Raw genomic sequence first — 72,089 nt, 5'->3', positions numbered from 1 at the left:
AATATGAATGTCCAAAATCCAAACAATACGATATTAGCATGCAAATATCACAAGGCTTGGTCAAAACAAAAATGAGACAAAAATATATGGATTAAAAGAGCATGTGATAAATGAATAAGAGCATTCCCATTTGGTTCCCTAAAGTATGTGTGTAATATTCAGGGCTCAGAAATGTTATTTTTAATTAACAGCATGTGTAAGATAGGAGCCTTGCATGAACGGCTACAAAACCGTAATTTTGTGAAAATTATCACAATTCACTTAGTGGCCATTCAAGTTCAGAATACCCCGCCATATCAATGGTGCCTCATGCCTGAACACTTGTAAATTAACCCCACTCGTCACAGCCTTACACTAGACATGCAACCCCATCAATACGCCTAAATACTAAAAGCTGCAACGGAGGAAGGTAGAAGTAAATAACATATGCAAAATTTGAAATGCAAAATCACCAAACGCTGCCGAATGATGATGGTTTTGTCATCATCTACACATTACCAAAATCACAAACTAGTAGAGCAAAATCAAAGCATGCAAAAGAATTGAAATACAAGTCTCTAAATGACAATGAAAATGGCAAGATTTGTTGGACAAAACTGAACATGAAATTTTGTCCAAACTGAGCAGTAGTTACACAAAGAATGCACATCACAGAGAAAATGGTTGCAAGCTTAGACCCAAAGAATGCACATCACAGAGAAATGACAGCAAATTTAGACCCAAAAAATACACATCACAGAGAAATGACAGCAATATTACCCTAAAAAATGCACATCACATAGAAAATGACAGCAAATTTAGACCCAATGAATCATGCAAATGGATAAAATCAGACCCCAAATCCCAAGTATTTCGAATGAGTAAATCCTGATTTAACACCATCAATTGCAATGGATATATATTATAAATCACAAGGTAATCAAAGGGAGAAATCACAGATAAACTACAACATGGAGGGATAAACAACGAAGCATGCAAATGGGTAAAATCAGAACCAACACCATCAATGGCAATGGACATCTACGATAAATCACACGATAATTAAAGGGGTAAATTACGGATAACCCACGACATGAAGGGATAAACAATGAAACATGTAAATGGGATAATCACAAGCATTTCGAAAGAGTAAACCCTAACCCAACAATAGATAAACCATGACATCGAGGGATAAACTGAAGCATGCAAGATGATAAATATAGAATCGCGAATAGTATCGACAATGAATATATGAGTGTGTGAGAGAGAGAGAGGATTTCGTCGTGTGTGTGCTGGGTCTTACTGGAAACAACAACGTGGGGGCTGCCGGATGCGAAGGTGAACGACGGTCAAGGTGATGAAGAATCGAAGCAAGGGCGTTGGCACGGGTTGAAACTGAATGGTTTAGGATTGTGACGTACAGTGGTTCCCCATCCCTGATAGTTAATCTCAAAATGGGGAACATGATGGAGGCTGTATTTGGGGTTTTTTCCAAATACAAACCCTATAAATTAGGGAAAAATCCCATTTAGGGAACTGGATGGGAATACTCTCTAATGTCTATTTTGTCACCCTAGGCTTAGGGAGTATATCGGTGCTACTTTTTTTATTATTTCCTTTAGACTCATTCACTTCGCATGCTCCCTTATCTTTAGCCCCCCTCCCCCCCTAACACCAAACATCTACATACCATAGTCACTAAAAATATTTAGTTTTTTTTAAGCAAGTTGCTAGAGATTTTTAGTGAGTATGCTTGGTGCTTCCAAGTAAGTATGCTCGAACTCTTCTATGCCAAAATGTTCAGTCTTTTCATGCTTGGCATCTTTTGAGCAAGCATGCTCGAACTTTCTTAGGCCATTTTGCTCAAAGTTTCCGAGCACTTATTGAATCTGATTTTTGTCGTGGCATTTTTTATATATATGAAAATGAAGATAATTAATTTCATATATTAAGATTTATAGAGTAACTAAATATATTATTTTATATTCTATATACATGTTGTTAGTTTCAAAATAATATCTAAGATATATATCTACATTTTAATAATCAAAATAATACCATGATATTCATCCACATAAGTGGAGTTTTTCTTATATATAAAAGAAAAATACTAGATATAGTTATAGAGTGTGCAAGGGTTTCACACTCTCATTGAAAAATATGGATAAATATAAGATCCACATAAAAGATTATTTTTTTATGGTAGATCTCACTCTTTTTCAAATAGAGTGCGCATTACTTGTACACTCTATAAATATATTTAACAATACCCCCATCGCACGCATAACTACCTTGGTCTATATTTATAGTTATATATTTTATCCAAATCACAAAAAGAGCCTCATAAAAACAAACTTGATGTTAGGGGCGGCAATCTCTATTCGCGGGTTATGTTTGTGTCATGTCAAATAATAAGTATTAAATTATATGGATCAACTCGAAAATGACTCATTTAATTAATTGGATTAGACCCTAAAATTCTAACATGACCCATATAAATAATGGGTGATACAACAAAACCCGCTTAACCCACTTAATAATTAGCTTTTATTAGGTTAACCCGTACAATCCATTTCATATAAATGGATTTAGCTGACCTATATATATTTATTTTTTAACCCAATTATTACAATTTCATATATAATATAAGGATAACTATATAAATCATTCACAATGACAATTGGATTCATGATAAGATATTTTATTATCAACATCTAAATTAATAATATATAAGGAAATTAATATTTTCATAAAATAAAATCACATATCAACAAAAAGAGTTTAATATTTTGAGATATTGAGAATAATGCTACAAACAATCGTGGAGTGCACAAGCGTTGCAAAATTATTTTGAAAAAGAGTAAGGTTTACTATATTATTGCGCGGTGCTTGAACACTCTACGACTTTAAATATCATTTCTCATATTTATATATTGTTCAGGTCAAATTTATGAGTCGTGTCATATATTATCCCCTTACTTATGTATAATAATGCTCGTTTATACAGTAAATTTAAATTCCAAAGTGGGGAGAAAAAGAAGAAGCTTCATCTTAAGTAGGGCTTACATGAATCGTGAGCCTCTAACATGGGCTGACCCAACAAAGCAGAACCACTACGTTGGCCCACGCATATTCATTTGTGATTTCAGGATTAGGGTTTAGGGTTTCCTTATAAGGGCACGGAACCTCCTGGCTCCTTTTAATTTTTCGGAGCTGCTAAAGAGAGAGCGAGTCAGGGAGCGAGCAAGAGAGAGCCATGGTGCACGTCTCGTTCTACCGCAACTGTAAGCCATTTTTGCCACTTCGAAGCTCTTCTCTTTTGCTCTTGAAACGTCGCGTTCTTTCATCGTGCACTATATATATCACACTTGTTACCGATCAAAAAAAATATATCAAACTTGTTACCCATATAAAAAAATATGTCACAATTGTTACGTTACTCATTTAACGTCTGATCTTTGGTGTTGATGAAGCTTTTTTTGTTTTTGAAAATTTTCTCTGGTCGCTGAAAAATTGAGGAAAGGAATATAAGGTGGGACCTCAGATCTTATGCTTAATTTGACGAAATCATTGCTGCAGGCACACTATTTGAGTTGGGGGGTTGTGATCTGGTGTTTAAAGTACCGGATGGAAGTTTTTGATTTTGGATAATTGGCTATGTTTCGCTGTCAAGGAAGCTTGAGATCTAATGTTAAAATTCATTTTGAATGCCTTGCTTTTTTTCTTTTGTTTGCTTTATGAGAAAACGAGCAATTTAATTGTTTCTAACAATTGTGGGAAGCTTACAAATTGCAAACACCGAGAATAGTTGAGTAAGCATTTTTGCTTATTGTATTGGAAACCCACAAGAGCAGAGCATGTTTAGATTTGATTTTTTGCCATCGTGGGTTTCTTAGCAGCCAAACACAGAGCTACTTCTAATATATCTTATTCTAGAGTTTCCTCATATCCACAACAAAGTTAACAGATCATGTTGGGATATTAAAGATTACAGATGATTTTTTTACTCTATAGTTACGTTATTATAAACTCTGGGTGATATATAGATGGGAAGACCTTTAAGAAGCCCCGCCGTCCATATGAGAAGGAGCGGTTGGATGCTGAGTTGAAGCTTGTGGGAGAGTATGGGCTGCGATGCAAGAGAGAGCTCTGGAGGGTTCAGTATGCTCTGAGCCGTATTCGTAACAATGCGAGGATGCTTCTGACCCTTGATGAGAAGAATCCACGGAGGATCTTTGAGGGTGAAGCTCTTCTCCGGAGGATGAACCGTTATGGGCTTTTGGACGAGAGTCAGAACAAGCTTGATTATGTCTTGGCCCTGACTGTGGAGAACTTCCTTGAGCGCCGCCTTCAGACACTTGTCTTCAAGTCGGGCATGGCAAAGTCTATCCACCATGCTCGAGTGCTCATCAGGCAGAAGCATATAAGGTAAAACCATCTTGTCTGTGTGACATACATACTATCAACATATAGAGTAACTGCTTCAATATTTCCGTGTAGATTTTAACCGGGTAAAAGACTTGTTGCGTATGCACGGTCCTTCCTCATCATAAAAATTTTCTGTGTAGCCCTGAAAGTAGGTTGCAGCTAGATTTGGTGGTTGATTCTCAAAGCCTGGTTTCCCTTGTATGGTTGAAATGTAAGAGCTGTAGTAGATGAAACATGACCTCTATTATTAGTGTTTTTGTGCTTCATATGAATGTGGTGTTTCTATCCAGAACCTGGGGGAATTATGCAGGTAGTGGCGGTGTTAACAGTTGATTCATTCAATGGTGATGGCTATTTAGTGCATATGAAACAAATAGATGTGATGGTGTTATCGATAAAAAAAGATGTGGCGGTAACCCCAGGGGGTTGGCGCAAGTGGTAAAGGCCTTGGTCTTGGTGGTATGCTCTTTCTAGGTATAAGGTTTGAATCCTTTTGAGTGCAAACAATTTCTTGGGGCCATTGGACTCGGGAACTTCCCCTTGAATTACTAGAGGTGCACTTGCAGGAAATTCTTTGCTGATGGTCTGTGCATCCCTGGGATTAGTCGGGACTTTAATCTCAGACACCTTGTGCAAATAATAAAAAAAAATGACGTGATGGTGTTCTAGGTTACAGTGTTAGGGTAGTGCGGTGTGTTGATGAATTTATAAGAAATTCCTAGGAATATTGTACCTGGGCACACCGCAATCTATGTGTTTGCAAGTGCACGTGTTTTTCATGGGAGTATAGGACTCCAATTGATAATCTTGGGTTTTATTTGAATGTCTTTAGAGTGTTATTACTGCTAGTTTGATTAATATAAGCTCTTTGTTGTTGTAAGTATTCCCATGGATTAGTATTCTCTGAAATAGGCTCCTAAAATCCTTGTACTACCATTTTGTTGATATCACTGTTTTCTCTAAGAAGTGTTGTGTACCTTTCTTCAGAGATCTGCCTTCAATCAGAAGACATCGAGAAAATAAGTGAATGAAACTAGGTTGCCTTGTGTATTCTTCTTCTTTATCTGTGATACAAGTTCCACCTATCAAATTTGTATTTCAGATAATCCGTGAGAACACTCTTAGTGCAGAATCAAACCCAGAAAATCTGAGTCTACAGTTAACTGCAAGTTTGCCCTTAAAACACTAGGCTGATCCCTGATGATGGGGCGTAATTAGCCATCTTAAAAACTGAACCCAGCTAGCAAGCAATTACCATGGTTACTGGTGTTCCAAAAGTGTAAAATATTTTTCCCCCTCGTTTAATGAAATAATATCTCCATAAAACAAAGGGAAAAAGGATCTTTGGTGTAGTCACGGAAATTGGTTTGTTTGTTTCCCTCAACAAACGTTTGAACTTTGAACTCCCACTTTAAATGATTTTGGCGGCTATTTGAGCATTAAGGGCCATTTGTTCTTAAAATGCTGAATGTCTTTTGGTTGGGCAGGGTTGGGAGACAGGTTGTAAACATCCCATCATTCATGGTGAGGGTTGATTCACAGAAGCACATTGATTTCTCACTTACCAGTCCATTTGGTGGTGGACGACCTGGAAGAGTGAAGCGAAGGAACCAAAAGTCTGCTGCTAAGAAGGCTGCTGGTGGAGATGCAGATGAGGAGGACGAGGAATGAGCCATTTCTGGGACGTTGCATGCTAGTGGGGCTGGGGTCTCAACTTATGTTGAACTTTCAATATTTTGGTTGGCACTGTTTAACATCGTTTTAAATGAAGAATAGAACTGGCTAGTTGATATTTGTGTACCAATCTGTGTTTCCATTATCGAGAATTTTGTAGGTTGCTGACATTGACAGGCCTTTATGCTAGTTATTTCTTTGTGGGATTGTGCTTATTGGCCATGTTAATGGTTTACAAATCAAGTTGGAACTAGCCGTAGTATTTTGGTCTACTGTCTCATATATTATATGTACTGTAATTTATCTTTTCCTGATTGTAGTTAATTTCGATGGTTCTTTTATTTTTCCGCCCCTCGAATTCCTGCTGCATGCGTATGGCCGGCCTGAATGGGGTTGTGTTGGTGGGCGGACAAAGGAACTTCTTTGTCTTCTTTCGTCTTTAACTGCTGATTTACGTCACTTAAATCCGTGACTTTCATGGGGGAGCCCCATGTATTTGCAATCCATGACCAGCACAGAAAAAAATACCAATAAACTCAAAACTAAGTCATATACCCAATTCTATATTTGATTGTTTTCTGGTCTATAAACAATAATATATTGAGAAATGCTAAACCTCCCGAATTCGGGACACATTTTTGTGTCCCGAATTTGGTTTTTATTTTTTATTTTTTATTTATAGTGATTAAGAAAGTATTTTTTAATGATACTGTGAATTTTTTTTATTTTTTTAAAATTGTTTATGATGATTAAAAAAGTATATGAAAAAAAAAAAGAAAAAAAAATATGCTGTTCGGGAAGTAAATTCGGGATGTTTTTTCGGTTAGTGTAGTACTACTCATTTCATTTCATGCCCTTCATCGTTTCCTTCTCATCATCCACTCAAAAGTCAAAACACTCCCAAAAAGTCGTCCATTCCACAAACACGCTTCAGCCCTCTTCAAGCTTCCCTATACAAACGCCAAAACTGAGGAAGAAAGCAAACATGGATTCTGTCAACATCTTCAAAGGTTATGGCAAAGTAAACGACCTCGAAGATCAATCATCCCAACGCCGGAACACCACCACCCCCTCCAGAAAGCCCCTCATCTTCACATTCTCCATCTTAGCCATCCTCCTCTTGACGCTGACCATCGGCGTATGGCTCGGAGCCCTGATCCACCACACAGAAACCGAGCCACCCGAGTTCCCACCACTCTCGTCAATCAGGGCCGTGTGCGAGGTGACTCGCTACCCCGAATCTTGCTTCTCCAGCATATCCTCCCTCAACCTCAATCCCAACCCCACCTCCCCAGAACCAGCCGACCCAGAGGCCATTTTCAAGCTCTCCCTCCGAGTCTCCATCGCCGAACTCTCGAACTTCAAACCCACGATCTCGAATTCGAACGAGGCTGCTTTGCGCGACTGTCGAAGCCAGATAGAGGAAGCGATGGGTCAACTCAATGACTCCTTGGTGGCGATGGATGTGGACCCAGGAGAGAAGGTGTTGACGGAGGCCAAGATCGGAGACCTAAAAACGTGGATAAGCGCTGCGATGACGGACCAGGAGACGTGCTTAGATGGGTTGGAGGAGATGGAGTCAACGACTCTCCAAGCGGTGAAGACGAAGATGCAGAAGGCCAGGGAGTACACCAGCAATAGCTTGGCGATATTGGCTAATCTACGCACTCTTCTTGGCCAGTTCCATATGTCCCTTCATTGATTTTTTTTTTCCCCCATTAAAACCACCTAAAATCTTTTTGGGTGCTTTTTTTGTCTACAATTTGTGTGTGATTTTAGTTTTTGTTATTTCGTGCACTTACATATCTTTTTGGGGGTTTCATAGGCGTATTCATTCATTCATTCAAGATTGATCAAGTCATTGCCTAACCCTAACTCGGTATCAGTAACTCTACAATGGAACCTAGTGATAGGAAATCTATGTGGGATTAAGGAAGAAGTCTTATCCTCTTGGCATTTTACTCATCCATACTAACATCCATGCCATGACCTTTCATTCATCAACGCTCATGAAATGATCTTTACTAATAATCCAGCTGATACAGGGTGATATGATGGATCTAATGGCATTGGAATATCTTGAGAAAAAAAAAATAGATAATTTAAGAAAAGGTACATAATTTATGCAAGAATGATAAGACAGAATTTGAGCATTAGTGCATATAATATATGATAATATCTTGAGCATATCTTTAATTACAGGTATCAAAAGCACGCGTAATATCCCAATTTAAAGCATAAAAAAAGAAAAAAAATCCCAATTTAAAAGTCTCTTTTTGCTGTCTCAAGAATTGAACACGAAAGGATCAAGCATTGATTTCCCTACAGTAGAGGATACTGGAGCACTAAGGAAACACACTGGCTACTCAGCAACAGAGGCCACCACCCACGTTGCTCTTGCACCTAGCCACATGCAATAAAGTCTGACACTCTAGGACTGATATGGTGGTTGTTGACAGTAACTCACATGTACCATGTAGCAGAGTTGGTTATTCTGTATTTTTGTAATTCTGTAGTAGACTTGTATTATTTTATTCTTTCCAGCCATAGTGGCTGCAAGTAGCTGAGTATATGTGTGTGTGTGTGTGTGTATATATATATATATATATATATATATATAGCAACAATGTAAAGAGACAGAACATGAAAAACAATTTATGAATGAGAATCTATTTTCTCCAGTTTTCTTCTTATTTTCTTTCACTCAATCTTTCTGGTTAGTTAATTCTTAACATGGCATCAGAGATCTAGGTTAAGCTCATCAACACCCCTACAATTTCTTTTTAGACTTTTTCAAACACCTTCCTTGCAGCCCTTCAACTCGGTCCTCAACAATGGCAAGTGATGATATGCATGAAGCCATTCCTCCTCAAAACACTTCATCACCTTCAAAGAATCCAAATAGTCCATTCTATATACACCACAGTGATAACTCCCACACTGTGGTCATCTCTCCACCCATTTCCGGTTCCAACTACTTATCATGGAAGAGATCATTCACCCTTGCAATCTTAATAAAAAATAAGCTTGGCTTCCTTGATGGAAGCATCCCAACCCCAGCACACGATGACCCTTTATACATTCCATGGATGCGCTACAACAATATCATTCTGTCTTGGATCCTCAACTCCATCACTAAGGAGATTGCCTCCAATGTCTTCTATATTAGTTCAGCAAAAACTGTATGGGATAAACTTAACACTAGTTTTTCTCAACTAGGCTCTGTACGAATTTATCAACTCCAACAGCAACTTGGCACTCTTGTGCAAGGTACACAATCTGTGAGTGAATACTTCACTCACTTCAATGGGGAGGAGCTCAATAACTATAGGCCAACACCATGTTGTTCATGTGGCCTCTGCACATGTAAAGCTCTCACTACAATTGGTGAAACTCAGTAGGCTGACTATGTCTTCAAGTTCCTCAAGGGTCTCAATGACTCCTATGAAAGTATTCGAGGCCAAATCATATTGATGAACCCCATTCCTTCACTTGATAAAGCTCTCTCTCTAATCTTGCAAGAAGAAAGATAGAGACAAACTCGAGTGATGTTGCTTCCCTCTGCTAAATCTTCAGCCTTAGCAATTTTTCAAAACACACCCTTCAAAAAGAAAGACAAACCAGATGTTGTATGTAGTCATTGTGGGAAATCTGGCCATTTTCGAGAAAAGTGTTACAGATTAATTGGGTTCCCTCCTAACTTCAAGTTCACCAAGCTCAAGCAAGGACATTTTCACAACTATCCTCCAACTCCTCACTCAGCTAACCAAGTACTATCTCCAATCCAAGAAAAGGAATCTATCACAATGCCCCAACTATCCCTCACTCAATCTCAAGTTCAGGAACTGATGGCCTTAGTCAATGATCAAACACAACAGCAAGCTCATACCTCCACAAAATCTACTCCATTCCCATCATGCAAATCCTTACTTAGCACTCCTCAGTTGAATATGGTAGGTATATGCTTATCTACTATTTCCAACACCTCCATTTTTTCACAGTTTCATCAACATCATCTCTCATCTCTATTGCATCACAACTCATGTAATTTAGCACATAACAATGAATAATTGACACAGGGGCAACAAACCACATAGTTTGTTCTCCAACTCTTCTCACCTCAATCACTTCAAATACTCATGCCTATGCTCAATTGCCAAATGGGTCTCGGGTTGCAGTCACACATATTGCAACAATTCAACTTTCTAAGTCCATTACACTCACATGAGTATTATGTGTTCTCTCTTTCACATTTAATCTATTATCGGTCAGCAAACTCATCCTTAATCCCCTTCTTTGTCTCATTTTCATGGAGAACTTCTGTTTTATAAAGGACCTTGTTTCATGGATGATGATTGGACTAGCTAAAATCCATTGTGGTCTATACTATCTGCTCACAAGCTCCCTCAGTTCCAACAATTCTCACAAGTTTCCTCAAGTTTTTTCACTTTCCTCCAAAGATCATATATGTAATGCCTTAAATAAGCCAGACTTTGATGTATGGCACCTTAGGCTTGGTCATTTATCTATTCAAAGAATGAATCTAATTCATTCTTCCTGTCCATATGTAATCAATCATTTATCTAGTCATACTCATTGTACTGTCTATCATTTGGCTAAATAGAAGAGATTAAAGTTTCAATCAAGTGTTGCCTCTACAAGTTCTATGTTTGATATTATTCATAGTGACATTTGGGGCCCATATTCCCAACCTTCATTGAATGGACATCACTATTTTTTAATAATAGTAGATGATTATAATTGTACCACATGGGTGTATCTCATGAAATTCAAATCTGAAACACAATCCATTTTACAAACTTTCATTCTCATGATCAACACTCAATTTGAATCCAAAGTTAAACAAGTAAGGACTGTTAATGGGCTTGAATTCAATATGCCTGAATTCTACAAATCTCATGGAATCATCCACCAAACATCTTGTGTCTACACACCCCAACAAAATGGAGTGGTAGAAAGAAAAACAACAACACCTCTTAAATATAGCTAGAGCACTCATTCTTCAAGCCAATCTTCCAACAAAATTTTGGGGTGATGCTGTTTTGACAGCAACTCATTTAATAAATCGAATCCCTTCTCCACTTCTTGAAAACAAATCACCATATGAAGTGCTATTCTCATCTAAACCTTCCTACACCCATCTCAAGGTCTTTGGCTACCTTTCATTGGATACCCTGTAGGGATCAAAGGGTACAAGCTGTATGATCTCACCACTCATAATAGCTTTGTATCTCGAGATGTCATCTTCATAGAATTTGAATTTCCCTTTGCAAAAACACATCCTGAACCTTCCTCCACCCTCAATTCAAATCTCATCTCACCCCAGCCTTCCCTGATTTCATTCCTTACCCCTCACCCTCTCCTTTAAATAGGACAGAACCTCAACTCTCTTCTTCCTTATCTCCTGAAAACTCCAATATCACTACACCTCCATCCACTCCTATCTCTTCACCCTCTCTTCTTGAATCAAACAACTTAGACCCTCTTCCTCAATTGTCTCATGCTTCACCTCCACATTCTCCATCTTTACAGCTTAGGAGATCAGATAGAATTAAACACCAACCCTCATATTTGCATGACTACCACTACCAACTAGTGTCCTCTATTTCCAATCCTTCCCTCTCTATCTATTCCACTGCCCACCCTTTACAGAAAACACTCTCCTACTCATGGCTATCTCCATCTCATCACAAATATGCCTTATCTCTTACTCTCATATCTGAACCAAAGAACTATGAAGAAGCTGTTGTGCATGATCATTGGCATAATGCTATCACTGAAGAACTTGTTGCCCTTGAAAATAATGGAATTTGGTCAGTAACTCATCTCCCTACTGGCAAGAAAGCAATAGGCTGCAAGTATGTATTCAAAGTGAAATTAAGATCAGATGGCACTGTGGATAAACACAAGGTAAGACTAGTGGCTAAAGGGTATACTCAATGTGAGGGATTCAATTATCAAGAAACTTTCAGTCATGTAGCAAAGATGTCAACTGTCAGGTTATTCCTTGCCCTTGCTTCAATTCATAACTGGCATTTAGAACAATTAGATGTTCATAATGCCTTTCTACATGGTGATCTCGATGAGGAGATCTACATGGAGCTGCCACCTGGATTTCAGCTTAAGGGGAGTCTCAACTCGAAGAAAAGAAGCTGGTATGTAAGCTTCATAAGTCCTTGTATGGCTTGAAAAAAGCATCAAGGCAATGGAATGAGAAATTCATTGCCTCGCTTGTTGCCTTTGGTTTTTGCCAATCAAAATCAGATTATTCATTATTTACTAGAAGTAACAAGGATGGTTTTGTTGCCCTTTTGGTATATGTTGATGATATCATCTTGAGAAGTAGTAGTTTAACTGCAATTGACTTTGTGAAGGCGTATCTCCATGATCAATTTAAAATTGGGGACTTGGGAATACTTAAATACTTTTTGGGATTAGAGGTTGCAAGATCAAAGAATGGAATTCATATTTGCCTAAGGAAATATGCTTTGGAGATCATTGAAAGTGCTGATTGCTTGGGAGTAAAGTGGTGACCACTCCACTGGAACCAAATCACAAGCTAACACACTCTTTTGGTGAGTGCCTCTCATATGTCACTAGCTATCATAGATTGATAAGAAAACTTATTTATTTAAGCACCACAAGGCCTGATATTACTTATTCTGTTGGTATTCTTAGCCAATTCATGGATAAGCCCACTCACACTCACCTCCTCATGGCTCATAGGATACTTAAGTATCTTAAAGGCTCGATTGGTCAAGGGATCTTCTTCTCTTCAAAATCCTCTTTGCATCTTAAAGGATACAATGACTCGGATTGGGCAGCCTACCCTGAAACCAGAAGATCTATAATTGGCTTTTGCATATTCATTAGTGACTCTTTGATTAGTTGGAAATCAAAGAAACAAATGGTGGTGTCAAGATCATCTGCTGAGGCAGAATATAGGGCATTGACACATACAAGCTGTGAAATCATTTGGCTGAAAGGTCTTTTGGAGGATTTCAACATTAAACATCCACAACCTGCCTTGTTGTATTGTGATAGTCAATCCGCAATACACCTCACCAAGAATCCCATATTCCTTGAGAGAACAAAACATGTAGAATTGGACTGTCATTTTGTTCAAGAAAAGGTGCTGGCAGGTGTTATTAAACTAGTGCATGTGTCTTCAAAATTTCAACTAGCAGACATACTTACTAAGGCCCAAACAACACCACCTTTCTACTTGTTATTGTCCAAGATGGGCATCCTTAACATATATGCCCATCTTGAGGGAGAGTCTTAAGAATTGCACATCAAAGGATCAAGCACTGATTCCCCTGTAGTAGAGGACACTGGAGCACTAAGGAAATACACTGGCTACTCAGCAACAGAGGCCACCACCCACAATTGCTCCTGCACCTAGCCACATGCAGTAAAGTCTAACACTCTTGGACTGATATGGTGGCTGCTGACAGTAACTCACACGTACCCTGTAGTAGAGTTGGTTATTTTGTATTTTTGTAATTCTATAGCAGACTTGTATTGTTTTATTCTTTCCAGCCATAGTGGTTGCAAGTAGCTGAGTATATGTATATAGCAACAATGTAAAGAGCTAGAACATGAAAAATAGTTTATGAATGATAATCCATTTTCTCCAGTTTTCTTCTTCTTATTTTCTTTCACTTAATCTCTCTGGTTAGTTAATTCTTAACACGTGTCATGGTCACCATAGTAGTCTTCATGATCTTCATCTCAATACTAAATCAGAAGTGTTGGACTCGAGCCATTACAAATGATAAGAGAGCCAAACCTAATCAGAAGTGTTGGATTTGAGCATATGTCATCTATAATGAAATGACCTGACGAGGATCTTGAAGATTTAAGAAGTGGAGATGGTTATATTCCAAATTGAGTATAAAAGATAGTGATTGAAATCTCATATTGCTTGGAAGAGAGAAATTCTATTCTTTTATAATGATTCAAAGGGGTTCCAATTATAATTTTGATTAGTACTTTTGGAATATAGATCTAGATATGACTTGAGTCCTCCTTAAATCATTACACTAATTAAGTATAGGTTGATAAGGGTCACAAAATTCTTTGAGGTTGAATTTTTTCTTAAATTATGATTTTAAACTTGCAAACAAGTTTAAACTATTTTTTTTAATAATATATATATATTTATAGACATACGTTTAGTGGATTTTAAATTTGAGTTAACAACCTTCATTGTTTTCTTGTTAAAAAATAAAAGGAGACACCGTTGAAACAAACTTCTTAAAACTATTGAAATAGATGAGAGAAGGTGGTTGGGAAGACAAAACAGTTGTGAGAAATAGTGTTGTGCTAATATTAATATCAATTGGATATGTCTTCTTCCCCAAAAAAGAAATCCTTTCATTATTATTCATTGTTAATAAAGATAATAACCGAAAATCTTTTTTAATTATTTTTTTCCCTTCTTTATCTTTTCCCCATAGAGAAATTGAATAAAACGAGTTATTTGTTTTGCCGCTGTAATTTTGAAAATTAACATTTAAAGAGCTCATTGAATGAATTAGAAACAGAGTGATTATTAGATAATTCCAAAGTATAGACACAGAGTACTCTCATCCTATCATAAGATGTCATGTCAATTAAAATTGGTGTTTATGTAAGCAATTTAATTACATGACATGTGGTGATAGGATGAAAGTACCACGTTATCCATAATTCGGGAGTACCTAATAATCTTTCTTGAAAACAATCTCTCAAACTGTTGAAATAGACGACATTACTAACTAGTTGATAAATTCTAATTATGCTCCATCAAATTATATAGCATAAATAGTTGTATTAGGGAAAAATAGCTTTGGCATATTAAAAGAAATATTGGTACAAACAACTTTATAAAATTTTTATCGGATCATGAGTTGCTAATCTACATAAAATCAGTTGGGGTTAGGGAGACATATTCATGTCTTTTATAAAACATCACATCCCTAGGCATTTGTTTTTAGGGCAGGTTTGGGGGATGGGATGAGACACAAAATTCTCATCTCATCTCATCTCATCTCATCATTACACCTTTTTCAAATCCCCATACAAAATATAATAAACAATTCAACTTTTTCAAATCCCAATTCACCTTTTTCAAATTCCAATACAATAATAATATTAAAACACAATATTTTAAACTCTCAAACAAAACACAAAATTCTCATCTCACCCCCAAACCTGCCCAGAGTACACTGATGTCTTTTATGACATTTCATATTGCATCCCACAGAAATCATACTTTTAGAGTGTAATGGAGCGATATTTTGGACACAGGCTACATCCCCTATAATCTCTTCTTCATGACATTCAAATTATGGGTACTAAAATTTGAATGTCATGTTGTGTTTTCACATCCAATGCAATGAAGATGGGGGAACTAGTGTTGGTTAAATACATAATAATAAAATAAAAATTATAATGAAATTAAAATTAAGACGAAACTAGTTTGGATTGAGGTACAGAAATATCGTTCTCTTTAAGGAGATTCAAGCCCTCTGTGGTATACAAAATTTTTCAAATGAACTGGTGCAACAGAACTCCTTTTGTTTTGTCTCCTCCAAGATACAATAATTCAACTGATTGTCGTATAGCTCAAACATTCTCTACATAAGTGGTTGAACTCAAAGCTCCACTTAAAGAACACATTTCTATTGTCTAGAAAATCTCTCAAAAATATATACACACTTGTTTTGGTGTCTTTTCTTTCTTTTTTTTTTTTTTTCTTTTTTTTTTTCTATATCAAATTCTTCTATATTGTACCCAAAATAATAGACTCTTGAAAACAGCCCTACGTGTTAACCCCTCTAGCTGATCTTTTTCAAATATAGAAATTAAAACCTCAATAAAGCTGCAAGGAATTATGAGTAATTAGTGATAGAAACGTACAAGAGGCCATAAAATCGGGTTTTACTATTTGTTTGAAAATAGACACTCAAAAATTTTCAACTCATCTCATCTCATATCATCTCGTCTGCAAAAACAAACGAGGTAATATTCCAGATTAACACTAGACGCGAAACGTTCATTTACAAGAATAAAAAGACACGACAACAAAATAATTGAGAAGCCAACATTAATACATATTACAAAAAACAATTAAAGCTAAAAACCGCCTGGAGTTTGAAAGAGTCTGTTGAAAGCAAAGTAAGAAATTAAGAGCATGGTTACACATTGACCAACGTTATCAACCATAAATATTTTTTTTAAAAAAACTGATCAACTTTAAAAGACACTCAATCATGGTCAACAATAAATCCAAGGTAACTCCTAACCTTAATAATGGCTTAAAAGAATTTCAAAAAACACCATTAGTACTAGACATGAATAAACAAACGTTACAACTAATATTTATTAAGAAATACCAACAACCAGTGTATCGAATATCAGGAATGCATGCCCAACTCCCTAAAATCTTATCATTTCTTTAAGATAGATTTGAATAAGAGAGGGAGAACAAACTTTACATTATAAATTAATCAGATAAGTTAACCGACTTTCCTTATTTAATTTGAGTGGCTGATAATTATCCAAACTCCAGAAAAAGGCCTACAAGGAAAATAAGAAACTTTATAACCAGAATTCCATGGGGAGATAATAATATATATTAAAGAAGAGGTCTAGGATTTCTCGTTGATTTTACCTAAAACACATCCACAAAACTGGTAGTGGAATACTCATTACTAAATGCCGCCAGAGAAAGGCCTGCTGAGAGAGACAGAAACAAGCATATTCTTTCACAAAAAAATATTGCAGGATGCTTATTTCTATGCTGGCCAAATTCTATATGATCTCAAGTCACTGTTTGGTCATATTTTAGCCATTTGTCATTGAATAGTAGCCACAAGGTTTCTCAATACCCCCCATCTTAGTCTAATGTCCACTAGGCAGCCATGGAGGAGGAATCCAGTGCTTTTTTTTTTTTTTTTTTTTTGGGTTGGTGTGGGACAGCAAGGTTAGAGTTTTGTGAGAAATTTAGACACTGTCCAAGATGTTAATTATATGACTGTGTCACCAAGCTAGGCAATTGGTATGTAATACAATCGATATTTTCTACAAAATATAAATTAAGTTCATAAAATGAAGACGGATTTCTCATGCTACACAACATTTTTGCTTGAAGAAAGCCTCATCTATTCAGTGCATGAATGTGGTACATATTGTCTAGTGATACATGGCAGTTCTTGATAAGGATTCCACCGTTGTCAGGTATCTAATCATACAAAGCATGACATGAAACTTACTGTGTTCAAAATACATAGGAAGTGGCTGTCTCTACAGTACTGGATCAAGAACATGAAACTTACTGTGTGCGCAACGTTAACTCCATAATAAAACCACCAAGTGGGAGATCAATTGACTAAAATCTCCAGAATGTAACAGTGAAAGCTCCATATATAGAGTCATTAAATGATAAGGTTCAAGTACACTTGCATAGCCACATATGAAAAGTGGGCGCTTTTTAAAATAATGACTTATTGCTATTTTTTCAGGAGTGTTTTTTATTGCTAAAGAACAAGTCAAGAACTTAAACAACGATTATCTAGTTCTCCTATGCCAATCTTTCAAATGATCATATTATTATTCCAATATATAAAAAGCATTACTCAGTCGGTTGAAAAAAATAATGCTCTATATATATATATATATATATATATATCTACTAAACTTCCTACATAGCTTACTTCTAAATGCTCAATAGATGTTGGCGAGTAAATCCAACTTTATGACTGTAAAGGTTCATCCCCAAGTAGTAATTCCCTCTGCCTCCTGCTACTTCATTTCCAAACAAGAAACTTATACAATATGGATGAAGTCTCTAGTGCTTGGTTGCAAAGGTTGCACTGTCTTTGACGCGAAGGGTCAACTTGTGTATCGTGTTGATAACTACAATTGCAACTTTAGAGATGAAGTTAATCTTATGGATTCCAAGGGCAAGGTCCTCTTCACAGTACCAAGAAAGGTAAAAGGTAATGAATAGCATTATGTTGAAAAGTTTGAGACTCTTACTTATGTTCATAGTTTGCGTTTTTGTAGAGATTCAAATTGTTCAGGTTTTGGGAGGGCTACAGATCTACAGACAAAGAGATTGAAATGAAAAGACCTGGTTTCCAAGTTAGGAAAACCTTGAGGATTCCAAGAGGGGACTCACCATGCGAGGTTATTGTGGGGTTAGATGAGAATCAGCCACGCCATTATAAGATCCATAGCTGGAGTAGTTGCAAGTCAGCGTGCAAGCTAGTAGATCAATTCGGGGGCCTCGTTGCAGAGGTGAATTTATTCTATAACTTTTCTCATTCATTCATTGTTGTAGAACTGAGAGCTCATTGCTCAGGTGATAGAACTAACATATCCTGTTTTCATGGACAGTTGAAGAGAAAGAAATCAGCAGGTGGAGTTGATTTGGGCAATGATGTTTTGACCCTGGTTGTGGAGCCCTACTTTGATCACTCTCTTATCATGGGTGTTTTTGTTGTGTACTGTCTCATTAACTGTAAAATGTGAAAAGTATGGAATGACATCGGAGTATCTGAGACTCTGAGGTCATCTAGTGGGATATCTGGCAAATCTCAGACAACAAAATAAGGGAACATGTTTCTAGCTAGCCATTAGTTAGGTTTCCTCTGAATTTTGGTAAGGTAGGTTTATGTATTGGTTTAATTTTCCTCTGCATTAGAATCTCTATAAGGCTTGGTTCTGTTCAATCACCACTTTGAGCACCTTTCTAATGTAGTAAACTGAAGCCCACGTTTGCTCTTTTGATTATGTACTTATGTATCTCTCCTTATCCTCCATCTGTGCTGCATCATGGAAACAATAGAATGGTTATTCTGGCTGTTACTAGTTACTGGGGGGATGTGTTTGCATGTGCTTTATAACATTTCAGACTTGGGGTCACACTCAAGGACTCAAACCAGCTATGCTAGAAGAAACAGGATTGATGCTGTTGCACAATCACTCAAAACAGAAAAACAAAAAAAAATAAAAAAATAAAAAGAAAAGAAAAAACCAATAAACTGCAGTGTTGGCTAAACATGGATTCTGAGGTTAAAGATTATGTATTTGAAATTCAATGAAGTATACATCCGGTACGATTGAGATGAGGTCTGCAACATAATCTACAGCCTATAGATTATGAGTGTATCACCAAGTTGACCAAGAGTAAAAAATAATCAAGTTTGGTTGGTTGAATTTTTAACAGATACTGAACTATGATCTTAGACGTTTTAGCCTCTTGTATGTATGGCTATTAATCATTTTGCAAATTTTAGTTGGATTGCACAAGATCTTGCTCCTAATTACCAAGCACCAAGTGTCATTCACTTTTATTTGCTTCTCTTTTTATTCACACAGCAGACAAAAAAGAAGCAGAACATCTACAGAACAAACAAAAAGAAAAAAACATAAATTTAGGACTGAATCACATTACCTTGATGAAAATAGCCTGGACGCATTCAAATGTGTAGCAGTGTCAGCTTTTGTTTGCACCCCATGGGAGTAGAGGGATTGATCGTTGTCGTGTTGTAAAATGCTTTATTTATATACAAGACCTGTGCTAATAAGCTATCGCAATTCCAAGGTAAAGCAAATTAAATTGGCTAGACACGGACTGAAACCATATTTCCATGTACCGTTGTTTGGATCATCGTCGGGTCTTTCAGCCAGAAGATTACAGGACCCCAAAACCTGGGTTTGATTTTAGAATCTCTACAAGTGAAAAGGATAAGTAATCGCATGTCAGCATTCCCAAAAAAAAAAACCCGACGGGCACTTCGACAGTTCTCTGCAACTCCCGGTGCTTTCTTTTTGTCTGGAACCGATCAACTTGTTACCGAAACCCATTGTCTCTATCACCGAATTTTCCATCCCGGAATCGTATATGTCATCCTAGAAACCTCAGGGATCGGCAAGGACCTGTTAAGCGTTTGAACCTGATGTGTGGAAATGAAGTAAAAGGAAGGGGAATTCACGAAGGCAACGATATTAACTATGAAACGGTGCGTTGAGTTTAATGATAGGGTGCATTGAGGAGTAGAGATTAGTTGAGGGCAAAACGGTGCGTGTTGGTTAATGAAACAGGGAGCAGCGAGGGTTTGAGGATGTTAATATGCTGTAGTGGTAAAACGTAGTCGTTTGATTGTATAAATGTAATAAAACGTAGTCGTTTCTACAAAATAGGAAGATGTAAAAACGGAAGGCCTTGTATGAATTCTTTCGTCCAGTTTCTTGAAGATTAATGATCAAGAATCCATTTCTTGATCATTTTGGTCTCAGTTTTACGCGTTCTTTGACTGGGCTTTGTCTGTTTTTGAGATGTGGAAATGTATAGGATACTTAACAGGACTCGTACAGTTTTTTATTGAAATGATGATCAATCAAGGTTCGTTTGCTTGCCCCGTTTCCTCTCAATACGGGGTTTTGCTGTCTGTCTGTCTGTCTGTCTGTCTCTCGCACACAGTCTATTTGCTAGGTGATCTTAGAGCACTCCCAATTACTTTTGTATTATATAAAAAATATAAATAATTTAAAGAATTATTCTATGTAAAATGCATTATAAAATACAATTAGCTACAGTATCTCGCTATATATAGCGGGTACTGTTCATCCTGCAAAAATTTTTTTATTGTTGATATTTCATTTACTCCCTCATTTTTATTTATTTTGATTTTTATCATGTAAGTAAATTCTTTTTATTGTTCATCATTTAAAACACATATATTTCATTTTCTTCTAAAAACTATCTTGGAATTATTTTTAAACCAATTTTTTCATATTTGATTTTATTTTTAATTTTTATTGGCTTATATATTTTTGTTTTACGTGTATAGGACTAGATTATTTTACATTGTATATAAAAATAAATTGCAAATATAAAAAATATATGGATATTGTAAATTTATTGGTAGAAATAAAATATTTAAAAAGAATAAAAAATTAATATTTAAATTATAGAAATAGATAAGCTGATGGATGACATATTGTAAAAATTAATATGTAAAATAGAAAAAGTGAGTTTTGGTGATATATTTTAAAGGATAAGATAAAGAATTCATTGAAAGTGCTTTTACTGAAAACACCATAAATTCTGAGTGATTTAGAAATTAACCAGTGTTATGTGCATAATTGTAATATGTAGTTAAGTAAATATAGCTAAGCACTTCCAGGGCCTGACCTCCAAACACTTAATAATATTTTGGATGAAGTCTGATGATTTTTATTGGTAGTCATTACAATATTTATAGACGTTGAAAATAGATTAATTCAATGCAAGCCTACTGGACTTAACAAATTAACCGAACTTAATCAAATAACTGACCCACTATCAAATAACAAATCCACCAACACATAAGCCCTTGTTTCTAATCGTGGCCCATGACCAAGTCCTACATGGTAAATACTTAAAATAAAAAATTACATGCATAACCCTGAACTAAATACAATTGCCCCTTCCTATGTATCCCTTAGACATAAGCCCAATTCCAAATGCTTCTAAAATCATAACATACTCTCCCTCTTCAAAAGACCTTGCCCATAAGGTCTGGAAACTTCCTCCGAAGCTCACCCAACTCTTTCGAGATAGAATCTTCTCTTGTGACATCCAATTGACAAAATCATTGTAATTGAACTGATTTCTCGTACTACATAAATTTCATGGTAAGTTTAGTGAATCCCAAAGAATTGGTCCCAACTGATATAGCCAATTCACGCCTAATACAAGGTCAAATCTTGCCAAGGGTAGTGAGTGTGAATGTGCAAAAAAGGATTGACCTTGTAAATGGAATGAGACTACCTCACAACATCCCAAACTTGGTACTTGCTCTCAATTTGCCACCACTACCATCAGGTTGTGACTCTCATTAATATAAATATTTGCTCTCCTTGCCACCTTCGGATCGATGAAGTTGTATATGCTTCCTATATCAATTAGGACCACCATTGATTGATTTCCTACTATACCCCATAATCACATAGTCTGCGAAAATAATGTGCCCAAAATAGCATGCAGGGAAATCCCTGGCAACTCTCCTTTTTCAATGGACTCTTGAACCGTTCTTATCACCTATTCATTGGGAATACTCTCAAATACTTCCTCTTCACCTTTTGGTTCTAGTCCTTCCAACAAAAATAATTTAGGTGATTGACACCTATACCCCAACTAGAATTTTTCATCACAATAATAGCATAGTCTCTTTTCTTGTCTTCTTGCATTTGGGCTGGGAAAATTCTCTTAATAGGTATAGTAGATCTTATGTTAGGGATAGGTGGTGGGCTGTTAGGCTGAAGATTTATTGCTTCAGGGCATGGTGGAGGTGTTGGTAGCCTTAGTATGGGTGCAGGTTGTCTAGGGGTATTAGGTTGGGGTAGGTCGGGTGTTTTTGGGTGTTTGAACGTATGCCATACCTCTTCTTCTTGTAACCTTGCAAGCTCAAAAGCAGCCGAGCGTTGTAGGCTTAAACATGGTCACCATAATCCACAAGTCATCTCGTAGCCCACTTAAAAAAATACTGATGTGGAACTCCTTGGTAAGCCCACTGATCCTTTGTGAAAGCCCCAATCGGATCCTTATAAGCCGAAGGCCCAAAACAGACCTTGAGAGCCACCACAAATTCTTCTCACAAATGAATTGAACTAGAATCCATCAACCAATAATACCATGAGAGATCCTTACCTTCCATATGGAAGAAAGCAATTTATAATTTGTGTTCTTCCCGAGTATTACAATAAGCGTAACATTGTTGGGCCTTGAGAATCCATTCCACAGGTTCCAAACCATCAAACCTTGGAAAATCTAGCCTAAGTGTCTGCACTTGAATACCTGTATTTCCCTCAAACATAGGATTATCACTAATTTTCATCACCGGTCTAGAAGAGCCCTCGCTTGAATTATTAGTCATTGTTTTAACAGTCAATTGATTGTAGTTGGCTGCCAAATTACTAATCTACTTTAGCACTGTCTCCAGCAACTGTTGTTGCCGCTCTTATTCCTCTCTCAATTGAGTTGTCTTGATCTTCAGAGTAGACATAATATTAGCAAGTTATGCGTGATGAGTACCCTTCACCATTGTGCAAGAATGTGGCTTTGAGACCACTTGTTATGTGCGTAATTGTAATATGTAGTTAAGTAAATATAGCTAGGCACTTTGAGGGGCCTGAACTCCAAATACTTAACAATATTTTGGATGAAATCTGATGATTTTCATTGAAAGTCATTACAACACTTAGAGACGTTGAAAATATACTAATTCAACCCACGCCTACTGCACTTAACAAATTAACTGACCTTAATCAAATAACTGACCCACTATCAAGTAACTAATCCACTAACACATAAGCCCTTGTTTCTAATCGTGGCCCATGACCAAGTCCTATCAGATAAACACTTAAAATTAAAAATTACATGCATAACCCTGAACTAAATACAATTGCCCCTTCCTACGTATCCCTTAGACATAAGCCCAATTCCTCCTTCTAAAATCATAACAATTAACCAGACCACCTGGTGTATCTATCAATGAAGTGTCATGGGCATGGGGAATAAGTTGGTAGTTTTTAACGGTTGAAAGGGGAAGAGTACTCAAAACGGGGAGTTTTGTTAAGTAATAGGTTGCGTTTTGTAATTGTTGGAAGTGAATAACTGTTGTAATGAATAATTAGGTGCATTTCGTTTAAGTGATACGTTGTGTTTAGATGTAGCATATTAGAGGGTGAAGCAGTGCGTTTTGGTTCATCTTATTGAGAAGATATTTGTAAGTCTGTTGCTATAAAAGGCACGCGGGAAGTAATATAAATAGGGGCATCTTTGAGAGTGTGAATTCTGTAGATCAGGAGGTTGGAATTACCTCAAATAAAGTTCCAAGAACCATTCTTTCCCAGTTCTTGTTCTTTCATTTCTTGGAGCCTAACACAAAGCCTGCAATTGCTTCAACTTCTAGCTAGTTTCGTAGCTTAATTGAGAGAAGATGTTCAAATATTTACGAACAACAGATGGGGAAATAGAACGAGCCGTTCAACAAAGTCTGATACCCTGAGTTTCTCCTTTCTTCCTCTTGCTTATAATTTTGGATAACATTTCTACGGCTATAATGAAGTGGAATGGGAATAGTGGATCCCAGCTGCCTGCAGCCCCCTTGATTCCTGATAGAGTTTTGAGGCATGTGATTTACCCTTAGGCTCGTTAATTTCGACATTAAACTAAAAATAATTTTAAATTTTAAATTTTTAAATTTTTTATCTAATTATTACTTAATCCAACTTTTACAAGAGTAGTGATACACGTACAACTCTTTTTTACAACCTTTATAATAAAGCTACGCATTAAAATGCACGAGAGTATTTATGTAAAGTGATGTTACTTTTTAAAGTTATTTTAGAAAATTATCACTCATTTAAAAATAATTGTATAAAAGTTGTAAAACAATGTCGTTAGTATATCATTTTCCATTTTTTACAAACATAAAAAAAAATCAATACAACTTTTATTAACTTTAAAACAAAAATAATATTAAAAAATTAAAAAAAATCTATTTATAACCTAGTGTATAACATACCTAGTAAAATGCTTACATGATATAACTTGATTTGGAATAGAACTTGACTCTTACAAATCAAATTTTACCATTTGAGTGATGTGCTCTACATACTGACTTAAGAATAGAATAACTCTACAAAATTATATTCAAACACATTTTTAAGTTTATAATATTTTTATTCAACTTTTTTTTTTCTCTTTTTCTAAAACCTTTTTTTTTTTCTTTTTTCTAAAATCCAATAAAATATCTTAACTCAAACAATTTTATTATTATTCACAAAATTCTAAGATATCTAAAGAAAACCCTAGCATAGCTGAAAAGGAAACCCATGCATGGTATGAAGGCAGCTTGTGTAGGCAAAGACAAATTTGACAAGCAGTTTGGAATTTTCTAGAGTTATTAATTGTTCAAAGTTAAAATTTATTTGACCAACTGTAAATGTTATAAGACCCACTTAATATATTTGTCTATCTCTAACTCTTAAGTTTAATTTAAAACTTTTGTCCAAAATCCAGGGGATCTGATCTCATTATATATAAAGCCGATGACTTTTAGTTATATGATTAAGCATATCCTTTCAGTTTCGACCATTAAAAAGACTAATAGCTAGGTTATGGTTATTGGAAATATTACCGGGCTCTCCCCTTTGGGAATGAGGGTGCTTATAGTATGATTAAGGTAGCTAGTTCATTTTGTTGGATACTTAGAAGGGAAAATTAGGAAATCATGAGGGCAAAATTAGGAAATCATAATGACGATTTATTTATAATATATTTTGTCCCATTCCTTAGTACTATAGAGTCTTGACAAAATTATTCCAATAATACAATGAAGTCCTCTTATTCTGTTGTTCTAAAAAATTAGTACTTCTGTTAGAACTTAAAACACCCATTCATATGTGTGTGTGTGTATATATATATATATATATATATATATATATATATATATATATATATATCTATATCTACTCTATTATAATAAATGATTATCTAACTGTGAATAGTAACTTTTATTTATTTTTTTTCTGTTAACTTTTCTTGTTTTTTCGTTAAGTCCGTTAAATCCTGTTTTACCAAAAGACCCTTAAAACCCTTAATCATTTGACGTATAGCTCCATTGTAGAATTTAATGAAGGATCCCGTTTTACCAAAAGGTCCTTAAGACCTTTAACCATTTGACGTGTAGGTCTTAGCTTGTAGAATTTAATGAAGAATCATGTTTTAACGAAAGACCCTTAATAACTCATTTTGCTGAAGTTTAGATTTTTTTTTTTAATTTAGGTTTTTTGTCTTTCTTTAACCTTATATATTTTTTCCAAACAAATAAACTACTGACTTTTTAATTTTTTTTTTATTTAAATTATTATATCAAGTGTACCTTGGGACTAACGCATCTGGGCCATTCCTTAGTGTATATATATATATATATATATATATATATATATATATATATCTAGAATCTCACGGATGGAGAGATAAGAATCATCAAATCAATTTTATTGCCCGCTCCAAATTTATTGTGACCATAAGTTATAACGTAATGAACTGAAATTATTCATGATAACGGTCATTACTAACTAGCCCACTTATTGTTGTTCATAACGCTCGTCATAAAATCTTATCTTGTATAAATTCCGAATTTCAAGATGCCTGTTAATTATGATATTGCAATCTAATGGTTAGTAGCGACTATTTTTCTGTTACGTAACATATGTAGATAACATTTAGTGCTCGGCGCCATGGGAGGCTAGCTAGCATCATTGCTCGCCGACTGATTTGCCGGCTGCACACATTGCTCGGGGCGAGCATCAATGTTATTGCTTATCCGTGTTTCGAGAGGATCGATTTTCTGCCATGCATGCATGTTGCTCCAGCTAGGCGAGCAATATTGCTTGCTCGTGACAACTTCTTTTCTTGGTTCGATCAGCTTCAGTACTTCTCACCCGAGATTCCCCGTTTGTAAGTGCTCACCCACCATTAATTACTTGCCCAAGATTCTTGTCTACATTTTATATAAGAGTCGCGCTATTCATAAGCCTCACACCTTACGCGTCCACTTAAAAACATGTCATTTTACATTTTTATCTTATTTTACTTACAAACATATCTGGAATTATTTTCATTACGTGAGTAAAAAAGTACAATGACATGTTTTTAAGTGGATGTACAGGGTGTGAGCTTTATGTCTAGAATTTTTCTTTATATAATCAAGGTGGGAATAATATTTTCTCATTTTATCTCAATGAGTTGATCTCTCCATCAATGGAATACTATATATAAAGAACTAATTTTATTATATAACTTTTTGAAATACCCAAAATAATATCTTTTATTTTATTCATTAATTCTAACACCTTTAGGATGCATGCATATACCCAGATTGTTATGAAGGTAGCTTTAATTTGTAAGGGAATGAATTCACTGGCCTGGTGTTTAGATCCGAAATTAAGAACAAACAAGAGAATTAATAGTATTTGGTGATCAAGTACTTTTTTAGTAGCCAGAATTAATTAAGTCTGGTCGAGAAGTGATTATTTACCAAAAAGTATTTCCATTAATCCTCTTTGAAAGCCATGATAAACTAGATTTAGTAATTTAGTTAATTAAGTGATCAGTATAATTATTATAAAGAAAGAGTTCACAAATATTTGTTTTTTGCGCGCGCGCATGTACTAGAAATGGATTAATATTTAATTAAGACTACTATATATATATATATATATATATATATATATATATATATGCCTCATGTGGGTGATCAGTGGCTGCTATATATATATATATATACTATTAATTAATTTCAGCATTAATGTAATTATCATGTAAGACAAAACTTTAAATATGTTGGAGAACGTACGACTAGATACCTACGTACCTACCATATTACCAAGAAAAAATAAACAAAAGCGTCAAATTACGTCTTACATGATATATATTTCTCAATTATTCTAATGATCTCATGTTGGTTTGTAATGCATCATGTCCAACTGGGTGCATGCATGAAAATACTTATTAGCAAGAAAATACATATTGATTTCCATGTCCAACTGCATGCAGGACTAGTACTCCTGAATAATTGAGAGAGAGAGAGAGAGAGGAGCTTTAGTGTTGCAAAAGTCTTCTAATAAACTCTACATCAACAACATCAACATCACCAGTGGTGTCGACAGAATGCAGCTGTCGAGAGAGTCTTTCACTCAGGTCATCAGCCTCTTTTTGTAAGCTCTTGATATAAGTGCAAATTTCATTCAAAATCTTAGAGGCTGACACCTACACCAAATAGACATTAGAAATAATCGGTTAGCATTATATATAGGTACTTAATTTACAATTACAATATTTTTTACGCAAGAGTTCTACAAGCATCAATGTTTGTAAGCATATTTCAAGCTAGCTAGCTAGCACAGATGTGACGAAAATCTTATTGAGAGAGAGAGAGAGAGAGAGAGAAGAGCTGGTCACAGTTTCAGTCTTATCTAATTTTAAAAAAGAAAAATACTTAATGGTTATACATGACAAGGGAGCTTATAATCATCAAGTACTACTTGTCCTTGATTTCCTTTTCTGGCTCAGAATTATAGTACCTGTTCGATCTTAAGCTAAAGTAAGTTCTCGTAACTCGCAAGATTTATAATTAGGGAATTGTCAGCGACATCACTAGCAGTACAGCTTAGAACTTTGGTCATCTGAATTCCAGCTTTATGGTCACATGCATGTTTTAAGATTTTGAAGACATGAAATGATGAATCTACTCTCGACAGACAAGCTAGCTATTTGTCTGCATGACAAAGTTTCATGATCTGCATCCAATGATCTTATAAAACCACAATTTTAGGCTTGCATTCTATTCAAATTTGAGAAAAGAAAGAACTTTAATTTGCAGATATTCTTTTTTATTTATGATCTTTTAGTCGTGCTAGCTACTACGTAAATAAGATCATAATTCATGTCCATACTTAATGGACATGCTCATGACTATAAACACAATCGAAGAGATAAATAAATTGAAAGGAATGATAGATAACAAAAGTAGTAATTAAGAGAACCTAGGCGCCCCTATACCGGTTCTTTGTGCCTTTGATTAGGCTGATCAGGAAGCAATGACTGTAGTTTAAAAACCAGATTTTCAATGATCTCTTGATCATCTGCTACATTAATCGAAGTTCTTGATCGTCGGCTGGACATGACTGAATTAGCTCTCGCTCTGCAGCTTGCTTTCTCTCACTACTCCCCTACGTACAGTACTGATCATGAAGAAGTACTACTGCTAAGGCCTGAGGTGGAAGTAACGAAGATCCGGGAGGGAGAGGCAGTTTAAAAAGGGAGTGAGAGATGAAGTTTGGACAAAAATCAAAGTAGTTGGACAAAGACATTAGGGCTCATCTTGTCCCACTTTTTGTGCACTACATGGGCCACCATTAATGGTAGTATTAGCCGTACATTTTTCTTAGGAATAAACAAGTTTATGCACAACCAAATTAAAGAAACTTGTTTCCAATATTAATGTTCGGTTGATGGGGGTCTTGATTTGGACGACGCGTTCCTCTATCTCTGTTTGATTGCGTCTCAGTTTATTTTCTAAAATCATGTTTTATTTCTTTCGTCTTTTTCTTCTTTTGTATTTTGGCGTCTCATTTGTGTCTGGACGTACTAGGGTTCACATGCCACTCCCACCTGTTCATGCTTTAAAGTAGGGTTTGATTTTTGAGAGGAGATGCAAAATTTAAGTGCTTGCTAGAGATCAGCTTTTATTTCCATGATCAGCTGCTTCAGCAAGATTTACAAACTATTTGAAATGATATGTAGAAGTTGATCACGGCAGGAATTCCTTTGTCACTACAATAGAAAGGGTCTTTTGGGACGAAAATTTTCATTCCAAAATACCCCAATTTCGTCCCAAAAAAGTTTTTGGGATGAAAAAAATTCGTCCCAAGGTCGTTCCAACATCACTGTGCCAAAAGGTATTATGGGATGAAAATCACAATTTCGTCCCAAAAAATATCTTTTGGGACGAAATTGAAAGAAACCGTTCGAACATGTTCGAACGGTAATTTCTTTTTGTCACGGTTGAAATTCGTCCTAGAATATCGTTAGAACGGAAACAATTTTAAGTTCAAACAGTAGTGACGTGTTTGAACGATTGCGAAATATGTTCGAACAAACATGAAGTCGTTCGAACGGTATAAATTTATCTTTGTGTTAGAACGTTAAATGGTCAGGTCAAACGGTATATGGGTTCGAACGGTATAGGTTATGTTCAAACACGACTGAAATAAATGACGTTCGAACGTTGTGTGATCGTTCAAACTCTACGAACATAAATTTTGTTCGAACATTATGTTAATGTTCGAACGCTATTGTCATTCGAACATAGAGTTCGAACGTTTTATGTTCCTTCGAACGAAATCTCTTCAATTTAATTCAATAATAGAAAACCAAATAGATATTCATAATATTTGAAAAAATACATTAGAAACTGTTTAACACTCACAAAAGTGTTATAATAAGCGCAAACTAAATAAATAACAGTCGAGACGGACATTGTTCGTACATGAATAGATAATCCCAAAATCTGTACGTAAAAAGCCATCAGTTGTTTGGAGGCTTGTACTGTTGCATAAGCTGCTGCATTTGGAGTTGCATCTGTCTTCTGAACTCTTTTTGTTGTTCTTCATGTTGTTTGAGGCGCATCTCCATATCTGCTTGTTTTGCTAATTGAGCCTCTAACTCATGCTGCCTTGCAGTCAATTTTTCGATTCTGAAATTCGCATTCTCTAACGCTATAAAAGTCATAGATGCATTCCCAGAAGAAGAGCAAGAGGGACCAGGCTTTACACAGCGACCCAAACCCCTCAAATATCCTGAACGTTGACCCAGGACTTGTGTAAAAATATCAATATCACTTGTTGATGAATTTTGATCTGACGCAGATTCAGCACGTAGGGCAACCATTTTATCCTAGACATATATAAGATAAAGAATTAATATCGTCATAAATATTCTAATATATTTAATTAAAACAGGTTATAATACTTACATAATTTTCACGGGCATCAGGATGAGTCCACTCTCCATTACAATCAGTGTGCGATGCAACATATAATTTTGTCATATCATAATTAGTATCTGAATCTTGCTACAATAAATGTGTTAAGATATAAAGTCATTATGATTCATCCAAATAATTAACTATATCCAATAAAAAAAATAGCAATACCAATTTCTTAGAAAGGCGATGGAAAGATCTTGAGTCTGCATGATAATTAATCTTCAATTTTGATCTATTTATTTTATTTATAGAACTTCGCTCCTGCAAAGAATTGAAAATATTATGAAGCGAAATGACAAATAGGACAAGTAAAATAATTAAATTTAATTATACTTGATATGATGGATCCTCAAACATGTCACAAAGTTTTTTCCACTCAGAAGGTTGGATTTCCTGAAAAGAATGTTGGCGTGCATCTTCCTTCTTCTCAAACTTATTATAATGCTCATGACACCTCGCCTTATATTTGCGAAATGCATTATCCATAAGCTCTTCCACAGTTTTACGCTCCTCTCTCCGACCAAAATTTAATTCGAAATCATCCTTGAAAAAAATAGTCACAAACACATTACCATTTATAATATTTTAAATTTAAGTAAAATATAGAAATTTATTCTACTAAATCAATGTTTTAAACATTACCAAACAACGCTTTTTGATAAGCTCTCTAACATCTTGGGAGACTTTCTTCCATGAAGTCGTTGCCAAAGGTGCGTAAGTTCGTGTAAGAGCACCCACATGCGATGCAAGCCAAGCTGCTGGTTGTCCTTCGCCCCCGGTATGTTCGTCAGGAATGTTAACCTTGATCTTACGCACATTCCGATATTTTTCCAACGTCACTCCTCTAGTGGTGCCTCGACCTTGACGAGATTGTACTGTAGACTTTATAAAAAATAACATTGTAATCAATTTCATTTATATGTCTATTATAGGACCTTAATTAATAACTTTTATGAGTATTAGATTTTTACCTTGTTTTGTAGAGTCAATCTCTAATGGTGAGTCTAAAGGAGAGCTAGGAACAGGTGGAGATGGGTTGCGAACTTCCTTCCTCTTTGGCGGCATAATTTCAAACTAATGATACATTCAATAAGTAAAATATTTGTCATCAAGTGTAATGTTAACACATAATTGGTAAATCATAATCTGTATCAGTTTCATTTGACAATTCGCTCTCATCATCTGTTGATACTTCAGATGATTCAACATTTTCCTCAACTGTCACATCAACAATTTCAGCCTCAATATCTTCTCTATTTAATAGAATCATCTCATACTGGCTCAAATTATTCACAAACAAATTTAAGGCGGGTTGACTCTCTTGGTATGCTTCTTGAGTAGAGGAGTCATATTCTTCTTCATCTTGTCCTTCCGCCTGAGGGATAACATCATATATATTTCTTGGAGAATATTTTTGTACTACTCACCATTGATTTCCTAACTTCGGGTCATCTAAGTAGAATACTTGAGATGCTTGAGAAGCCAAAATAAAACGATCATCTTCATATCATTTTTTTGATGTATTAACACTAAAAAAATATTCATCATCACGGACTCCAATACGAGAATTGCTTAAATCCCACCAATCACACTTAAACAGATACACCGCAATCTCTCCCAAATATTTCATTCCAATTATATCGACAATAACCCCATAGAAATCAATATTTTCTCCATCATGACTTCCTTCGACTAGGACACCACTATTTTGAGTTTTCCTATAACAATCTCGATCCATTGTGTGATACCTACTTCCCGAGAAATACATGCAGAATATCGAGCAGCGCGTCTCGATGGGCCACGCGTCAATGCATACAATTCATCCGATATATCATTTGGATTATTCGCATGCATTTGTACAACCTACATATTGAGTAAAGCATATACTATATCAAAATTGAAATTAATATTTTTTCATTGGTTATTGAGGAACGCATATGTAATGTCATTACCCGCTCTTCAAACCATCTCGGGAACTCCTCTTCATGTTTCTGGTTTATATCATTTACTCCCAGTTCCTTGAGCACGTTAATATGATCACTGAAATTGATGATTACCACAAATTTTTTATATTCTTAAACTTTTTTAAAAGTAAATGAGGGAATTTAAATTAAGAAAAAGTTAAAATTTACTTCAAGTAGTTCTCTATTTCAGGGCAATTGTTCAGCACGTACCACTGAGCTTTCTCGAACTCTCTTCCACACAAGTCATAACCACGCACTGCACCAATTGGACGAATTTGTTGGGAAAACATAGAAAACACATTCCGTTGTCTTGCTCGGTCAATGTCAAAGTTTCTTTCTGGCCGATCAAACCGAGTGTCAACTCCGTGGAAATATTTGGAACAGAAAGTATTCCACTCATCGTCAATATATGCTTTTGCAATTGATCCTTCTGTATGGGCCTTGTTACCCACTGTACGTTTCAACTTTCCAAGAAATCGTTCAATGGGATACATCCATCTATATTGAACTGGTCCTGCAAGACGAGCCTCACGTGGCAAATGAACGGCTAGGTGAACCATGACGTCGAAGAATGATGGTAGGTAAATACTTTCTAGCTTACACAATATTATGGCAATTTCTCATTCCATTCGATCCAAAGCTTCTACATTCAACGTTGTAGCACATAAGTCTTTAAAAAATGCACCCAACTCAGTCAAAGCCACGCGCACATCTTTGGTCAAGTACCCACGGATACTAATAGGCAAGATACGTTGTAAGAAAACATAACAATCATGACTTTTTAATCTAGTTATTTTCCAATCATTTGTTCTCACACACCTTGTTAGATTCAAGGCATAACCATCCGGTAATTTTATCTTCATTAGCCACTCACAAAATGTAGCCCTTTCATTCCTTGACAATGTATACCACCCAATCGGCATGTAGACAGACGAACCATTTTCTTGCAATTGCATTTCCTGTCTTATTGCCAACCACTTCAAATCCTTCCTTGAGTTTATTATATCCTTTGTTTTTCCTTCAATTGACATCAATGTTCCCAATACGGATTCGCATATATTTTTTTCAATATGCATAATATCAAGGTTATGCCGTAATTTTAACTTCGACCAGTACGGGAGTTCGAAAAATATACTCTTCTTTGTCCAATTCAACTCATTCGTAGCTCGTTTTCTCTTTTGTTGTTTTTTACCAAATTCATTACATCTAACATCTATAAATTGTGCAAGTACATCTTCGCCAGACAAATATGGTGGAGGTTGGCTCCATTCAACAGTTCCATCAAACATTCTAGAATTTCCACGCCATCTATGATCACCAGGTAAAAATCGACGATGACCCATAAAACATAATTTCCTCCCGTACGTAAGCCATTCAGATTTGGTATGTTTGTTACAAGTTGGATATGCCATTTTTCCCTTAGTACTCCAACCTGACAAATTTCCGTAAGCGGGAAAATCATTTATTGTCCACAACACTACAGCATGCATCTTGAACGACTTGCCTGTTGACGAATCAAATGTGACAACCCCATTCTCCCACAAATCTTCAATTCTGCAATCAATGGCTGTAAGTGTATGTCTATATCATTTTTCAGTGAACTCGGACCTGGGATGAGCAAACTCATCATGAAATATGGATCTTTCATACACTTCCACGGTGGTAGATTATACGACATAAGTACAACTGGCCAAGTACTATGACTAGTACTCATGTTTCCAAAAGGATTAAATCCATCTGTTGCCAACCCAAGTCTTACATTACGCGGTTCTTCAGCAAACCATGAGTGTTCCTGATCAAATTCCTTCCACACCTGAGAGTCAGCAGGATGTGACAAAATATTATCATTCCTTACTCTGTCTGATGAGTGCCATGTCATATATACAGCCATTGCGCGTGACATAAATAATCGTTGTAATCTAGGTATCAATGGAAAGTGGTGTACGACCTTTTGCGGAACATTTGTCTTGTCCGATATCCATCTTGACTCGTGACATATAGGACACTCGTTCAACTGCTCATTCTCTCGCCAAAATAATATGCAGTCATTCTTACATGCATGTATTATGTTGTAATCAAATCCGAGTCTTCATTTCAACTTTTTTGCTTCATAGAAGTTACGAGATAAAGTATTGTCTGTCGGTAGTGCCTCTTTAAACAGCTCAAGTAACATATTGACTGCCTTAATAGATAATCGACACATTGATTTTATGTGAAGCAATCTTACAGTAATTGACAACTTACTGTGTCTTCTGCATCCTGGATATAGCTCACGCTGTGAATCATTCCACAAGCGTGCAAAAGTGTTATGGCCCCATTATTTGAGCTTGATGTGTCCATGTCGCCTTCATCCATAAACATTCTCGCGCCGATGTCACCTAACATTTGCTCCATATCCTCATCGTATTCATCTCCAACAATCCCAAACTGTCCACTCTGGACAATTCAAGAGTTATCAATCAAGTATTCATCAGGATTGATAACTTTCGAACGGGTCTAAGGTTTATTTTGATGAACAAACAATGCAAGATATGCTAACATATGTCAAATAATAACAACATATTATTTATACAACAATACAACAAAAACATAATTAGTAGGTATTATTTCAAGATTTATTCCAGATTTTAATTTAAATATTAGTTTTATTAATTTAGAATTAAGTATTTAAATATTATTAAATCTTAACTATTTGTATTTTAATTTAAAGATTTAGTAGTATTTTAATTTACAAACTTCATTTTATTAATTTAGAATTAAGTATTTAAGTATTATTAAATCTTAACTATTTGTATTTTAATTTAAAGATTTAGTAGTATTTTAATTTACAAACTTCATTTCATTAATTTAGAATTAAGTATTTAGGTATTATTAAATCTTCACTATTTGTATTTTAATTTAAAGATTTAGTAGTATTTTAATTTACAAACTTCATTTTATTAATTTAGAATTAAGTATTTAAGTATTATTAAATCTTAACTATTTGTATTTTAATTTAAAGATTTAGTAGTATTTTAATTTACAAACTTCATTTTATTAATTTAGAATTAAGTATTTAAGTACTATTAAATCTTAACTATTTGTATTTTAATTTAAAGATTTAATAGTATTTTAATTTAAATATTAATTTTATTAATTTAGAATTAACTATTTAAATGATATTAAATCCTAATTATTTGTATTTTAATTTAAAGATTTAGTAGTACATATAATTTACAACTATCCGGAAATATTTATATTCTAATTGTAAATACATTGATGTAATGTTTACGTTCGAACGATTCTAACCTATTTTTGAACATAATGAATACGTTCGAACGGTAATCCTAAACCGTTCGAACGTATTCATTCCAGTTTTCAGTCGTCTTCAACAACGCCGAAAACCCCATTAATTACAAACTCACAGCAACACAAACAACAATATCAAAGCATACAAATTTCTAACATTGCAAAATATTAAGTTCAAACCTTACATGAGAATATAAAAGGTATACCTGAATTTTTGGAGATGAAAAGGGAAGGAGATGGTGATATGCCGTGCGAATAAGCTCCATTGCAAGTAGTAATCCGAGAATAATTGAGTGAGATGGAAATTTTTTTGAGTTTGGGGGCTAGTTTGAGGAAGAATACCTCTAGTACACGAAGGGGGTAAACTTCGGGTGACACTGAGAGGGCGCGCGGGAGGAGAGCGACAATATTGTGAGGTTCTGTCGTGTTTTTGCAGAAGATTTCATGTTCGAACGTGAAAATATTTAGTGGGAGAAAATTCCCTCTTAGATTTTCACGTTCGAACGTATAAATAATATGTTCGAACGTTATTGAATTATTCCCGCTCGAAAATTATCCGTTCGAACTTTTATTTTTAACTGTTCGAACGGTATTGTAAATGTTTATTAATATTTTTTTTTTCATTATACATTTGAATAAAAGAACAACATTAATATATATAGACATATTAGATGATATTATAGTTTAATTAGCAGGATATGTTCCCACCACTGCAATAATCCGTTCGAACTATAACAAATTACGTTCGAACGGTAGTCCATCAGTCTTTAATTGGCGGGATGTTTTCCCACCATAGCAATAATCCGTTCGAATGTTATTTTATACGTTCAAACGCCAAATATGTGTTCGAACGGTTTACGAGTGCCGTTCGAACACATCACCTTTATGTTTAAATATAATTTTTTTCGTCATTAAATGAAAAGTACTATAAGATCATATTTATTAGTTATATATACTATCATATATATAGTAATCTATACTAAATATCTTCTGATATAGTATAGTATACTAGAGTATACTATAAACATGTAAGATGATATCTATTAATAATATATACTATGATATATATTAGTAATATATACTATAATATATATTATACTATACTAAATTAGTATAAAGGAAAATATATTAGTAATGATAACAATATGATATATAATAATCTATACTATATATGATATATATCGTATCATATATATTATCCTATATTAAAGTATAGTAAAAAATATTAGATCATATGTATTAGTAATATATCCGGAGAACATATATATAACCTCAAATATACTAAGGTCACATAATAAATTATAAAGAAATTTATAAGATAATAGTATATTAGTAATCTATACTCTATATATATATGCTGTATAGTATCATATATAACTTATATAGTAAAGTATAATGGAATATATAGTATGATATATATTAGTTAAGTATAAACTCATACCATATAGTTCTATATGCTATCATATATAAATATATATATATATATATTACAACCTCATATATAACACTTTGATAGTAAAGTATTATGATATATTACTATTATACTATAAAAAAATACATATAAGTTATTATGTTTTCATTTAAAGTATTCTACTATCATAATATATATTATAATATATTATAATATTACATATATATTACGGTATATATAATCTACTATAATAGTATATATATTATATTAATTTATAGGTTTATAAATATAATATATATTTAATATAATTTTTACTAAACTTAAAACAAATTATGTTCGAACGTGAAATATTCACCGTCGAACGGTTTTATATTATCGTTCGAACGTAAAATATTAGGTTTTATGTTACCGTTTGAACGTTAATATTTAACGTTCGAACGGTTATGCACATATAAGTTATCGCAGGCAGAGATTTCTTTCACGCAGTCGTCCCCACCGTTTGAAAAAGCGAGAAAACGTTTGAACGCACTACAATCGCTGCCGTCTGCCGCCTTAATCAGTACCTACGTCAAACACTCTTCCTCCCAATTGAAGGTATGCATTTTCAAACTCATTTTACCGTTTATTTTATAATTTATGGATTTATTCGTTTTTGTTTTTAAAAAATTAGATTTTTTCATCAATAGTCACTGTAGAACATCATAAATCTACCGTAGAATGTTTAGAAATGAAGAGTACTACGTATTTTGTCGAAGAAACCACGAAATCGATGCTATTTTAGGTGTTTTCATGGCCGTTGAGTTGACTCAGCCATGGCCGAGTTAGATTTGGTTTCCGTTCGAACGCGTTCGAACGATTTAACCCTTACGTTCGAACCATATATTAAGCGTTCGAACGGTGTTCAGTTTCCGTTCGACCATATATTATATTCGTTCGAACGCTTTATATTAAATTCGAACTATTTTGTTTATATTAGATTATTAAATTGTTTTAATCGTTTTATTGAATTATTCTATCAATTAATTTATTAAAGTAGATAATTTTGTAAATCTTTTCGTCGTAATTAGATTTTATCACTAATGTTGAATATATATTTTATTTTTAAAATTTCAGGTTCATAATAATGTCTTATCGGGGCAGTAAACGTGGTAGATCAGGAGAACCTTCCATCCAAACAGTTCGAGAGTGAACTGTTTTACTTGAGCGACAGGTAAAACTGTCTGATTTTGTAGCTCTTATATGGGAGAGTCATTCCCTCCCATCAGTATTCAATGATCGTGGTTGGGCACCAATCTTAAATCAGCGAGAAGAAGGAATGGAGCTCGTTTCCTTCATTGATATCGTTACTGAGTTCTATAAAAAGCTCAGTTTGCCAGCCCAGACGATGGAGGGGCATACAGGATCTGTGTCCGAGGAGCCCCTATTATATTTTCAGCGGACGGACTCGCTGCATATCTGGGTATTCCTAGGCTTCTTGATGCCTATCCAAACCTGCCGCCTAGAGAGTCTGATCCTTCAGGTGATGCAGCTATGTCTCAGGACGAGGGACCAGATTACACAGATAAGATCGATACACTTGTTGATAATGAGGTCAGGGACTTGATTGTTGGTCCAGATGCTCCAGTGTACGATGGGACGAAGAGTATTAGGCAGACAGATTTATCTTCTTTCTTCAAGATTATGAATTTGATCATTGCCAACAATATTGACCCACGGCAGCACAAGACCGAGGTCGGCATGGATCGAGCAAGATTTATGATACGGGTCGCTCGTGGCATCCCGATCGACCTCATTGGTTATATATTTGAGAGGATCCGATCAGAGGCACGGTTCATTACGACAGATATACTGCCATTTGGGATCCTTATCACTCATTTTTTGCTACATGCCGGGGTCGTGTCCGAACCTACCGAGCGTTCCTGATTTCTGATGGAATCGATCAACAGCACCACCCTGTCACGGAGTACGGGACACTCGAGATTTTTTTTTCGTGGGGCTGTTCCTGACAGGGCTGAGATTCAGAGAGATGCACAGCCGGGAGATACTGGAGTATCGGCTGGTGAGATATCTACACAGGCTGATGCATCACGCACATCTATTCGCGAGGAGATGGCTGACATATTGCGTGCTGAGCTCGGTATACACACATTAGTAGTGATTGATGCAATGCATACTGCAGTGCATACTGCCATGTCTGAGTTGCGTACAGAGATTATGGATGCCGTCTCTGGGTTACATACAGAGGTTAATGAGTTACGTACATCGATTAATGCCAATAATGCAACTCAGGTCACGCTCAGTACTCGATTGACACAAGTAGAGACACAATTAGCTGCAGTCGAGGATGTGTGTAGAGACCTCGCATCACAGTAGTTTCTATTTTTTATTTATATTTTCTTTTATTGTAGTTATGAACAATATATATGGTATTTTGATAATTTGCTTTATTTGTAAATTAAATATAAATTCTTTTCTGGAGTAATTATTGATTTATATTATGTGGTGTATGGTTCATAATATTTATTTAACTAAAAAATCTTATTTAACATAAAAGAAATCATTAAAATATTTTTAAATTAATTACATAAAATTAATTAATGAATTTGTATATATGATATATATTTTTTATATTTTGAGTTTTGTACCGAAATTAATATTATACCTTCGAATGTATAAATGTGGTGCTTGAATATGTTCTAACTAAATATATTCCGTTCGAACGGTTTAGAAACCTTCTCGCCAGGATTTGCCACCAAATATTTTTCATTCGAACGCAACAAATAATCGTTCGAACGTTTGTGAACTTTAACCGCCATAATAAATTAATTCTCTGGCAAATTTTACTGTTCGAACGTATTTTTTGATGTTCGAACGGGAAAAAGTTTTTGAAACGATTTAATTCGTCACAGAAAATTATGTTCGAACGGTTATTGTAATGTTCGAACGGTTTTGTAAAGTCATCGAGCAGGTATACATTTTTGTTGTAATGTCTATGAGTACTAAAATTCACCATTATATTATAATATGTTGGACAACTATGGCACCCAATCAGGCTAGTCCATGAAAATGATATTATAATTGAATGTTTCAGCGTAATAGTGTTAATAATCTAGTGAATTTTTTTAAAGAGACTCGTTGGTCAAAGAAGAAAAAAGGGTTTGTGACCAACATGATTGAAGAGATGTATGTGAGTGACATGTGCTCCTCTCGACTTAATTATACCTGCTCTTTTTTAAGTATTTATTAACTGTTGGATATTTCCTACCTTTGCTTGATCATGTTTTGTTATAATCTATTGAATCCAACTTACACTTTTGAATATTCATATATTATTCTGGAAGAAAAGCTGAATGATCTGGAACTGGTACTACGTACTAAGGACGCATCTGCTGTAGCATTTAGGGAGATTCTAGGGAGAAGATCATGCTATGAAATGGGTTTGGGTGAGAAGGTGATGCCCGAGACATCAGGAACAACGAGTAATCTGTTGAATAGAGATGAATTGTCAGAGGACGCACTGTTTTACAAGGCCCAATTTGAGGCTTTAAAAACAAATGTCTAAGAATTATTAGTAAAGCAAGCGGAATTTGACAAATTTATGATATACTCAATGTCACAGCAGCTGTTCCAGGGAGAGTCTCCGAGGGAGACACCTGGACCTGTCTAATAATGGAAGACTACACTTTTTTGGATATTTTGACTTTTGATGGACAACTGGATTAAGTACTAGTGGGTGGTTTTCTGTGGTACTTTTGTGAGTGGCTTCTCTAGATAAGCTGGTTGGGACGGGACTTGGCCCTATCTTTACATGAATGATGAGAGGAATGTTTATTAGCACTGTTGGACTGTAAACTAAGTACTGCTTAGCAACACCCTGGTTGAAAAGAGGAATGTCCTGGGTGGGTGGCTTGAGACATTGATTTTGTTGTAGCCATGGATCAGCACTGAAATCGGATTGGAATCTAAGTATTGCTTCTACAACGTCTAGATATGAACAGATATTAGTAATGGGCAATGGCTTATATGAGATGCCTTTGTAGCCTTGGTGTCACTCAAGAGGGATAGCTTGTGGGGTATTGCATGTACTACATGGAAATACTGTGAAATGTATTGTTGTGGGGCCGACAACTTTTGAAACAGGCATCTCCTCAAAACTCCAGTGACATGGATGAGTTACATTTGATGTTTATTATATACTTTGGTGGCACTAATAATGGGTAGGCATGAATATAATTTAGTCTTATAACTATTGGCCTTAACTAAGCTTTAGATGGCTGTCATATAAAGGCATGTTCTTCTGTTCATTATATTGGTTCAATGATATATATATATATATATATATATATATATAGTTGGGAACAACATATTTAACTGTAAATAGTTTGACACTTGTAGTATGTTTCTTTGGGATTGAACTAGTTTAATTTTCTGATGGTGTGATGGTCTTTTTCTTTTAATCAATATTTTGTATAATGATGGTTGGAATGAACTATTCTGGGATTTAGAATATTCTTGGGTGTAGAGCTATGTCCATTACATGATGGAGTAGATTTGCGATATTTATTAGTTTTAACATAGACATGGGGTTAAATTTGATATGTCAGTTTATTTAACTAGTTGGAAGTGATGATAGACGTTGTTGTTGATGCCATCTATTTCATTAGTCTTATAACTTATTTAAACTTGGATTATTGGTCTTTCATTCCCATTTAATATTACTTGATTTCTTTAATTCTTAGAAAACATGGATGCAGCAAAGGGTATATTACACTGTCATGATGGGTCATTGCTAAAGAGATGGGATGTAGAGGTTCTGAGCTAATTTATATCGCACCATGCTTCCAAGGGCTAATTTCTATCTCACCATGCTTCCAAGATAGAGAGGACAAATATGTTGTCTGCCACATGACCATAGAATATATTAATGTTGCCTAGTATATATTAAATGTTTCTAGCTTGCCGTTGCTTGAGTATTAGTTACATGTTGAACATGTGCAAATGTATTGGAGTTTTCTTGCATGTATTTCGTAGTTGTTGAACATTTCCAAGTGAGTGATTGGTACAATATCACTCACTTGGATGACGAAATACAAATTGCAAGAAATATTATAATTTATGTGCACACTTTGATGGTTGGCCTTTCCATGAAATATTGATGAATATATATTATTAGTTGGCATTGAATCTGTTTTAAAATTGTAAGTACATTGGCCTTTATGTATACAGATTAGTAAGTGGCCATAGAGTTTACATGTACTACTGGGATGGCTTGATGATTTTCAGGTTTTACAAAAACAATGCGGCTTGGGTTTATAGTCAAGGTTATGGTCATGAAAAATCATGTGTATGATTTTATTTTTTCATACACTTTAATTTGCTTATCCTCATTCTTTATAATAATATTTATAGCTTATAAAAGAGGGCAAATTACGTAAAGCATGATTCTTTATAATTGCAATTACTTGCTGCGAAAATATTTATATGGACACAAGGGAGAAGGCCATTAACCAGTCCATTTGTGTCGAAGGTTCTAATGTAATGCAAAATGAATATCGCCGCTAATATTTATATGGGGGCAACTTAAATTTATTTGTGTCCCTAGGCCTACCCCACAAAAAATGGATTCTTTACGACGATTTTTTTTTTTTTTGTGACACATGACTGAGCGTCAGTTACACTCACCATTTGCGTCATTGTGAAATTTTTTTGCATCACCTATGGGTGTATTAATTGCGATGGTAGATAAGTTATTTACGACGCAAAAAATGGACGGTAATTGGGCTATTTGCTGCACCACTATCGTTGCTAAAATATTCGCCACAACAATTCCTTATTAGTGTCCATGATGATTTTCGCCGCAAGTTTTACAAATTTTCAAACTTGACATTTGCTGTGCAAAGGTAAGTTGTTGTGACGTTAAGTGTACTGTTGAAAAATATAGTTTGCGGCGAATTATGCGTATTTGTGACCCTTACATTTGGACACTAATATTTATCATTCTTATCATTTAGTTTTTTTTTTTTTTATACGTCGTAGGGAAGAAATTTTGCAGCGCCCAATTTCGTTGGTAAGAGAAGCGATTTTGCGTGCAAAATTTCTTGCACTGTTTAAAACTTCTTGAGACGAATCTTTATCGACCATCTGTGGTGAAATCAGTTGGACGTTAGAAACAATTTACGTCTACAATTTATGCTATTGCAGCGATTGTTTTGGACGGAAAAGGGGTATACGTTGTAGTGGCGCTGCTATATAATATATATATATATAGCTACTATTAATTAATTTCAGCATTAATATAATTATTATCATGTAAGACAAAACATATGTTGGAGAACGTACGACTAGATATATACCTACGTACCTATTATATTACCAAGAAAAAATAAACAAAAGCATCAAATTACGTCTTACATATATATTTCTCAATTATTCTAATGATCTGTTGGTTTCATGTAATGCATCATGTCCAACTGGGTGCATGCATGAAAATACTTACTAGCAAGAAAATACATATTGGTTTCCATGTCCAACTGCATGGAGTAGTGATCCTAAACATAAAATATTCAGTGGAAAAATCTATTCATTATTTATTTTCTTCTCATCTTCTCATTATTTTATGATGTGACATTAGATGATAGGTTAATAAGTGAAATATAATAAAAAGTTTTCAATCATTTAATATTATATTATGAGATGACGAAGAGATAATGAAAATTAAGATGATGAGTGGAAATATGAGAGAGAGAGAAGCTTTAGTGTTGCAAAAGTCTTCTTATAAACTCTGCATCAACATCACCAGTGGTGTCGACAGAATGCAGCTGTCGAGAGAGTCTTTCACTCATGTCATCAGCCTCTTTTTGTAAGCTCTTGATATAAGTGCAAATTTCATTCAAAATCTTAGAGGCTGATACCTACACCAAATAGACAAAAGAAATAATCGGTTAGCATTATATATAGGTACTTAATTTACAATTATAATATTTTTTAAGCATATTTCAAGCTAGCTAGCTAGCACAGATGTGACGAAAATCTTATTGAGAGAGAGAGAGAGATCAGAAGAGCTGGTCACAGTTTCAGTCTTTTCTAATTTTAAAATAGAAAAAGTAAAAGAAAAATACTTAATGGTTATACATGACAAGGAGCTTATAATCATCAAGTACTACTTGTCTTAATTTCCTTTTTTGGCTCAGAATTATAGTACCTGTTCGATCTTAAGCTAAAGTAGGTTCTCGTAACTCGCAAGGTTTATAATTATTAGGGAATTGTCAGCGTCATCACTAGTAGTACAGCTTAGTACTCTGGTCATCTGAATTCCAGCTTTATGGTCACATGCATGTTTTAAGATTTTGAAGACATGACATGATGAATCTATTCTTGACAGACAAGCTAGCTACTATAAACATGATCGAAGAGATCATAAATAAATTGAAAGGAATGACAGCAAAAGTACTAATTACGAGAACCGAGCCCCCATACCGTTTCTTTGTGCCTTTGATTAGGCTGATCAGGAAGCAATGACTGTAGTTTGAAAACCAGATTTTCAATGATCTCTTGATCATCTGCTACATAATTAATCGAAGTTCTTGATCGTCGGCTGGACATGACTGAATTAGCTCTCGCTCTGCAGCTTGCTTTCTCACACTACTCCCCTACGTACAGTGATCATGAAGTAGTACTACTACTGCTAAGGCCTGAGGTGGAAGTAACGAAGATCGGAGAGGGAGAGGCAGTTTAAAAAGGGAGTGAGAGATGAAGTTTGGACAAAAATCAAAGTAGTTGGAAAAAGACATTAGGGCTCATCTTGCCCCACTTTTTCTGCACTACATGGGCCACCATTAATGGTTCTAGCCGTATATTATTATTAGGAATAAACATGTTTACACTCAACCAAATTAAAGAAACTTGTTTCCAATATTAGTGTTTTTTTTATGGGGGCCTCTTGATTGGGACGTCGACGCGTTCCTCTATCTGTGTTTGATTGCGTCTCATTTTATTTTCTAAAATCATGTTTTATTTCTTTTGTCTTTTTCGATCTGTCTCATTTGTGTATGGACTAGGGTTCATATGCAACTCCCACCTGATCATGCTTTAAAGTAGGGTTTGATTTTTCAGAGGAGATCATGTAAAATTTAAGTGCTAACTATTCGATTAGGTGAAACACTCCTGATCAGAATTTGAGAGCAAGCTTTTCTCAATCTTACACATGAAACTGTCTAGACAACATGGTATATAGAAGTCTTAAAAAATGGGATTTATGTAAATAGGCATGACAGTGTCGAATGACCGGAAAATAAGATCCCTTTTAATTCCACTTAGTACTACAGATTGATTAAGGTAAATTCTTCTGGATAGGAGTCTTTCCTAATAATCAAACATTAGATTTATTTAATTATATAGGTTTTTTCCCTCAGGTTCCTGGGCATAGAAGGAGCTAGGCGGGTAGGTTTTGGGGTTGAGATGAGAATTTTGTATTTTATTTGAAAGTTTAAAATATTATGTTTTAATATTATTATTGTGTTGGAATTTGAAAAAGTTGAATTGAGATTTGAAAAAGTTGAATTGTTTATTATATTTTATATATGCGGATTTGAAATAAATGTAATGATGAGATAAGATGAGATGAAATGAGAATTTTATGTCTCATTCGGTCGTATTCGTATTCGTTTGAGAATTATGAGAATTTGTTTGAGATTAGGTTTTTGGAAAAGGAAGAGAAAAAACAGAATAAAAATATTTTTAAAATAGACTTCATATTTGAGTTTGTGAAAGTGATCAATAGATAAAGTTTAAAAAATTATTTGGATATTATTTTTGAATATTATTTTTATTTTGAAGTTTGTAAAAGTTATATTATTTTTGTGTTTAAGTAATGATATGGCCCTGTTTGGATAGTGAAAATACTTCATCTCATTTCATCTCATCATTACAACTTTTCGAAATTTCTACACAAAATATAATAAATAATTTAATTTTTTCAAATCACAAAATAATAATAATATTCTAACAATATTTTATTCAACTTTTATATAAAATTATCTTATCTCATCCCATTATCCAAACGAGGCCTTTTGTGTGGGAGTACTGATATTTAGAAACGAAGTCATGAGAAATATTGTTAGAAATCTTAGGGGTTGTTTAGATGTTGAGAAGATATATATCTCATCTCAACATCCAAACATCACTCAATCAAACACTTTTCAATTTTAAATTTTTAACTTTTTCATCTAATAATTATCTAATTATTATAACTTTTTCAAACTTTTAAATAAAATATAAAAGCTGATAAATAAATTTTTTAAAATAAAAAAATTATATATATTTTAACAATATTTGAGTTTTATAATATTCTTATTCAATTTTTTCTCTCTCATTTTTTAAAATTTTATAAAACATCTTAATTCAAATTATTTCATCATTATTCACAAATACTTTAACTACTATTTCTAAATTTTTTATCTCATCTCGCATCTAAACTTGAATGCGTTACCCAAACATGAACTCAATATAATGATAGCATGATCAGTACTGCACATACTCTTTTGATATTTTTAAAGTTAGCATTGAACGTAACAAAGGATACGTACAATATTATTATTATATATAAAACTTTCTATTTAAAATGAAATGCGGACAGATCCAAATTGGCAATAGAGATAACCTGGCTGTACTCACTATATATTTAGTAAAGGGAAAATGATTTGCATGCCGTCCTCAGCAGAAATATTTAGTAAAAGGAAATAATTTCTACAAGTTTTAAATAGATAAATTTAATATAAATTTTTATAAAATAATAGATTTTATTTTAAAAAAATATAAAAAAAAATTATTATTTATTAAAGAGATCTATTATTTTATAAAAAATTTATATGAGATTTATCTATTTAAAATTTATATTTAATATTATTTTTTAATAAATACTAGTACTATAATTTTTTAAATTTCTTATATTTTCAAAGATGTCAGGTACTGCTGAGAGAGAGGATAAAGATCTGAAGTCATTCAGCTAGCTCTCTTTGAAGTGCACGCATTTTAGAACTTAAAAAACCGATGTGACAATGCAGAAACAAGAAGTCGAATGACAATACTAAACACACTTGCGCAAGATGGCTTAAAATCATGAGGTGGTGAGAGATCAGGCCGGGGAGAGGGACCTTAATTTGTCGTTTCTATTTTAAGGTGAGGTCAGATAAGTTGTTATTAAAATTAAAAATTAAATAAAATATTATTAGAATATATTTTTTAATATTATTTTTATTTTAAAATTTAAAAAAATTAAATTAAATTTTATTTTATTTTATATAAATATTTAAAATAATTATAATAATTAAATGAAATAAATTAAAAAAAAAAAGCCGATCGAAGCCAATAATTAGGGTCTTTGGCCTTATTCACCAACCCTCTGTCTTTGTTTTTTAGTATCGAGAACCAATCCCTAAATCGGAACCCTAGATTTCCGGTCCCAAAGCCTATTGTCTGCCGTTAGTGACGTACGTACGTCGTCTGTAACTGGTACACTGTGCATACAATTATTGACTTAGACTGTTGCCTTAAAGGGCCCCCTAGCTAGCTACTAGCCTCCCTCCATGAGCATGCACGTCGGCCTAGCTAGCTAGAGCTACTTCGTTAATGACTGTCTGGGACTCTGGCCTTCTCATTGGACAGTACCCCACCGTTAAAGTGAAGTTTTGCTAAGAGCGATAGTATTGGTATTTTTTATTTGTATTTTTAAAATTATATTTTTTAAAAATTTATTTTACATATTAAGAAAATTTTTTACATTAGATTATGTATATTTGAATTAAATAATAATAAAATATTTTTATTTTTATTTTTTTAAATTATCATTTTTTATATATTTTACAATTAACATCACGTGCTCAAAAATATAAATTTCATATATCTAAATATTACTAATTTCTTATATCAAAATGATTAATTTTATCAATAAGGATTAATATGTACTAAAAAATATTTTATATCATCAACTTAATAAAAATTTTATATATCAAAATTTTATATAGCTATATAAAAATTTAGAGATATATAAGTCAATGTAGATAAATTTAAAAACATATTATGCAAATATGAAGATGAAATGAAGATGAATAAGCCATTGCTAGTACTCTTACTCTTCAAATATTTAGGAATTATAGCCCGTAACAATTGCCTAGGTTACTCGTTTGTGTGAACTGAATTGTTTAATCAATCGAATGATTTTTAAGAAAAGAACACTTATATTTCTATACATGTTTAGAAAAAAGCATGACTTTCATCACCCTTGCTTATCAGCTGAGACAGTGTTAGGGTTCGATTTTTAGCTTGGCAGGCAGTGGTACTCCCCATGACTCAAATCCTAATTGAACAGCCTAAAATGTTCTTACTTTCGCTTCACTCGTTGCATGCATATATGTGTAAAATTATCATCTGTCTCAAAAACTTAAGCTGATAGAAATAGATATATTTTATTATTTATTTTATATCTTAAGACTTCCCCTTACGTGTGGGTTAGACTCCCCCTCAATAGATGACCTAACACGCGAAATATTTAATTAAATGAGATAGAGTGTAGAGTCAGAGTTCAAATTTAGGACTTCTGCTCTAATACCATATAAAATCACCACTTGTCTCAAAAATTTAAACTAATAAAAATAAGTACATTTTATTATTTATTTTATTTCTTAACAATATGCATGTCTAAAGAATGTCTTCAAAATCACAATCTTGAGTGGCCGGCCTATATACATGCACGGTTGTGTGCCTAGCTCCTTCTGGCATTGTCTGTCTTCCAAGTTTCATCAGTAGAGTAGATTAAATAGGGCATGACATGTTTTGATTTAGCATGCAGTATTAACAAAGGACCCGCCATTGGCATAGGCAAGACCAACGGCTTAAGTTTGCAGTGTCGGGTAATATGCATGCCCACAGTGCCACCTTTGTACGTAAGAACTTGGCTATAATTAAGAATGAAACTTTCATATATGAACAATGCTAGGTTTTTTTTTTTTTCCATGTCTTTTTTTTTTTTATATTATGTTTTTAACACTTTTAAATATTTTAAAAAAATTTATAATATTATTAAATAATATTTTCTTAATTACTAAATAAAAAAGACAATTGGAAAAATAAACCGAAGGTTCAAAACAGACTCTCTAGCATTTTCCTTCGCGCGTGTATATCTTCCTAATACTTAAAAGCATGTATAAGATCTACAGTAGTGAATAGTTCTTCCGTCCAGCACTCTGTTTCTCGTTGCTCTTTCTCGTTGCCTTTTAAAATTCAGTTACAATTTTGATCTTCTTCGTTCAGTTAGCCCAATCTACACACTTAAAATATCTGAGATGAATTTAAAATATCTGATCTGCACACTTAAAATTCAGATTTACAGAACAATTCTCAAACTCAACTCGAGGAAGAAAAAAAAATTCCCTTACTGTTAAGATTTCTTCTCGCTGTTGGTACGCAATTCTCTTTTGATTTCACCTCTAACTTCTGCATCTTGTTTCTTTTCTTTTTTTTTCTGTTTCTCGCATGTTTTTTTTCTTTTTACACCTCAAATGGGTTTCTCGGTTTTTGTGAATCTCAAACTCAATTCAGATTTACAGTGTGTGACGGAGAGGCAAACGGAACCTCGTGGTGGCTGGGTCTGCTAGAGGTTGTCGTCGGTGTCAACTGGTGGAGGTGCGGTGGCTTGGGTGGTTGCCTACGGCCGCAGAATCGGTGAAACAAATGGGTGAAATCCATTTCGGTTCGGTTTCCGTGGGGGAGAGAAAGGGCTGCGCATGGGGGACTTCGACGGTGGCTGGGATGGTCACCGCCTTGAGGGAGACTCCTCGGTGGTGGTCGTGAGGTTCGGTGGCCACGTACGGCGGCGTAATATGACACAAATGGGTGAAACCCATTTTGGTTCGGTGTCCGTGGGGGAGATGGAGGGTTGCGCTTGGGGGACTTCGACGGTGGCTGGGTTGGTCGCCGCCTTGAGGGGGACTCCTCGATGGTGGTCGTCAGCTTCGGTGGCCGCATACGACGGCACTAGCTCACATAAATGGGAGAAACCCATTTCGGTTCTCTTTCCACGGGGGAGAGCTATGGCTGCGCGTGGGGAACATTGGTGGTGGCAGGGATGCTCGTCGGCGTGAGGGGAACACGCCGGTGGTGGCGGTGATCATGGCTGGGGCTCGGCGGCGCCGGGCTGCGTTGGAGGAGAAGCAGCCGTGTGGGATAATCCCCTAGGAGAGAGAGAAAATTTAGGAAGAAAATTTTTTTTCCTAAAACGACTTAAAAAAATTTTTATATGTTCCAATATTTTACAATTTTCTATCTGAAAAACATTAAATAATAGTAAATTTTTTTTTTCTTTACAACTTTGCTTTTGTCATTACTAGAATATTACATTGTTAAATTTTTTACATAGGTTGAGCTCCGTGAAGTTGAAAGTGGAAACAAGATATCCCAACAACTAGCTACTTATAAAAGTGTCAAAAGTATGGATCCTTTAACTTTTTAGTTTCATACTGTGAATTAATAACTGAAATAATCTATTTTGTTTCTCTGATTTTAAAATCTTTTAAGTCATTTATTTAATGTTATTTATTCAATAATTATTCTGCATGGAATTTGAACTGTTTTAAATTATAATTTCGAATTAATTTAAAAATAATACTACGTTTTAAGAATATTTTTCCTGAAATCTTCCACTGTAGATTATCTAGAGTATTTTGCAAATATATCAACTTTTATATAAAAGAAAATCTACTACATTTATCTTCCCAAAAAAAAAAAAAAAAACGATCTCATCTCACATTTACATCCAAACATATATTAAGATAAATCATATAAAAATAATACTATATTTTATTTAATGAAATAAAATTGCTTAAAACATTCACTAATAATATTTTATTTAATTAGTTCCACCTGTCTTAATTGACTTTTAACTATAAGTTTGCTTCTTTTATAATTCCAAAATAAACAAAATACATTTGCTATTTGAAAAATTACATCAATATTTACAGTCTTACTTATATAATTATATGTAATCAATTATTGAAATATTGAAAATTTTAAAAATTGAAATTTCAATTAAAGAATTTAATAAAATAGAGTACATAATCATTAAAAATAATATTCTGCATAAACTTATACTCTAAAAGATGCTTGAAAAATAAAATGAAATAAAAATTTTGTGAATATTAATAAGAAATTTTGTGAATAATAGAGATGTAATTTTGGATTAAATACTTATTGAATTTTAAGAAATGAGATATAACAGTTAAATAAAAAATATTATCAAATTAAAATATTTTTAAATTATAATTCGGTAATTATACCTCTTTTACTATTATCTTACTACTTAGCAATTTTTTTTTTCCTTTTGCTATTTATATTTCAATTAAAAACCTCAAAATTTATTCTTATTACATAATATACAATAAAATTAATTGAATCAATCAATATAATTATATAATTTAATTAAAAATAAATTTAATTTTATAAAATTTGACATTCTTTTGCTCTTTGAGTTTATTTTTATCATCAAGTAATATCAATTTCTTAAAGTTATAAACTTATAAACTAACGTTCCGACATAGTTAAATGTTATATCTTATTAGTTATATATGCATATTTATCAAAAATGTTTTTTTAACAAAATTGCTATAAAATTACTCATAAAATTTTACCAACAACTTTAGTTCTATATGTAAATACTTACATCAATACTTAGAATTTTACCCATATAATTATACATAATCAATTATTAAAATGTTGAAATCTTTAAAAATTGAAAATTCAATTAAAGAATTTGATAAAATAGAGTACATATTCAATGAAAATAATATTATGCATAAACTTGTATTTTAAAAGATGCTTCAAGAATAAAATGAAATAAAAATTTTATGAATATTAATAATAAAGTTTGTAAATAATAAAATTTATTTATATTGTAAATATAGATTAAAGTTTGGGTGATGTATATTACCACAACACACAATCAACTAAAAATAAAATTTTACATTTTCTGGGTCATGTTAAGGACAAAATAAGGATTGTGTTTTTATAATTTTAAAAACAAGATTTATTTATAAGAGGGAGGGAAAAAGTTGGCTTTCCCAAGTCAGACAAGAAATACAAATGAGACAAGAAATATATATAAAAACTTGCAAACAAAATATAACATTTTCATGGATCCTTTATAAAAGTGTCAAAAGTATGGATCCTTTAACTTTTTAGTTTCATACTGTGAATTAATAACTGAAATAATCTATTTTGTTTCTCTGATTTTAAAATCTTTTAAGTCATTTATTTAATATTATTTATTCAATAATTATTCTGCATGGACTTTGAACTGTTTTAAATTATAATTTCGAATTAATTTAAAAATAATACTACGTTTTAAGAAGATTTTTCCTGAAATCTTCCACTGTAGATTATCTAGAGTATTTTGCAAATATAGCAACTTCTATATAAAAGAGAATCTACTACATTTATCTTCCCAAAAAAAAAAAAAAACGATCTCATCTCACATTTGCATCCAAACATATATTAAGATAAATCATATAAAAATAATACTATATTTTATTTAATGAAATAAAATTGCTTAAAACATTCACTAATAATATTTTATTTAATTAGTTCCACCTGTCTTAATTGACTTTAAACTATAAGTTTGCTTCTTTTATAATTCTAAAATAAACAAAATACATTTGCCATTTGAAAAATTACATCAATATTTACAGTCTTACTTATATAATTATATGTAATCAATTATTGAAATATTGAAAATTTTATAAATTGAAATTTCAATTAAAGAATTTAATAAAATAGAGTACATACTCATTAAAAATAATATTCTGCATAAACTTATACTCTAAAAGATGCTTGAAAAATAAAATGAAATTTTGTGAATATTAATAAGAAAGTTTGTGAATAATAGAGATGTAATTTTAGATTAAATACTTATTGGATTTTAAGAAATGAGATATAAGAGTTAAATAAAAAATATTATCAAATTAAAATATTTTTAAATTATAATTATGTAATTATACCTCTTTTACTATTATCTTACTACTAAGCAATTTTTTTTTCCTTTTGCTATTTATATTTCATTTAAAAACCTCAGAATTTATTCTTATTACATAATATACAATAAATTAATTGAATCAATCAATATAATTATATAATTTAATTAAAAATAAATTTAATTTTATAAAATTTGACATTCTTTTGCTCTTTAAGTTTATTTTTATCATCAAGTCATATCGATTTCTTAAAGTTATAAACTTATAAACTAACGTTCTGACATAATTAAATGTTATATCTTATTAGTTATATATGCATATTTATCAAATTTTTTTTTTTTACAAAATTGCTATAAAATTACTCATAAAATTTTACCAACAAATTTAGTTCTATATGTAAATACTTACATCAATACTTAGAATTTTACCCATATAATTATACATATTCAATTATTAACATGTTGAAATTTTTAAAAATTGAAAATTCAATTAAAGAATTTGATAAAATAGAGTACATATTCAATGAAAATAATATTATGCATAAACTTGTATTTTAAAAGATGCTTCAAGAATAAAATGAAATAAAAATTTTATGAATATTAATAATAAAGTTTGTAAATAATAGAATTTATTTCTATTACAAAATATAGAATAAAATTAATTCAATCAATCAATACAATCATATAATTTAATCAAAAATAAATTTAATTTTATGAAATTTGACATTCTTTTGCTCTTTGAGTTTATTTTTATCATTAAGCAATATCATTGAATTAAATAAATTAAAAACCTCATAATTTATTCTTATTGCATAATATAAAATAAAATTAATTGAATCAATCAATATAATCATATAATATAATTAAAAATAAATTTAATTTTATAAAATTTGACATTCTAAACGTAATTTTACTACAAAATAATTATAAAAATTATTATACATAATCAATTATTAAAAAGTATTAAAAAGCACATGTATGAAAAGGAAAAAAAAAAATTCCTATAACTAACTGTAACTTCCAATAGTGGCTGGGAGCGGTGAGTGCAGCAACACTCTTTTCACTTAATTTGTACGTAAAGATTTATGTGTAATTAATATTAATGTACATGACCCATGCATTGAACTAACTTTGTTTATTGTTTTTCTTTTCTTAAGTAATGATACCCACACAGAACATGATTTTAAACCATATTTCACAATACATGTAAAATCATCACTTTACTCTAGCCTTCAAAAGAATCACTTTACTCCAGCCTTCAAAAGACAACCTTTTAAAAACAAAAAATGCTCCTTCTTTTAAAAGGCAAAAGTTATTCCTCTCCCCCACAAAAAACATCAATAAGGAACTAATTAAAGACACAAACTCCTTTTCATTTCACACCTCCTTTTGAGAGGATGTACACATGCTTCACATAACTTGAGAGAGAGAGAGAGAGATTAGGGTTTCTGATCTGTAACAATGAGTGCATGGCTTTATATCCATTAACAAAGAATCCTCATAAAAACCTTCGTGGAGAGGAGATATTGGTATTTCCTTTAGTACTACATGTAAATTTACTACACTTTCTTGGGCAAGTCAACGAAAAAGCTGGCCTTTTTAAAAAAAAAAAAAAACAAGATAGGGCACCTATCCTCTTATAATAGAACCCCCCCCCCCCCCCCCCCCCCCCCCACCACTTGTATGCATGAGTGGTAGTGGTACTGATGACTTGCACTTAGAACTGATTGTACAAATTACAGATCCTGGCCATTACTTAATTTAATTATATCTCTCTCCTCTTCAATCGACATTATACCATTAAGTTAACTTAATTAGTAATCTTCAAGGGCTTGTTTATTCAGAAAGGTTGGAAAAAGATTTGTTTCATAGTGTTTAAAGAATCAAATTTTCTAATTAGTCGTTTACGTAATTTGGTGATCAAGGTCCACGCTACTCTAAAACTCACATAATATATATGCCTTTCTCTTTTTAAATTACACCATGATCTTATAGAGCATTGGATTTGGTTTAATTAGGCAAAGTTTTGAATAATATATATGCCACTTTTTAGCTTTTGACTATCCATGCACTCAAAACATAAACACCACACTGAATTAACTAGGTTGCTTTTTATAATCATAAAATATTATTATTATTTATTTTTTTATGCTTTTTTTTATTAATTTTTTAAAAACTTATTATTTTTATTTTCATGATTTTCTATAACCTGTAATCAATTATTTTTAAATCAATGTGGGTATCATTACGTAATGATACCCACAATGCAATTAAGTGTGTTGAAAATCATATGCCAAATTTGTACTTTTTTGGGTCATGTATATTACCACAACTCACAATCAACTAAAAATAAAATTTTACATTTTTTGGGTCATGTTAAGGACAAAATAAGGATTGTGTTTTTATAATTTTAAAAACAAGATTTATTTAGAAGAGGGAGGGAAAAAGTTGGCTTCCCCAAGTCAGACAAAAAATACAAATGATACAAGAAATATATATAAAAACTTACAAACAAAATATAACATTTTCATGAATTTCAAAATTTGTTGTTTCCTTTTATTCGTTTAAATAATTGATTTAATTGTGAGTTTTTGATTTCTACTTTCTTCATCTGCAATTCATGCTATAACAGTCATATAATTTCTATACCTATTGGTTGTTCATTTCTAATTTTCATTCTCCATTTTTTACAGCTTCGTTGAATTTGCTGAGTTGATTGGATTTTTTTAGTCTTTTTCCAAGACTACCAAGGTAACCAACGATGCTATAAATATATCTCTTTCAATAGGTGGTTTTATTTTGTTCAAATATATACTTAGATTGAAAAGGTTTTTGACCTTGCATCATTATAAGTTTCTCTTTTATCCAGTTATCAACAAGAGTTCTTTCATTCCATGTATAAATGAAAAGTGGTAAGTTTATATTAATAAATTAGTACAAATTTAACATCATATGATCAATTATTTATTTCATATTCTTATTACTTTAATCCTTGTTTAAAATGATTCCCAAGGTGTTGCAAAACATCCTAAGATAAATATTTTATATGAGGCTCTTTCTTTAGAAGAAAAAGAACATGTACGACAAAAAAAGAAAAAAAGATATCTTCAACAAAGGAACTCTACGAATGATACTACTCAACATGAAGAACAATTTTTCTCCCAACCAATCGTTCGCAATGAAACAAATGTGTTGGGAGATCATATAGAATTCATACACAATAATGAAGAGGTCAAGCCATATTGTACAAAAAGACAACACACTTTTCGTGCTGATGCTGGAACCAGTGATATATCCTCCGTTGGTAGTTCCGGAGCTCCCTATCAGGAAATAAATACAGTTGAAATTATGTCAACAGAACCTCTTTCTTTGGACGATACCACAATATCTTTGACACTTGGGGCAACAAATACATGTACAGAAAATGTACATACATCTGGTTCTCTCCAAACCGAACAGGTTTATTGTATTTCCTTCGTTCTAACCGTACTTTCCCATCAATCATTTTATTCTTTTTTATTCAACATACTTAATTCTTTATTCAATAGGCACATTCCCTTTCTCGATGCCAACCCAACTTTGACACAAGGTTGTTAACAAATTCTCGGGGTAAGAAAGATGTATAAAATTAAGTCGTACTTCTTCTCCTTTTTTTCCTCCCTTATATACAGCTTCATTCAACGATACCTTTATTAGAAATTATAGCAACTTTAAGAATTTACCTCAATTCTATGGTTCATTTTTCCTCCATAGGAAATCAGCATCAACAATCAGCTGGTCATAGGAAAATATTACAAACAGTGCCATTTGAGGCAACTTTCTTACCATCAGTTCCATTCTGTAGATTTTGTGAAGCAAAAAGATTTCAACATAAAACGAAGGGTTTTTATTGTGCCGATGGAACAATCTCTTTAACTACAAATGATGTTCCAGAACAACTTTACCATTTGTTTACTTCTAACACAGTTGAATCTGTCAACTTTCTTACGTATGTTCGCACATACAACAACAAGTTTACTTTTACATCATTCGGAGTTAAATTTGATAGAGATTTGTGTAGAAGAAACAGAGGTATTTATACATTTCGAGCTCAAGGTCAAATTTATCATTACATTAATGACTTGGTTCCTTTGGATGGACATCCTTCATATCTACAACTATATTTTTATGATACCGAACATGAATTGGACAATCGTGTTTATGACATCGAAAGATTGGATTCATCAACTGTTGCTCAACTTATGGATATTCTTCATGTTAATTCATACGCAACATTCTTTCGAACTCTTGGGGATTTGCCCAATTTGGAAAATCACAAAATTCATATTCGATTAGATGCGAGTTTGGATCAGCATGTTTTTAACACTCCGTCAGCTTCCCAAGTAGCAGTCATTTGGATTGAAGATGATGATTCAGAACATTTGAAAGGACGAAATATTGTGGTATTCAATCATGCAGGTGGAAGTCATATAGTCCAATACTATTTTGGCTGTTATGATCCACTGCAATATCCATTGTTATTTCCTTTTGGTGATACTGGTTGGCACCAAGGAATATTAAGAGTAAAGAAAGGGGAAAGACTACCACAACGAGTAACAAGAGCAACAGTTGACCCTCAACAATCAGTATCAGCAGAACAACTGCTTATAAAGGAACAAGAAGGTTAAAATAATTAATCTTCTTTTAACTTTTAATTATTCTAATATAACAATATTATATTTCTGATTTGTTAAATTTATCATCTTACAGTGCTGAAAAAGAATAGAAAACAACAGGTTGTCTCATGCCGCGAGTACTATTGCTACAAATTTAAAATAGGAAAAATATAAAATCTATTTTGTTGTTCTCGGGCCGTTTACTGCAGCAGTTTGTTGTTTATATGTACGTAAAAATTGAGACGTCAAGATTGGATTATTTTCGTAATAAGCAACAAGAGATTCGATCTGAAGTGTATCAAGGAATAGTTGACAGTATATCAATTGGACAAAGCAATGTTTCTAAAGTTGGTAAACGCATCATTTTGCCTTCTTCTTTTATTGGAGGTCTAAGAGATATGCGCAAAAGATATATGGAAGCAATGGCTTTAGTCCAACACTTTGGAAAACCAGACATCTTTTTAACCATGACATGTAACCCAAGTTGGAAAGAAATCTTAGATGAGTTGGGTCCACAAGAAGAAGCACAAAATCGTCCTGATTTGATTGCACGTATCTTTAGAGCAAAATTAGAAGAACTGAAGAATGAATTATTTAAACGAGAGATATTTGGAAAAGTTACAGCATATGTATATGTCATTGAACATCAGAAAAGAGGACTACCACATGCACATTTCTTGATCATACTAAAAAGAGATTGGAAAATCTATGCTCCAGAATCTTTCGATGAAATTGTATCAGCAGAAATACCTGACAAAGAGAGAAATTTACATTTGCACAAGACAATAATAAGACATATGATGCATGGTCCCTGTGGAGTACTAAATCCGAACAATGTGTGTATGAAAACAAATGGCAGTTGTAAAAACCACTTTCCAAAAGGCTTTGCATCTAACACAACTGTTGGAATCGATTGTTTCCCACAGTACAGACGTTGTGATAATGGAATAACTGTAAAAGTCAGAGGTAAAAATTTAGATAACCGTTGGGTTGTTCCACATAATCCATATCTCCTCGCAAAATTTGATTGTCACTTGAATGTAGAAATTTGCTCAACAATCAAAGCAGTCAAATACCTTTATAAGTACATTTATAAAGGTCATGATCGTGTTGCTTTCAACTTGATTCCTGGACAAAACATCCAAGATATAGATGAAATCCAACAATTTCAATCAGCTAGATGGATTGCTCCACCAGAAGCCATGTGGAGAATATATGGCTTTATTCTCAATGAAATGTATCCATAGTTTACAGTTTACATCTACATCTTGAAGATCAACATCTGGTAGCTTTTCATGCACATAACGACCTTAACAATGTCCTGAGATCTGATTTTACGGCAAAATCAATGTTGACTGAATTCTTTCAACAAATCAAGCTAATGAAAATGCACGAAGACTACTGTACAAAGAATTTCTTGAAGCTTTTGTTTGGAACCAACAACACAAAATATGGACTCCAAGAAAGAAGAAAACTGTTATAGGCCGCATTGTTACAGCAAGTCCATTCGAAAGTGAAAGGTATTACTTACGGATATTGTTAAATCATATAAGAGGCCCTTTATCATTTGACCACATCAAAACAGTTGGCAATGTCACTGCACCAACCTTACGTGAAGCAGCTACATTACATGATTTGTTACAAAGAGATACCAGTTTGCAAGATTGTATGCAAGAGGCTTCCTTATACCAAATACCACACAGTTTAAGACAGTTATTTGCAACAATTTTAGTATATTGTAACCCAACAAATCCTAGAGAACTTTGGGAATATTTTGAACAAGATATGTCAAGTGATTTCCAAACAAGTGTTGTAACATCAGCAGATATTAGGACAAAAGTCTTACGAAGCATCTCTTCTACACTTGAATCGATGGGAAAAGACATAAACATGTTCTATTTAATAGAACATGATGTTTCTTTTGATCAGAATGAAACTGAATCTAGGGAAATAAATGATGAATTTGCAATTTTGATACCAGAAAAAGATCTTATGGCTTCGATGGGTCTTAATCCTGAACAACAACATGCATATGAATCAATTTTACAGAAAGTCCTTCTAAATGAATCTGCTGCATTCTTCATTGATGGTCCTGGTGGAACAGGAAAAACATTCTTATATAAAGCACTTCTCGCTACAGTGAGATCAAGAAACTTAATTGCTCTTGCAACTACATCGTCTGGTGTTGCTGCATCTATTTTACCTGGGGGTCGAACAGCACATTCACGCTTCAAAATTCTATTAGATCTTGACAAAAACAGTACTTGTTGTGTAAGCAAACAAGGTGCTCTTGCCAAATTGTTACGTCTTGCAAAGTTAATCATATGGGATGAAGCACCTATGTCTAAAAAAGAATGTATGCAAGCATTGGATAAAATGTTACGAGACATAACTGATTCAAGATTACCATTTGGTGGAAAAATTATCGTATTCGGTGGAGATTTTCGTCAAGTCTTACCTGTGATTCGTAAAGGCACAAGACAAGAAGAAGTTAATGCCAGTTTAGCATCGTCATATTTGTGGTCCACTTTAACTAAGATTAGGTTGAGTGAAAATATGCGAGCAAGATTCGATCCAAACTTCTCAAATTATTTACTTCAGGTCGGAAATGGAACAACACCAATCACAATTGAGAATAAGATCAAAATTCTCAGTGAAATGCTCATTCCTTACAAAAATGATGTGGAGTCTTTAGATGATCTGATCGATGCGGTCTTCCAGGATATTGGCAGTTATTCAGAAAATTTATTCGAAATGACAAATCGAGCTATATTGACACCAAAGAACAACTCCGTCGATGAGATAAATACAATACTTATTCAAAGATTTCCTAGTACAGTTACACAATACTATAGCTTTGATGAAATAATTGATACATCAGAACAAGGCATCATGGAGGATTTCTTAAACACATTAACACCAAATGGACTTCCACCCCATGAATTGTTACTAAAAAAAAATTGTCCTATCATGTTACTCAGAAATGTCAATCCTTCAGAAGGTTTATGCAATGGAACACGTCTTATTTGTCTCAATTTTGAACGAAATATCATTAATGCTGAAATTGCAGTTGGTCACCACATCGGAAAAGAGTTTTCATACCAAGGATTCCTTTCTTGCCAAATGCAGACGATAATAGTGGTTTTCCATTCAAAAGAACACAATTTCCTATCAGATTAAGTTTTGCGATGACAATAAATAAAGCACAAGGGCAGACATTAGATTTTGTTGGTGTATACTTGCCTCAACCTGTATTTTGTCATGACCAACTATATGTAGCATTGTCAAGAGCCAAAACTTCTACTTCAGTAAAAGTTCTTATAAGAGCAGTATCAACTCATGATTATGAAGAAGCTGAAACAAATAATATTGTTTATAGAGAATTACTAACATTAGCATATCCATCATAAACTTCTGTGAGTAATCGAATTTCAATATATACCTCTCAATTAAATACAATTTGTTTTTCCACTATGTAATTTTCACAACTTCTTATTATTCTTTTATTAAAATTGTTTTATTTAAATTCAATTGTTTGGACTAATATTTCTTTCTCTTAATTCATAAGTAGGCTTCAACATGCGGACTGTCTATATATTAATAAAAAACATTACTCCAAGTACAAGAAATTGGAGCATCAAGATGATTGTATCAGACAAATCACCCAAACGTACTGCACAACATTCACCAACAAAATATCAAAATCTGACATTGATAGACCCTGAGGTAACACATTGACATCAATATCATACTTGCAAAAACATACTTAATATTTACATTATATTCTTTCACATGATATATTCAAAATATATATGTTTTCCCCTTACAACATAGATTCATTCTGACTATATTCTTAAATTAAATCTTATATATATATTTAATAAATACTATTTTCTAATCAATTGAATGCAAATAACTATTCATTTATACAATATTATGCAGGGCAACCGACTACAAGCAACAATTTTCGGCAAAGATATAGACCTACGTAATGACATGTTACACATATTCCGGTCTTACTACATTAGTAATGCTTATGTTAAGCCTTTAGATCCCAAGCATAGAATTGAAGCACATGAATACCAGTGGATCTTAAATTCAAGAACAATCATCGAAAACATTTCAGATGACGAAGTGGAATTACAACCACCAGAATATGATATTATCCCATTCACCAATCTGCATGACTACAAAGACACTGGAACTGAAATAGGTAAATATCACATCAATATATTTAACGTACTTCTTGATACTCTTATTCAGTTTTCACAAAAAAAAAAATTCAATATAATTGGACAGTTATTCTAGCGATCGCAAAATACATGAAACCTCCTAGAGAAATTACCTCAATACATGGGCCAACAAAAATTCAAGAAATATATGTTATCGACCAGAGGTAAAGAAGATTTCTCAACTATATATGTGATATTAATAAATTCTTTAACTACCTTGTTTTCAATACTATTTCATCATATTACACTTTTAAATACTTTCTCCTAAATTTTACAACCTAATGCCCATATGGTTAACTATGTGGAGTCGATTTGTGGATGGTGAATGCCGAACAATCTCTGATATTATTGAAGCTAAGCCAACTCTACTCGCAACATGTTTAAAAGTCGGTTCATACAATGGTATATTACACAACTTATAATATCAACATTTATTAAAAATAGAATGTTATTATCTACTAACAAATTTCTTTTCTTTATAATATAAGTCTTTCTCTTTCATCTCAACCAACAAGTGTATTTACCTTAAATCTTGTCATCCCTGCTGCAACTCCATTATGTCAATGGTAATTCTTTTTTACTTTATTATATATATAAATAATCTGTACCTACTATAAAAACTTAAACATTCTATATTATATTACAAATTTCTAAAATATATACATAAAATATATATTCATCAACTAGCTCTAAAATTGTTTTTTCTTTTATATCTTTTCCTCCATGATTTCTCTCATTCATTTTAAATTATTCTAAAAATATTTAGGACGATGCTTAATCATGCACTGCTTGAAGAAATCGTCAAAAAAAATCTACATCATACAACGGCATCAGCATCAGCATCGACATCAAATGTTGACATGAAAGACATAATTAAGTTTGATGATCTTGCTGGTTTTCTTAAATCACTACAACCAATGACGATACATTTCTACGGTCTTCTTAAACTTTTTTTTCTTTATATATATTGCCTTCTAAAAATTTTACACATGCCTTTTCAAAATAAATACAACCTTATCTTAAGGCTACATACTATTTACAACCATTAAAAACATATATCTGTTCCAAAATTAATGCAGAAAGCAAAATTTTGGATTAAAGCAACTATTTGTGTGATTGATCTCATCAAATATTCTTCTACATGTCCTGCATTGGGTGTAAGAAGGGGACTGGATATGAACAAAATGAAAAATTTCAATGTTATCATTGCAAATATATGAGCAATGCACAACCACGGTATATATGTTATATTCATATTTTACGTCGTAAATGTTTCTTTAATCAATTTTATGTTATATTTAAATTATTGCTTAATCATTCAGACTACAAAATATAGTTTGTTTATATAGCTGTCGAGCTTACATCGACGTTGACGATGGTAATGGACGACTGGGGGCTGTCATGTTCGGTCAAATTGCAGAAGAAGCTTTAGGTTGCACAGCAATCGAACTAATGGAACATACAGGAGAGGTAACCAACTTATTCATATTCCAATTTTTATTTTAAAAACATTTAATCTTAGATATTCAAATAGGAAGTTATCAAAAATATCTTTTACATTATATTTATTCACCATACAGGAACATTTACCGTATATTCAAAATATTGTAAAATTATGTTCAACCAAAAAATGGATCATACAATTGGGTGCAAATTTAGATCAACTCTAAAAACAACGTCACAAAAACTTCAATGTTCTCTCTATAAATGCTGTAAATGACGAGAACACACCACTTTGAATCCATAACCAACAAACTTTACTTTCAGTAACGAAAGAAACAATTATGTAATATTTAGCAGTTTTAGACTTTACTTTCAGTAACGAAAGAAACAATTATGTAATATTTAGTCGTTTTAGACTCTATTTTCAGTAACGAAAGAAACAATTATGTAATATTCACTTTCCAGACTTGCTTAAACATATAGTTTGTTTAAATCATTTATCAGAGACCTTAAACAATCATAGTTTGCTTAAACAATTAATTATATTATCTTCATAGACCTTATCATTAAATTCTTTTCTTTTACACTAGATGTTTATATTTTAGAATAATCTAATACAGGGCAAACGTGCATCGCACGTAAATTCACTGCTAGTATATACATATATATATATGTATGTTATGTAAATTCACTGCTAGTATATACATATATATATATATATATATATGTATGTTATGTCAAGTTTCCATCAACAGCTAGCTAGCTCGGATTTTCATTGATCTTGCAAGTTGCAGCACGGGTTAGCTAGGATTGCTAGCTGTACAAAAAAAGCTGTCTTAATCTGATCCGAGTCATCCGACTGAATCGAATCCTGCTCAATCGGAGTGATGATCTCTAAGAAATATGCATCGGACAGAATTAATTAATTAATTCCCGCCCTAAATTTTAATTAAAAAATTTTATTTTTCATAAAAAATAAAAGGAAAACGAAAAACCGGGATGATCAAGTACTGGGCGTTTAGACCCATGATCACGATATATAGAACCACCACCGCGTGGGGTGACCCGCGGCTATGCTAGCTGGAATAATCCAGCTTTGATCGACTGCATGCGGCCATGCGCCCCTTAAATATATAGAATATATATATATATATATATATATATATATATTTATATATATATATATATACATATATATATATATATAATATATATGTTCTTTTCCAAGAAGTGTATTGTTTTAGTTTCTTTAAAATACGTAGATTGTATGTATTAACTTCTCTTAAATTATGTAATAATAGATTGAACCATTGATGTATCATAGAATTAATGTTAGAACTCTCGTCTATATCCTATATAAATTAAGGAGGAGACGATATATATATATATATATATATATATAAATATATATATATATATAATCTTGGGTATAGAGATACCTATCTCACTATTTTGTGAAATAATGCCGGACTAAAATATCACCACTTCTTTGATAATTCCATTTCATAATCCATGAAACTTTGTATTGCATGCAAAAATGAAGACAATAAGGGAATTTGGCCATAGATCGATCCAGCTTAGAAGTAACTGCATTAGCATAAGATATATATATATATATATATATATATATATATATATATAGTGGGAAATCTCAAAGACTAATTTTCCTTGTGGGTTATTCAAGATTATTGCCTTTGATTTTGCTTATCTTAATCCTTTTCTCTACACCTTCCACTAGGTCTTCGTTGGAAAGCGACAAATCATGGGCAGATAAGGGCGATGATGTGGGGGAAAAGGATGCTACATCCACAACTGCTGCTGGGAGCTACCTATAGTCATAATTGGTCTTCTTCTTTTTTGTTATTTTTTTATATGTATTTTTTTTACACTTTTAAATATTTTTTAAAAAAATAAAAAAATCACAATATTATTAAAAAAATACATCCTTAATCACTAAGTAAAAAGAAAAATTAAATAATAAAAAATAAAATAAATCAGCGGTAACACTAAGCTATAAGAATCAGTGATAAGAGTATCATTTTTCTTAATTTTTAGGACGACACTAGAGCCATCGCTGGTTCATGCTAGTAATTTTGGTGTGTTTTTTTTTTTGACTTCTTTTTACATGTATTTTTTTAATACTTTTAAATATTTTTTTTAAAAAAAATTATATTATTAAAAAATATTTTATTAATCACAAAGTAAAACAGAAAAACAAAATAATGCCAGCGGTAGCTCCCAGAGGGAGTTGGGAGTGGGAGGACTAGCATTATCCGTGGGGAAAAACAACAGACAGAAGAAGAAATAGATTAGTAAATTAAAATAGAGAAGACTAGAAGGGAGAAGCAAATTAAGAAGAAACGGAGGCAAAACAGTAGAAAATCATAAAGAGGATCAGTGGCGGGATCAACAGTTTTTCTTAGGGGGTCTGCACCGAATTTTCTACTGTGTGACACATTGAGATTCAAAAATCATAAAATCATAAATATTTATAAAATTAGATCTCGACAATTTGAAATATACACATAGAAATAAAATTCTAAACATACTACGACTTAATATACATTTCAGTTCTTTGATAATAATGTTTCATGAAATAATATTCATCTATTATTATTTTTGTAATGAAATATTTAGAATTTATTTGTTTCATATAAACTATCAAGTGATCTTGTAGAATGTCATCTTTCATTCTAGTATGTAAGTTAGTTTATTAAGTTTCATGTAAATTCTAGATATTTTTCGTGTCACATTAAGCATATAATACTATAATAGAGACCTTAAATAATTTTTCTTGTATTTTCATTTTGGATTCCATATTAAGAAGTCTAATATTATTGTATAGTAAACAAACTTTGGAATCTATATTAATAAATTTATTATTTCTCCTAAACTTAGTTTTGATTTAATTTTGGTGAGACCACACTCATGAAAATAAATAATATATAGAAATTATACAAAATTTTAGAACTATAGAAAAAAAAATTGAAGAGACATTTCTTATAAGTATATATATTTGAATTTTATAAAATTTTGCAGAGCATATGTGGATTATAAATATTTTTGGGAGGACCATTTTCTATATTTATAAAATTATGATTAAAAACTAAGGTATATTTTGATTTTTCAAAAATAATCTAAAAAACGTAGGTCTGCCACTGAAGAGGATAAATGGAGATTAATGCATAACTCGTCCATGTGGGGGTGGGGTACCCCATCCGCTGAACGGGCTATTGGGGTGGACCTCCATCTGTCTGCCCCCCACTGGGCTTTTGTCCCAGTTCAGTTACTTGGGCCCAAAATGGCTTAGAAATACATTCAAACCTATTTTTGGGCCTTTTTGGGCTCAGACTTTAATTACAAAAATAAATATATTTAAAAACTGAAGACAAGAAATAAATTATATGGATAGAAACTATTAACTATATACTAAGTTTCAAGTAATACTATTAAGTATTAACTAATAGTCATCACTAAGGCACTAAACTATTACAATTATACAAATTAAGAGAACTAATAAACTATTACAAACTCATCTAAAAATAAATAGTAAATATTATAAATTGTACTATTAACTATTGTTGCAACATTACAATTAATTGTAAATTAACAAAATCATAACATTTCAAATTTGATCAATTTGGAGTGGGGGTGAGTTCACTGAGTTGTGTCTACTGCTGTGAGATTGTGAGAATTGAGATCATAAAATCTGCAATATTAATAAGTTAAAAATAAAAGAAATTAGAATTATAAAGTTATAAACATGAAATAAAAATTTAAAATACAAAATATTAAAAGTACTAACCAAGATGAGATTGGGTCATTAGGATGAAGATGAGTATAGATCATTGGGTCCTTAGGATTATGATTCAGCATATGTATATTGAGAATATAAAAACTAAAAAATATACAAGCAAAAGAATTAGATACTAAAATATTATATAAAATTATAAATGCAAAAAATAATTAAGGGACAAATTGTGCAAACCATGGCAAATTGGCAATGGTGAGTCCAATACACACAAAATCATACTGCAACAGAGTAGATGCCGTCTCATGTATCACTACAACAATTAAATTTGAAATTAATATCGATTAAATAAAAATAAATAAATTGAAATAAGAAATTGAAATTCAAGTCTCACGATTACCAGATCTTGGCTGATTGCCACTCTCCTCATCGACGTCAGCCTCCTCACAGTCAAGAACATTTGGAACATGAATTGGAGTCCCTGTGATCCAATTGTGCGTGTAAATCAAAACTTCTACAGTGGTAGGAGCTAATGAACTCCGGAATGAATCCAATATACGCTCTCCAGTGTTAAAGGCCGACTCTGATGTTACGATGCTAATAGGGATGATCAAAATACTGCGGGTTATCTCTCCAAGGACGTGATACTTCATGACATTCACCTTCCACCAACCTAATATATCAAAGTCTTGTGCAAATGGTTGAAGCTCCACTACCAAGTATTTGTCTATCTCTGGCTGAGCCTCTGTAGAACTCTGGACTAAGGGGTTCTGCTCCAATCTCTTACGCCAGTCCAATCTACATCTTTTCCCAACTCCGGCTTCTGGAACTTGTGGGTGGTAGGTGTAGGTGCCGCAATATTACTATCCCACAAGACAGTAAACTCATCAAATAATCTATCAAGGGTTTCCCTAGCCCTTGCTGCAATATGCTCCGCCCATGCTTGCCCTTACGCAATTCCCAATCCATATACCATGCCATCCACCTTAAACCGAGGATCAACAACAACAGCTACATATAACAAAATATTAGCACTAGCGAAATCTTCTCAATACTTGTCGTACTTCATCCTCATAATCATTGCCATCTCCCATAGCCTAATGTGACCACCTGCGACCATGTCACTAATTTTTCTTTCACCCTACATATTTGCTGATAGAATTATTGAGATGTAGGGTACAAAGTTCTAGATAGCATCATGGTGACCTTGTAGAAAAGCCTAAAAAAACTTAAGAAAATAGATACAACTTCCCAATCATTATCCATATGCTTCCCCAATCCTCCGTGATTATCAAAATATTTTACATATTGGATGTCTTCATCACCCAATAATGCAAATGCCAACTTATATTCTTGGGCCGCCTTCAACATAAAAATGTTGAGTTCCATCGTGTAGGCATATCAATATAAAAGTCTTTTTTGGATGTTAGGCCCGTAGACCTTGTAGCAACCTTGAATTTCTCCAATATGGAAGGAGAAGATCTCACTCATCTCACAACAGTCCTAACCCGAGCAATCGAGTCATGAAAATTCTTTAAACCATCACTGACAATAAGATTTAGAATATGTGTCGCACATCTCACATGCAAACACTTACCACCCATGATTGTCTTATTTGCTTTTCTAAGATAGGTCTTAAGATGTTCCAATATGACATTGTTAGACGAGACATTATCAATTGTGACTGTGACAACTCGTGTCAACCCTCACTCCTTTATTGCAGCCTCCAAGGCCCTCCCAATCATCTCACCCTTGTGATCGATGCTTTGAAAAAAAATTATCATTTTTTTGTACAATGTCCAATCGCAATCAACAAAATGCACAGTCAAATACATATAATTATAATTTTGGACCCGTATCCAAATATCAGTGGTGAGGCATACAAATGGACCCACCAATTGACCTATCAACTTCTCTTTTTCAGACCAATAATTTTTTTTACATCCTTTGCCATCGTGTGACGAGAAGGAAGATTAAATCTTGGTTCCAAATAGTGAGAATACGTTTGGAACCCTTTCCCATCAATAACTTGAAAGGTAGCTCGTTCATGATGACCATACGAGTTAGATGTCTCCTACACTCATCGGAATCATATTTAGTATATCTTCTCAGCGTTGCACCCCCACTACTCCCATCCGCCATTCCTTGTAAGTCCAATCTCTAGCCTAAATTGGCTCTTCTCTTGTAATGATTTTAATATTGATTTTTTTTTCATTGCTCTTCTAAGTGCACCTTTAATTGTAAGGTACCATGTCTTCTATATTGGTATCCATAAATTTTACCATAGTGGTTATACTTGGCTTTGGGGTTATTGGGGTCACCACCCTCTAGTTTGGTGACATGAAACCAAACTATGGAAGCGAGTTTCTTGCTGGGCTTGGGGGCGGGTCAAGGTTCCGTAGGCGTTAGAGTAGGTGTTGGGCCAGGAGTAGGAATAGAGGTAGGGGTAGGGGTAGGGATACCATAGGTAGGGGAGCTCACACTAGAATCTGCTGGATTTTCCATGAACTCAAGCAAACACCAAATTTGAAATTATAGTAAACATGGCAACATGCCAAATAATTAAAATCCAAGTATTAACATCCAAACGTTAACATCCAAACAATTAACATCCAAGTATTAAGTTTTAACATCCAAGTATTAAATCTAAATTAGAATCAAAATTATGCTACTTGTAAAAGATTGTGCTGTATTTTAATATTTTTTACATATGTTATTTTTTACAATTGCAATGATATTTTTATAAAATAACTTATAAAAATAACATAAGTTTATATAAACACTTTCATTTTAAAATAGGATTGTTCAAAAGACTAAAACCCTAGCAACAGTTTGTGTGTGTGTTCTTTTTATATCTTGGAATAAATCATATGGCATCATGTCAAGAACATTATCTAAGAGTAATTATTTCGATGATAAAATTTACGTTTTCTATCGAATGGGTGCATATTTTTTTATGCAAGCAAACATAAAATCTAAACAAATATAAGTGGTTGAATTCTAAAGCACATGACAAGGCAGACCCATACCTCTAGCATAGTGATTAGTGGACGCGGTATTCCTGAAGAGTGAAGACCTCTAGCATAGTGGATGTAGATTGCAGAATACGAAAGAGTTATGCTTTCTTGACTTACCACAAAAAAGAACAAGGAAAAATAGAATGTTTCATGACATTGACACACAACTCTCATATAAATGGTCTCTATGCATATCGAACAGAAACCCTAAAAATTTCAATCAAAGTTTAAACAATTCACATGCACATTCATCCTCCACAACACATAATTCACAATCTCATTCTCCATTTAAATTTTAATCCCATCCTCAATTGGAAAAAAATAAATGCAAAAGATTTTGGAAAAACCCAATCGAGAAACTTACCTTTGGCGAGAACCATGACAGGCAATGGAGACTTCAATGAAGCAAGGCTTAAGCTTAGGAGCAGAGGGATTAGGAGAGAAATCGAGAAAGAAGAAGGCCAAAAGGGGGGGGGGGGGTGAGGGCACTAAGGGGTTAGAAATCTAAGATTCGGGAAAACTGGAAGAGTGTGTGTGTGTGTGTGGGGGGCGGGCGGGCGGGGGGGGGGGGGGGGGGGGGGGGATCCCCTTTAGGTTAAACACCCTTCATACATAAAACGACGTCGTTTTGCACAATGACATCGTTTTGATGTATGGGGGTATTTTTTTTAAATTTCTAATATATATATATTAAGAATATAATAAAAGACATGCACCTCATCCCACCCCTGCTTTGGGTGTCAGATGTGGGCGAGGCCACCCGCCCCCTGCATTTGGCGATGGGCAGATCCACCCAGCCACACGGGGGAGGGGCGGGGCAGGTCTTCGCTGCCCACCCCTAATCAATATATAGAAGATCTTACACGCATAAGATGGGAGTAGGGAGATGATCATGAGGGTGAGAAAGGAGGAAGGCCATAGAAAAAAAAAAATACAACAACTAATTTATTTTACTCGTAATACCATATAGTACAAGTATCAATTGAATGTAAAAATTGAAATATTTTAGTCATTGTGTTTCTAATATATAGTGAATGCATTGGTATATAACTGAAAGGACCATAAAATCCATATTTTCAACTAAATGAATAACAATAATTCTAATTGAAATTAAGAGAGATCATCCTTATCTTCAAAGGGTTTGAATTTCTTTGTTAAATATTACTTAATTAATGTCATAATTAACCAATGTCAATTTGAATCTTGAAAGCCAAAATGAGTACTGTATATGTTAAGGACGTGTTTGCACCCCGTCGTTCTTTGACGATTACCTGAGACAAGAAACCTTGATGGCCCAGAGTGCCTCAAAATACCTACCATGCCTTAGTCAGTTTATACTCCACAGAGACAGAGAGAGAGAGAGAGAGAGAGAGAGAGAGAGAGAGAGAGAGAGAGAGAGAGAATTTAGAAAGTCTTTGAATGATACTTGTACCGAGACTTTTATACTTTCCTCTTCCGGTGGGGTCACTGTTCACCCTGTGCTTGGGGTATCTACCTCTGATCTGGACAACATGTTGTTGCATTTAATGTGGCAACCTCTGTTAGGGAGTCTTGACCCACGCTAAGCCTTTGTGCTTGGGGGTGGCATCTTGTTGTAAGAAGAGGCCTTCCATCG

The 72,089-nt window shown here is 33.4% G+C and overlaps 5 protein-coding genes and 1 long non-coding RNA gene across 6 annotated transcripts; 4 read left to right on the top strand and 2 right to left on the bottom strand.

Moving 5' to 3' along the window:
* Window positions 1-3,099: 3,099 nt before the first annotated feature.
* Window positions 3,100-6,353, top strand: LOC121235007 (40S ribosomal protein S9-2-like). The gene is made up of 3 exons (XM_041131190.1): window positions 3,100-3,263; window positions 4,026-4,407; window positions 5,895-6,353. Exons 1-3 carry the CDS (start codon window positions 3,236-3,238, stop codon window positions 6,076-6,078), a joined length of 594 nt encoding a protein of 197 aa, XP_040987124.1. The 5' UTR covers window positions 3,100-3,235; the 3' UTR covers window positions 6,079-6,353.
* A 584-nt stretch (window positions 6,354-6,937) lies between these two features.
* LOC121235853 (pectinesterase 1) lies at window positions 6,938-7,878 on the top strand. The gene has a single exon (XM_041132278.1). It carries the CDS (start codon window positions 7,067-7,069, stop codon window positions 7,781-7,783), a length of 717 nt encoding a protein of 238 aa, XP_040988212.1. The 5' UTR covers window positions 6,938-7,066; the 3' UTR covers window positions 7,784-7,878.
* An 8,579-nt stretch (window positions 7,879-16,457) lies between these two features.
* Window positions 16,458-18,158, bottom strand: LOC121234830. Its single transcript, XR_005934458.1, has 2 exons — window positions 16,763-18,158; window positions 16,458-16,668 (listed from the first exon to the last, which is right to left on the bottom strand). It is a non-coding gene; the product is annotated as an uncharacterized LOC121234830 (long non-coding RNA).
* On the top strand, window positions 17,798-19,084 carry LOC121234829 (protein LURP-one-related 11-like). Its single transcript, XM_041130946.1, has 3 exons — window positions 17,798-18,082; window positions 18,157-18,390; window positions 18,490-19,084. The coding sequence occupies exons 1-3, from the start codon at window positions 17,822-17,824 to the stop codon at window positions 18,622-18,624; spliced, it is 630 nt and encodes a 209-aa protein (XP_040986880.1). The 5' UTR covers window positions 17,798-17,821; the 3' UTR covers window positions 18,625-19,084.
* An 8,531-nt stretch (window positions 19,085-27,615) lies between these two features.
* LOC121268794 (transcription factor PRE4-like) lies at window positions 27,616-28,921 on the bottom strand. The gene is made up of 2 exons (XM_041173055.1): window positions 28,712-28,921; window positions 27,616-27,919 (listed from the first exon to the last, which is right to left on the bottom strand). The coding sequence occupies exons 1-2, from the start codon at window positions 28,832-28,834 to the stop codon at window positions 27,752-27,754; spliced, it is 291 nt and encodes a 96-aa protein (XP_041028989.1). The 5' UTR covers window positions 28,835-28,921; the 3' UTR covers window positions 27,616-27,751.
* Window positions 28,922-59,903: 30,982 nt separating this feature from the next.
* LOC121235345 (ATP-dependent DNA helicase PIF2-like) lies at window positions 59,904-65,541 on the top strand. Its single transcript, XM_041131694.1, has 4 exons — window positions 59,904-60,976; window positions 63,613-63,733; window positions 63,844-63,854; window positions 65,445-65,541. Exons 1-4 carry the CDS (start codon window positions 59,904-59,906, stop codon window positions 65,539-65,541), a joined length of 1,302 nt encoding a protein of 433 aa, XP_040987628.1.
* Window positions 65,542-72,089: the final 6,548 nt, after the last annotated feature.

This window comes from Juglans microcarpa x Juglans regia, chromosome 6D, assembly GCF_004785595.1.
Source record: "Juglans microcarpa x Juglans regia isolate MS1-56 chromosome 6D, Jm3101_v1.0, whole genome shotgun sequence".
NCBI classification, from domain to species: Eukaryota; Viridiplantae; Streptophyta; class Magnoliopsida; order Fagales; family Juglandaceae; genus Juglans; species Juglans microcarpa x Juglans regia.
The sequence above is the reverse complement of the archived record's forward strand: the minus strand, read 5'-3'. Positions and strand labels throughout refer to the sequence as shown.

Excerpts from the sequence above, each read along its gene's own strand:
- LOC121268794 (XM_041173055.1), bottom strand. The coding sequence starts at position 28,834 with ATGTCCAGCCGACGATCAAGAACTTCGATTAATGTAGCAGATGATCAA. Across the intron at positions 27,920-28,711 it reads ATCAAAGGCACAAAGAACCG|GTGTCAGCCTCTAAGATTTT; the intron begins GTATAGGGGCGC and ends TATTTGGTGTAG.
- LOC121235007 (XM_041131190.1), top strand. The coding sequence starts at position 3,236 with ATGGTGCACGTCTCGTTCTACCGCAACT. Across the intron at positions 3,264-4,025 it reads CGTCTCGTTCTACCGCAACT|ATGGGAAGACCTTTAAGAAG; the intron begins GTAAGCCATTTT and ends GGTGATATATAG. Across the intron at positions 4,408-5,894 it reads ATCAGGCAGAAGCATATAAG|GGTTGGGAGACAGGTTGTAA; the intron begins GTAAAACCATCT and ends TTGGTTGGGCAG.
- LOC121234829 (XM_041130946.1), top strand. The coding sequence starts at position 17,822 with ATGTTGGCGAGTAAATCCAACTTTATGACTGTAAAGGTTCATCCCCAA. Across the intron at positions 18,083-18,156 it reads TCTTCACAGTACCAAGAAAG|AGATTCAAATTGTTCAGGTT; the intron begins GTAAAAGGTAAT and ends GCGTTTTTGTAG. Across the intron at positions 18,391-18,489 it reads TCGGGGGCCTCGTTGCAGAG|TTGAAGAGAAAGAAATCAGC; the intron begins GTGAATTTATTC and ends TTTCATGGACAG.
- LOC121235853 (XM_041132278.1), top strand. The coding sequence starts at position 7,067 with ATGGATTCTGTCAACATCTTCAAAGGTTATGGCAAAGTAAACGACCTC.
- LOC121235345 (XM_041131694.1), top strand. The coding sequence starts at position 59,904 with ATGGGAAAAGACATAAACATGTTCTATTTAATAGAACATGATGTTTCT. Across the intron at positions 60,977-63,612 it reads GGACTTCCACCCCATGAATT|CTGTCGAGCTTACATCGACG; the intron begins GTTACTAAAAAA and ends TTGTTTATATAG.